This window comes from Benincasa hispida, chromosome 5, assembly GCF_027475165.1.
Source record: "Benincasa hispida cultivar pf3 chromosome 5, pf3_genome.v1.1, whole genome shotgun sequence".
NCBI lineage: Eukaryota > Viridiplantae > Streptophyta > Magnoliopsida > Cucurbitales > Cucurbitaceae > Benincasa > Benincasa hispida.
The window spans coordinates 63,472,441-63,539,672 of NC_143482.1; the positions used below are offsets into that span (position 1 = coordinate 63,472,441).

Here is a 67,232-nt window from a genome sequence, read left to right on the forward strand (position 1 = left end):
TTTTTTTTTCTTTAAGAAACAATAACAATTCTTTTTTACTCATACATTCACAAAATAAAATCTTAATTTTTTTTATATATACAACTCAACTTTCAACAAACACAAAAATTAACTAATTCAAGACAAAGGAAGTGTCAAATTGTTCAATTAACCTATCAACAAGTTATATTGATCAATATATACATAAAACTCTAAAGTCTAAAAATCTAGAGAGTTGGTTGTCTACTTTGGAGGTTCATATAGGTACATCCTCAAAAACAAGAACAAAAGAGAAAGAATCAAGCAACTTGCCCCTTTTTAAAGAACTTTAAAAGAAATAGCATCTGTATTTTCTGTTTTTAAGTTCAATAGACCATGCACGAAATATATTTGGAGGAAAAACATAACTCCTATCTTTCCTTCAAGATCATCAGTTGTTAACTGTCCAAGAGCTTCTGCTTGAAACTCCATTGCTAAAACTTCCAAGATTTTGAGGAAAGTAAACAAACTATCATGATAATTTGAAGCAAAGATTTGATTCAGTAATGAGCAGTAATCACCATATCAGGTATCTAGATAAATAAAGGAAGTAAACTAAATTGTTCTTGTAAAGAAACTAGAGATCAAGTAAAGGATGGGGGCTAGTTTGCCATCCAACCGAACAAAGAGCTCATATCACAATATACTATGTAGTAGATTCACATGTCATACAAAATAAAGTGAAGATAGAGTTACTAATGTAAATATTTTAACATAACCACAATTAAAAAAAAATTGTAAATGAAATTCAACTAACTTTTGAAAATTGTTGTCTAAGTCCTACAAAAATAATTTCCTAGTTTTCCAACCAAGGGATAATTCATAAAGTGGAAGTTGGAGGCTAACATGGAAATAATAGAGAGAAAAAACAGTGGCTATTAGATAAGGTGAGAGTAGTGGCCATGCTGGAGGGATCGAGAAGACATGTCACGAAGTAAAAATGATAAATAATTTCATATCTAACATTTAAAAAAAAAAGCGTTGAAATAATGAAAAGAGACAAGGTTTAAAATGTAACAAGTTTGAGAATAAATCAATGATTAGATTTCTATCTTCTCGAAAGCATAAAGAGCACTTACTTGTGTTAACATTCCCTAACATTTCACTCACTTCGGTTGCAGTCCTAATGCCAAGTAAAGGTGGTGGTGGTATCAACAACCATATGGGAAAAGACTCATGAAAAAGGTATTTTAACAATTTAAAATTAAAGCACAAACTTTGCAGACTGAGCACACATTTTCAGTGTGTCTTTTTTGACTTCACCTTGTTCTTTAAAAAAAAAAAAATAAAAAAAAATAAAAAAAAAAAAATAAAATAAAAATAAAAATAAAAATAAAAATCCTACGGTAAAATAATATGATGTTGGCAAATTATCCTTGTTTAGAAAGCTTAAAGTAATAATCATACTAACATTAACCTTTTCTACGTCTAATTCTAATCTTATTTTAACCTATAAAGATAAGCTAAGAAAGTAATAAGGACCTGCCTTATCTCAACAAAAAAAAGAATACTAATTTTTCTCAATATTTATCAACTACACTAATTATAAAAATGCTCTTTACAAATTCTTTCATAGTTACAAAACAAAAATAGATCTTCTCTTTAATTAACATTAACAACTTATATGCTCACACGACTTATCGGAATAATACAAGAGAATCTCAGCTATGTTCTTTTTATTTAATAGAATATAAGTGTGAAATGCAATAGAACTTCATACCTGTGTCTTAGAAACAAGATTTCCTGCAACACCCTTTGCTGATCAAGTTGAGCTTTCAAAACATTTGCATGCATTATCCTGCCAGTAGAACAAAGTGATCATCGGTCACAACAAGTTATTAATCTTTCCATGCATAACTAAACTTCAAAATTGTTTCTAATATTATACCCATAGGAGAGAAAATAACCTGCAAATAGTTCCTTTTCCCCCAAAAAAATTTAAAAGGTTTTTTCAAGTCGGAAAATAACTTAATGCAAATATAATTTTTTTAGTTGAAGAAACCAATATTCATTCATAAATTATTGTTTAACTTTCACTTTAGACTATAACATCACATAAATATAAGAGTGGGAATTCAAATCTGCCACTTCTTAAAAAATAGAGATACCTTAACAATTAAACAAGAAACCGTGCTCTCAAATAAATGAAAGTAGGAGGACGACAACAAAAAAGAAGAAACTAAATCAGCTGCTCAATTAACTTTCCTTTATCCTAAAATAGTCTGCCTAAATAAATAAGATACTTGGCCTCAATGTAAATATGCAAACCACATTGCTGACCTAAATGTAGCTCTATTGGTCGAGGCATTAATTATCTTTTCAAAAGTCGGAAGTACAAATCTTCTCTCACTTGTTTGTGTTAAACTAAAAAAACAAAAGAAAATAAGACCACATAAAAGTATAAAATGTATTAGAAATAACTTTTACCAAAGTGAAATGACTGATGGAATAAATGAGTTCAGTTTCAAATAGGTCAACCATCTGATCAACAATTTTCAAGTGAACCATAAAAAATATATTAAAAAATAAGACTAACACTGGTACATTAGTGGCGCTTTAAAAAATTGTTTTTTTAGATCAGAAAGAAAAAATTTATCTCAAACCAAATAGTTTCTTACATGCACCAAGTTATAAGTAAGATAAGGCAATGGGGTTCATGATCTGAGATTAAAAAACAAAGAAAAGCATGAATTTCACATCACTTGGGATTTCCATCGCCATTCTTCCTTATGTTTTTCTCCTCTAAGAAATTTCTCTCTATCTATTCATTCTTTTATAGGAAATCTCAAAATCCACAAATTTTTTCCATAAATTAAACTACACGGTTCACAAAATGCAGCTGCATGAGGTAACATATAACTTAATAATTACTCACATTATAATACAATATCAGACTCAATGTCACAAACAAAAGTAGGAAAATAACTCTGATTTTTTAAGATTGTGCTTGTTTTTCTCTCATCATTTACACATCTTTCATACATAAGACAAGTGGATAACAAGAAATCTAAAATGATTATCAAATGGAATGTAGACAATGTTTTGAGAGAATACCTGATCACTATCAATAATATAAGAAAAGTGTTGGTTTAAACGTAAATGAAACTTTGAAAAGAAAAAAAAGAAAACAAAGTGCATATTGCTCATGTAGTCTCGAATCTAATATTTTCATCTAGTAGTCCACTTTTTCATAGAGAAAGAGATTAAAATAATTTAAGGAAATATTCCCGATGTCCAAATTTTTACCTTGTTAAAAAAAAGAAGAAAAAAGATGCATTAAGAAATAAACAAAACTCAGAACCAAACATCAGAAAAAGAAGAATTAAAACACAATGCCAGTTGCAACTTGCACCCAACACACTTACAAAAAAAAGGACAATCAAGAATTAGAAAAGAACTTTCATAAAGATGACATAAATAAAAAGAACATCCCAATCCATATAAATTTAAAACATAATGATGTGCACTCTCTAGAACTTTCAAATCAGAAACAAAATGATAAACAAAAAAGAAACGAAGCTAAATTAAGATCAAAAGTTGTAATATGGAAAACCAGAGCGAAAAGAAAAGTTGCAAAAAGCTAAATGGACCGTTGGAGGGCTTTCTTAATCCATTGCCAGTAATCACAACAAACTAATTTACATACAATTTGATCAGAGATGGAATCTTATTTCAAACCATTTTCCACTCAGTTTCTATTCACTAAGAGAATATGAGTATGAAACATTATTCATTGTGGGGTTCAAAGAAGTGAGAGGAACCTAGATAAACTTTTCAAGGCCCTTATATTGAGCTACAAATTTTGCTTTTTAGTGATTGGAGACAAAATATTTGGCAGACTTCTTGAAGATAATGTTGTCAATTTGATACCATAAAAAAAATATTAAGAAGAAGAAGAAGAAGAAGGAGAAGAAGAAGAAGGAGAAGAAGGAGAAGAAGAAGAAGGAGAAGAAGAAGAAGGAGAAGAAGAAGGGTGAAATGAAATGAAGTTCCTTTCTGCACATGGAGGGAAAGGCGTTGATGTCAATGACGTCCATGAAGTTAACACTTTGATGGTGTATTTTATCCATCACTTAACATTCATTTCTCAAAAACTAAGATTTCACTAAATACTTTGATTAGACGTTTTATCAAACACCTTACGATTGTTTTTTAAGAACTCAATGCTAACACTTGAGAAGGATATTTTATTAAACACTTCAAACCCAACCATTCTCCATAGTCAAAATTAGTTTGAAGAAGAAAAAGAAAATGGGTGTTTAGAAACAAAAAAGACATGAAATATAAATGTTGGGGTTGATGTCCTAAATCTCGTGGGTCTTGTAGTTTGCAACTGTAATATACAAATATTTTATTTATGAATAAAATATGAGATGTTTTATTCAATATTTAGTAGTATTAACCCACAAACCAATAAACTAACCTCCAAAGTTACTATCTGTAACTTAAACATGTATATAGAGATATACAGGTGGATTGTGTTTAAGTGATAACTTAAATGGTCTATAGTAGATGGATAAGGTTGGGTACCTTATCCTGGTGACACTACAAATATGACTCGCTTTGTAGATGTTACAATTGTTGTAAAATACTACAAATGATCTGATCCTGATCATTCATGTAGAGACATGTGAGCGAGGGTGTTTTATACAAAAGAGTTTGTATAAGACCGGACCACGAAATGACTATTCTCATTATATAACACTGCTCATAATAGAGACTTACATTTCACCAGGATGACCATAGGTGACATGACATGAATCTTGAGTGGGTTGTGAACTCCTTCTATGAAGGTGATCCTTTGATTTGTATGGGGTGAGAGTGGCTAGATCACCGACTCAGTAAGCCTACCATTATGGAAATTCATTTGATTAGGGAGCTCGGAATATAACTATACAAGACAGAATTCACTTCTTCCCTAACGTCTGGGTAAGTAGATAAATTGCTCCCTTAAGACCGTTAATAGTAGAGAGTTACATTTCACTAGGATAACCATATGTAACATGACCTGGATCCTGAGTGAGTTGTGAACTCCTGCCCATGAAGACGGTCCTTTGACTTGCATAGGTGAGAGTGGTCAATCCCACGAAGGCGGTCCTTTGACTTACATTTCACTAGGATGACCATAGGTGACATAAAAAGAAATTTAATATCTGTCTCATGTTTTAATCATTTTATCTAATGGTTATCAACCTTTGCCTTATATTCCTTGAACTTTTCAACTGTTTTGAACTTATGATGTATTAGATAAATATAGAAATATCTTGAATAATCATCTATAAAACTGATGAAATACACATATCCTTCTCTTGCTTTAACACTCATCAGACCGCAAATGACTAAATGTACCAGCTTCAAGGGTTCTTTGGCTCTAAGACCTTTTCTTGTAAAAGATCTTTTGATCATTTTACCCTTAAGACAAAATTCACATAGAGGTAGAGAGTTATCCTCTAATTGGTTTAGAAGTTCACCCTTAATCCTATTGAGATTAATGTGTCCTAGTCTTTAGTGCCAAAGATAGGCATTTGGAGAAATCTTTCGTTCTTGTTTTTAGTTTCAACTGTTTTAAACATCTCTATATTCAAAATAACGTTTACCTCAGTTATTTAAGTTATTTTCCAGCTTTGCAGAACATGTTTTAATACCTTTTGAGATAATGAACACTTCATTATTTTCAAAAGAGACTTTATAACTATGTTCTAGCAAACATGAGACAGATATTAAATTCCTTTTTATAGAAGAAATATAATAAACATTTTCAAGTAAAGTGCATCTATCTCCAATAAGTAACTTTATATCTCCTTATATCTCCCACTGCTGTAGCTGAACAGCCTCCCCGGTCCCTACCTTAAAGGTTGTTTCGCCTTTTGTAAGCTGTCTCCAAGAACTAGTTTCCCGAGCAAAAGCACAGATATGACTAGAGGCATCTGAATCTATTATCCAGTTCAATTTATCATTTTACACTAAGCATGTCTCAATGACAAGTAAATCATATTTACTTTGGTGTACTTTCTGTATTTTTTCATCCTCTATGACATTCATGATTTCTTTAACAGAAGCCATGTTCTTGATTTTCTTAGCTAGTATATCAGATATATTTGCTAAGATCAGGATTCATGCCTTTTCATTTGCCTTAATCCATCTATCATAGGTATTTCAAACTTTTTGGTTTGCAGAAGAACTGGGAGATTGAGGACATTCCTCTGTTAAAACGAATTTTAAATCATCATTTGCTAGTATTTCATCTATGTTCAATTTCCATGTTGAATAATCATAACCGTTAAACATATTAGAAGCATGTAATTTTGAAGAATTCAAAATGCTGAAGTTTAAACGAATTCTAATTAGTAAATTGCTTTTAAAACAAATTCAATTTTAGCAAAAGTAATAATGTACCTAAATTTTATTATTTATTTACAACGATACTTTAGTGAGTCATAATAGATGCTACCGAGGGGCAGTCAAATACTTTTTCACTGAAGCAAGACATTTTTTAATAAATACTATCTCCAGAATAACTCTTATTCCGATAGTCATTTAGTTACTGTTTTCGGTCAAGAACTTACTAACACTTAGTAACTCTTGTAAGTGTAACTCTCCATTTTCAGACTTCAAAGGTCGGCCCCAATGATGCTACCGAATTGGAGAGTCAAAGTTGGGAATGGACCTTGGAAATCCTATCCATTTATGGAGTTTGAGTTGTTCTGAATCCATGTTACAACTCTTTGAGGGGATAGTCGCCGCCGTAAAACGACTAGCTTATGTCGCCTAAAAATGACAAGCAGACGCAACATAGGAATCTCATGGTCCAAATTAATGGAAGAGACCGCAGGACACATTGACACATATCCTTCACCCATTTACTATGAACTATTTCCCCTATTCACCTTGCTATTGACCCATGCAAACACTTTCCAAATGGAGGTCACTCACAGGGTGACATGAAACCGAGCATGAATCTCACGGTGTGAACTCTTAAGGATGTGAGAGCTAAGAATAACATATCGTATAAGTTATTAAACTCTCACTGAAGTGTTCTATTTGTTTTGGGTAAATATTTGCTTAGGTTTACTCCATATAATTAAACCACCTAAGTTTAGGTGATCTTCCAAACATAACTTTTATATTTGGATTTAACCTACGATGTCTAGGTGATAAAGCAATTTTAAAACCTCACATTACTCACGTATGATCACAAAACCGGGGTAACAACGCTCAATTATTCGGTCATAATCTCTAGGCAAGAGGTGTTTTGTAAACCATCAACTTAAATACCTCCAGCATTAGATATGATTATATACCGGTTGAGTTTATAACTTCCAATTTTACAAGATAACAACCTATTTTAGCTATTAAAACAAGTCATTATTTGTTAACCTACATGAGCATACATTTTATCTTTGTTATGAATTTTAAATATCTAATTCAATTTTATAATAACTTATAAAACTATAAACATGTTTTTCATCCATAACTCTTTATAACATACTTTCAATGCATGCAACATGCTATTTATGGTGGAATTTTAAATCCACATGACATATAATATACACATACAAGATTTATTTAATTATAACATACATTCACAATGCATAAATAATTAAACACACACTAATATGAGCCAGTTTTGGCATTTTAAACAAGCAAACAACCTAAATTATTACAAAAATAATCAAAACTGGCTTCTAAATGCTGTCGAATTGCTTGAACTGACCCGAACCAGACTTTCAAAGCATCAAAATAGGTTGAACCGACCAGAAAGGGGTTGAACCGGACCTCCCAAACTCGAATCGGGTGAATCGGTTCACTTGAACCGTCGATCAAGTTGTGCGTGTTAAATCTGGATTAGGATGAACAGCGTTGCAACACCATGAGTTGCTTAAAATCTGGGTTAAACATTGAGTAATGTTGCAACGCTTCAAGGGCAGTGTTGCAACGCTGCCTGGTAGTAGCATCATTTCTAGTTTTCTGTTGTTGACCTCTCTTACTTCTTTCTTTAATTACAACCTGATTGCAATTTTATTGACTCTAATAAATTTATAGACTCTTAATCACACGTTAAGGCCCATAAACAAAGAGCCAATTACAACAATTAACACTTAATTGAAGAGAATTTTAATGCCAAAACTGAAAACATCCATATCAACCACTATTTTCATACAAACTATGAAAATTACCCACCAAACTAAAATTACTATGAATTAAGTACCTAAATCACGTTGTGATACCAATTGGTGGAGTTAGCATGCAATTAACTGAAGAAACCAGAATCATTAAACAATCTAATTCATCAATTTTAGTTACTAAGACAACATGCTCATAGAATCATAAAAATAATTTCTGACATATCTTTGTAGAACTCCTTCGAGACAAAAATTGAACTTGATTCTTCACTCCAAAAGAATGTAGACCACCACTTGAACTTCCCTATTATTCTGTTGGATCTTAGATTGGGTTGTGGGATCCAAAATGAGCTTGAAAATGAGGAAAAGTTTGGTGAGGAGTGCTGGTTGTTCTTCAAGTTTGAAGAATCCTTCTTTAACTATGAAAAACCAGGGAAAACAGCTTACATGGCCTTAAATCTCAGCTCAATGAACTGATTTTTCTTCACCTTCAACTATCACAAGAGGTTGACACCATCTCCTTGAGAAACTGGGTGGATTTGTGCGTTTGCAAGTGAGAAATGTGGGATAAACTCACTTTCACAATTGTCCATTTTTTATTTAATTAAAAATCAATACTTAAAATTGAATTTTCTAATTTCAATTTCAATTGATTTTTAAATAAATTAATATGAAATCAAATTTCAATTTTGAAAAAAATTAAAATTAATTTTAACCAAAATTAATTCTAATAATTAATCTTAATAAAATTAATCGTAAATAATTAATTAAATTAACTTAATATCAAATATTAAATTTATTAAATAGCAATTCTATAATCATGAATCTCTATTCATAAAATCAATATTTAAATCAAATTTAAATATTATCCAATTCTTCAAGTTCGTTTAATTCAATAATTAAACATGTAATTATATTGTATATAATTACAAATTCCCTTAATATGAATTTGAGCACTTCAAATTTACTCATCACTCTATTCTAAGGTTTAATCCATTTGTGAGCTAGTAGGGACCTAATGAACCTACAGATCATGGTCTCCAACGATCCAGATTAATTAGCTAAACTCTTTAAACTAAATTAATCAACATTCGTTAACTATCGAGTCACTCGACTAAAGCGCAGTAGTTACACTCCCCTCACTATAGATATATTTCTGTCCACTTGATTTAACCGTAATCAATAAGTCAACTTTTCACATATTGTTCGTATTAATGGCTAGGTCAAATGTTGTTTCACCCCCGAGATTACATTTTGCTCCTTAAGTCTAAATGATCCTCTAATGAACATTGGTTTGTGATCCAATCACCCAACCGAATCCTTCTAGGGCCAATGAGAGGATGGTGCCCCTTGTTCAAGACCTAAAATCAGTACTTAAGAAAACAACCTCCCTACTAGCCCTAAAGGTTAGTAGAAGTGAATTTCGTTTTGCACCCTAGGTCCCCAATTATCTACCTAGTCTTACCCCTGAAATGGAAGGCTTATTGAGCCGGTGCTATTGAGCCAACCTTCACCTATGAGAATCTAAGGACAATCTCGAATAAACAGGGGTTCATAGCTAGCTCAGGATTAAGGTCAAGTTACCTACATCATCGCTTTGAAACAGTCAATTTTAAATAGTAAACATCGTTATAAAGTAAGAGTTGTTGGAAATGTTCTAAAACTCGTAGTTCGTAAATGTTAGAAACAGATTCTATTTATCAATAAAAATATTGAGTATTTCATTCAATAAATTATTATTGATATTGCATTCTATTATAAAAATCCAATAAATAAATCCATGGCTTTAATTTGAATACTTTAACTTTATGTGGAGACATAAAAGTGGATCAGATTGAGTACCTCATCCTAGTAACACTATTGGATGCGAACCACTTTGTATATTGATACAAATGATGTGATCCCAAAATCATTCATGTGGAGACATGTGAGTGGGGGCATCCTATGCAAAGGATGTTTGCATAAGACCAGACCTCGAAATAGTCACTTTTCTTTATAACGATCAGTTACTACTAAAACTGACTATTTCAAATTGGATGACTTAGGGTAACTCGATCTTAATCTTGAGCTAACTATGAATTCCTATTTATTCGGGATTATCCGTTGATCTACATAGGTGAGGGTAGTCTAACAGCACTGCTCGATAAGCATCCCATTTTGGAGATAAGACCGGATAGATAGTTGGGGACATAGTCCTACAAGATAGAATTCATTCCTACCCGACTTAGGGTTAGTAGATAGGTTGTTTTCTTAAGTACTGCTTCCTAGTCTTGAACAACGGGGCTTCACTGATGACATGCAAAAATGCATGTCATCTTAGGCCTTTTATTTAGAATTATTAAGACTGTTAAGCAGAATATGCGGCAATTATGTTAGGAATTCATGAGAAAATGAGTTTGTGGCGTTCAGCATTGAGAATCTCGGCTAACCCATTATTATGCGTTATTATGCGTCAATTGTCTATTTTTATAGCTAACGCAGGAAGTGGACGCAAACGCGGAAACCGGGCTATCGCATAGCGATCGCATGCGGAGAAACTCTCCATCGCAAAGGCGAACACATATGATTAATGCATCGGTGTTGCAGTGATCAGCCGCATGCGACCATCGCATAAGAGTTGTGATCGTCAAACGATTATGATCATCGTGTAGAAGTTGTGGTATTAAGCGAATGCGGTCACTGCACGATTGCGGCTACATGATAATGCATAATAGAGGGATCAACGCAAGGTTGGTGGAATGAACGCATCAACGCATATCTCGAAAAAATCAAAAGATGATGTTGACATTTCACCACAATGCCGTTAGCAGCAGAGATTCAGAAAAGGACTAACGCGTCGCGAATGTCAGAATCAGAGCAATCCATTAATGTTGTCGGCGATCAAGCTCTATATATAGAAGTCGCCGAGCATAATTTCAAATCGTCCAAGTTTCGACCTTCGGGCAGATCCTGGTGATCCAGACGAACGTGTTAGAAGAAAGCTTGAGAGTTCCTCATCTCCTTCATTCATTCTGAGTGACGACCGGAGCCTTTGCCGAAGCTAGATCTCGAAAGAGTCAGTTCCACATCTCATCCATGGCACCACCGGTAGCCCTGACACACATCCACTGGAAGCAAGACATTTCTTCCAGCTGGTCTTTTCATTTTCTCTTCTTTTCTTATATTGTATTGTATTACATTTTGGATTAAGGAATTAATGCATTATGTGTTCAATGCATTTCTATGTTTCCTTCGATTCCACCTCCATCTTTTTTTACTTAGCATCTTTAACTTTCATTGCATCACTTAGTGAGATTTCTAGAGTATCACATACTTAGTCATGTGGATTAGAGATATGAAACATGTAGCAAACCACCAGGAGGTGTGCGTTGCGTGAGTGTGTGAGAAAACCTTATATTCTTAGTGTGAAGTTGTAGCAACGCCTGCCTATAGACGGACGTAATGCTTGTCTATGAGTAAAATCAGCAACAACCAACTGCCCGGGAGGGTAAGTGGTTGGTCGCATTAAGCAATGTAAGCATGTACTTACTAGAGATAGAAATAATCTTGCGTCAGCCAAGTTTATGTGGTTGCTTGTCTTATGTATACATCCATCACACCTTTAGAGCTACTCAAGAGAGAGTCTAAAGAAAGAACCTAAGACTTGAGAGAGCTAAGTTAGAATCGATGCTCGAGAGAGCTAGATTAGGTTTGCATAAGCAAGAATGGCTTAGGAATAAGCTCCGTTTGCTATTACACAACGTATACACCCTACGGAGAGGATAATGGCTGCATCCAAGAAGTAGGATACGGTGGCTGTATGTGATCATCTCGAACCTTTTGCATACACATCGCATGCGTCCTGGAATTAGGCTCTAGTGTGTGTAGCATGATTGCATAGTTTGCGTTGGCTAAGGTTGCGCTTGCAGTCAATCTTAAAGGTTGCGGTGAAGGCATCTTCACATTTTTTCTATTTTCCCATCCATTTATTTCACGTCAATAGTTGTTGTGTCTCTACCTCTCATTCATACTTCTCATTGCATTGTCTGTTAGTTAGGAGTATGAGTAGTTGTAGCATTAAACCTCCCATCATTCTTTTATTCAACCGTCGCATGCACATCACTACATACATTTAGCTACAAGTCCCTGAGTTCGACCTCAGATCACCCAAGAAGCTTGTGTTCGTGTTATACTTGGCGTGAGCGCAAGAAAACTTGTGACAAGAATGCATGGTCATCACATACATTCGTTAACGCATAGTTTCATTCCAACACATGACCACCGACGCATGATAATCAACGTATACATTAAGAACATGCATCGTATATTGTGTTCACTTAATTTTAGTCTCCAAGTCCTTGATGACTTGGTAATTAATTTTTCGTCACTATCCACCCTCTCATGATCGAGAGAGTCATGGTTTATTAGTTGTACTATAAACCAATTGTTCAATAGAGGATCAGTGGGAGCTTAAGGAGCAAGATGTATTTACAGGGGTAAAACGATAATTTTAACCTAACTGTAAATACGAACGACCTATGAATGATCGACTTACTGATTATGGTTAAAATGAACAAAAATATATCTACGGTGAGGAGAGTGCAATTATCGAGCTATAATGGCGTGTCTCGGTAATTAATGATATTGATTAATTCAGGTCTAGAAAGTTTAGGCAGTTAATCTTAAATGATGGAGTTCATGATCTATAGGTTCATAAGGTCCCTCTACTAGCTTGTAAAATTACTCCTTGGATTAGTGAATTGAGCGGTTTTGAAATGTTCAAAATCAAAATTAGATTTTTGAATTTGAAGAATTCAAATTCAATTTAGGGTTTGGTTAATTATATTTGATATAATTAAACGTTTAATTTATCGAAATTAAAGGTAAATTGGAGAGATTGAAATATCGAAATATTGATTTCAATATTAATTAACATGAATAGGATTCAGGTACGAATTAGGTGTTTAATTAATTTAATATTTGATACTAAATTATTTTTTGATTAATTAATTAAACTTGTTTAATTATTTTTTAAATTAAAATCAAATTCCAATTTTAATTTCAATTTTTAATTTAATTGAGAATTAAATTGAAAAATGGAAAATTCCATGTTAGTGGAATTTTTCAACTTCTTCCAATTTAGGTAGAATAATCCCAAATTGGACACCTTTCTCACTATCTTGGTGCGGATTGGAGTGTAATCAGTTGAACCAAGTAATGTTTACATGAATTAACTCTTTAAAAACCCCATTTTCAGAATTTAGAGGTTCATGCAACTGGTTTTTTTTTAAACTGTTCACTCTCTCTAAAACCTTTTTCTCCCTTCATCATTTTGGCCCTAATTCAGCGTTTCCACCACACAATCTAAGTTAGATAATATTAGAGAATATCCCTTTGATGGTCTACTATCAATTTGGAGGCTGAATTCGTAGAGAGAAGTAGAAATTTTAGTGATTCACCAAAGGTATTATACTCTTGAAACCCTCTCTTATGAAATTAATATTTCATGCATGCTTTCAAATTCAAATTAAATATAATTAGAGTGCTTATTGATTCTGATTGTTTTTGTATTTTTCATGATTAATCTATCAAGAGTGACTTATTTCTTGGTTCGGTCTAATACAAACTTTTTGCATAGGACGCCCCCACCTCGCATGTCTCCATATGAACGGTTCAAGATCACATCGTTTGTACTAAATACAAAGTGGGTCGCATCCGATGGTGTTATCAAAATAAGGTACCCAACCTTATTCGTATACTATAGACTGTTTTAGCATTTACTCGAACTTGATCCATCTTTATGTCTCCACATAAAGTCTAGGTGCTCTTGTAATAGCTATGGATCTTAGTTTATTGGATTTACTTTTTACAAGTGCAATTTACATATTCAACAACTGTTTTATTGAATAAACGTCAATAACATTTTTATTGTAAATAGATTATGTTTAATATTACAAATTGCGAGTTTTTAGGACATATTACCCAACATTTACAACACTTATAACAACTATGAAGCAGATTGTATCTGTAGTATCACCAAGATAAGGTACCCAGCCTTATCCATCTACTACGGACCATTTAGGTTATCATTTAAATATGATCCACCTATATGTCTCTACATACATGTTTAAATTACATAAAATACCCTAGAATCTTAGTTTATTGGATCGAGTGTATGCTCATAAAATAACAATTATTTTATTAATAACAATTTGTTTACAAAGTTTACAAATTACGAGAATATAAGAGAGGGATTTAGGACACCAACCCCAAGAAGAACAACCTCTTGGCTATGTTGTGAAAGGTCACGAAGATAAAGTCTTGAAATTAAAGAAGCCTTTGTATGGATTGAATTAAGCGCCTACGATGTGGAATAACATAATCAACAAATATTTCCTTGAAAATGCGCATTGAGATGCCTTTATGAATATTCTCTTTATATTAAAACTAATGATCATGGAGATATTTTGTTAGTTTATCTGTATGTGGTTGATTTAATTTTTACAAGAAAATGTGAAAGTATGTTTGAAAATATCAAATAGGCAATGACCCAAGAATTTGAGATGACAAATATTGGGTTGGTGTTATATTATCTTGGCATTGAGGAGAAGCAGTCAGATGGAGGTATTTTTATCTTTCAAGAAAAATATACTAGAGAAATTCTGGAGAAGTTCAAGATGATCAATTCTAATCTTGTCACAACTCTGATTGAAATTGAGATAAAATTATCCAAATATGAAGAAGGAGATGTTGTTAATCCTTCATATTTCAAAAGCTTAATTGAAAGTTTAAGATATTTGACTTGCACACAACTAGATATTCTTTTCAGCGTTGGATTGGTGAATCGATTTATGGAATCTCCTACAACTACTCATTTGAAAGTGGCAAAGAGAATTCTTCGTTATCTCAAAGGTTAGCTTGATTATGGATTATTTTATTCTTCATCTAAAGAATTCAAGCTTGAAGGTTATTGTGATAGTGATTGGGCTAGAGATGTAATGACCAAAAAAGTACAAGTGGACATGTGTTCTTTGTTGGTAATACTGCATTTACTTGGAGTTTAAGAAGCAATCTATTATGACATTATCTACTTGTGAGATAGAATATGTTGTTGCAGCCTCATGTATTTGCCATGAAGTTTGGTTAAGGAATTTGTGAAGGATCTCGTTTTGTAAAGATCGTTGAGCAGAAACGAATCGTCCAAATTCCATTTTGATTAAAAAAACAAGTTCATAGTAAACATACAAGATATGCATTTAATAATAAATTACAGCATGCTTGTTAAAAGGAAATAGAGTTCAAGAGATACTACCTTTGAAGAACCCTTCTTCTTATATATCTCTCGATCTATCACGAACCTCGAAACAGAAAACCTTAAATATTTTCTTCAAGAACTTTATGAACCAAAATAGAAGACACAACCAGTGGGCTCTAACTATTTTGGTAAAGATGGTGAGTGAGTTTGGAGGAGGAAGAAGATTAAGGAAGAACAGAGAACGATTCTGTGATGTTCAATCGTCTAGCAAAACTTCTCAATTTTGTAGTGCTCTGTACCGTTTTGAAGAAAATAAAACTATTTTTCATTTATTCCAATTTTCACAAAAACTAATTAACCACTCACTAAGGTGGTTGGAGAGAAATTAGGAAAAATAATAAAATAAATATAAATAAATATGATAATCAACTTATCATATCTTATTTATATTAAACTATATGTTATATCAAATATAACACATAATCTATAATTTTAATATTGTATCATATACAATATAAACTATAGTTCATTTTCTCTATTTTATGACATTTAATATAAATCATATTTATATTTAATTTAACAACTATGAATCACATTCATAGAAAATATATTTGAATCTTATTCAAATATTTATTTCCTCCAATTAAACTATAATGTACCAAATACATTATAACAATTATGTCACATATAATTGAATCAATTTAATTGTATCATATATAATTACATTCATTCTTATTAATTTGAACAATTCAAATTAACCAAAAAACTGATTCTCAACTAAATCCTTTTGAGCTAATAAGGGGACCTTATGGACCTGTAGCTTGAAGCTCCAACGATACATGAATAATTAATTAAATTCTTTAATTACATTATCTACCATCTATTAACTGTCGGGCACTCCACTAAAGATCGACAGTTGCACTCTTCGCACTACAGATATATTTATGTGTCCATTGAATATAACCAATCAACAGTACAATGACCCTTCACAAATTGCTCGTAAGTACAACTGTGCCAAATTATCGTTTTTCCCTATAGTTACCTCTAGCTCCTTATGTCACACCCCCTCCCAAACTACATGCTAGCTTAGTCAGGGAGATGGCGTGAAGCCAACAGACATCGTCCTCCTCTAACGATACGGCTGTTGACCCTGTTGAAACGTTGAACCTGATAAACATACTAATATTAGATATAAAATACTTTACATATACACAACACAGCGGAACCCCTGAAAACCTTTAGACACACATGAAGTGCAGTCCTGACATAACTCGGTTTGGAAAATAACCTAATAGAGATATCACAATAAAAAACATATCCAATTGGGGTTTACACAACCACGACATCTAGTGCTTACAAAACCATAAACTATCCAGTTCTTACAAAGACATTTACAATACAAACAGACATCGTGTACAACTCCACCCACATATGGAGCTTGATTTGGAAACTTTTAGCAGAAAACAAACTTTGGCAGTTATCAGGCACCGAGAGCTCGATCTCTACCTGAAAAATGGGAAAACATTTTGAAAGAGTGAGCTACGAAGCCCAGTGAGTGACTAAATTTAAAACTGTAAATCCGCAAATCAGAACACGTGATAAACCTTTAACGTATGAATCTGTTCAATCAAAGCGTTAAACATAAACGTGTAACGCTAAAGCTTTCTCAAATATTCCGCAAGTACGTCATTAAAATCTAGCAAGGCATATCAAGTATATTAAACATTTTAACTAACATGACAAATCAACGTTGTGTAGGGCACGCCCAGTACAACCAATGTTTACTAGCTCTACGATGTAGTGGGGCCCGCCCAGCACACCCATCATCTTTGTCGTAGTGGGGCCTGCCCAGCACTCATGACAACATCATTGTCACGGAGTACACTCAACGTTAACAATGGAATATAACCTGTGTGCACACGATACCATATAGCCTTGGGCTCAATATCTCAGTTATGTACTCAATAAAAGTATTAGAAAACCACATGAAAATATTAAAACATGCCTGCTTATCTTTATCTTTCATAAAACTCAAGCTTACTCAGCTTGCTCGTAAAAGATTGAAAATCTTTTAACAGTACTCGCTAATACATAGTTTACTTTAAATGATATTGTTTCAACTACTTTTCAAAAATTGAATAATCATGTTCTCATATATAAACCTCATTAGAAAATATAAGCTCAAAACTTATGCTTGAAACCATTAATAGAAATCATGTATCATTCATAAGTTCATATTCAAGCATGTAAACCATTTAAGCATAAATTACAGTTTAGAAATCATTTTCGAAGTTCGTTTTGTCATTCAGTCTTGGCTAGTTCCCTGATCTGTAGACTCAGCCTATTTTCTCTTGGCCTGTCAAACAAATCAAAACTGAGCATCAGAACTATAAATCATCTTGTCTTTCCATGCTCATGAATTCTAAATTCTAGAAATAAAATCATACTTCACACTTTTTTTTCTCTAGATTTTCCAGATTCAATACCCTAATTTCCAATACTCATAACTTTCTTAATACTTGACCAAAATTAATGTACTTTATATCAAACTCTTTATTTTAAAACTCTCTACAATTTACCTGAAGGAAACAAAACGAGATTCCCAACGAATTTGTCTAGAAATCCCTCGAACGCAGCAAATACAGATTCGTGCTTCTCTGCTACCCTCTACTTTTCTCCTGAAATTAAACCTACTTCTAGTCATTTTTGGCTCACGAATTCTTCATGTAAGTTATAAGAAATTGAATAAAAATTCCAACCATACCTAATTGAGCTTCTAATTTTTACCTATACACCCCAGAATGTTCGAAAAACTAGAGAAAATCCTAGATCCTTCTTATTTGATCGAAAAATTCTATGCTCTGTATTCCTTTTCAAAAACCATTAACTTATCATTAGATTTAGCTCAAGATTTATTTATGAAATTTGTTAAAAATGGATTAACTTTCAAGAAAGTCAGGCCTCACCTCTTAGTTCTTCTTGTGTAGCTCAAACTGACTTAAAAACCAGAGATTGGTAGGTTGAGCCCAGATTCTTCCATGGTTGCACTTGCATGAACTTTTTCCTCCCTTCTTCAACCTTCAACCTACAGCAAGCTTCTTCTTCCTCTTTCTTCACTCTCTCTCTCGAAATGCTCTGAAAATCTTATGGGAAAAGATGGAGAAATGGGCTAAAATGAGTTAGGCGGTGGTGCCGAATGGGTTTCCATTTCGGGAAAAAGGAAAAAAAATGAAAGGAAATGGAAACCCATTCGGATACCCACTTATCACTTATGGAGTTTGCTTATACTAACAACTATCAATCTAGTATCGACATGGCACCATTCGAGGCTTTGTATGGCTGACCATGCAGAATTCCTGTATGCTGGAACGAAGTGGGAGAGCGAAAGCTAGTTGGTCCTGAGTTAGTACAAGTTACGTCAGACAATATTAAGTCGCTTAGAGAGAACCTGAAGATAGCTCAAGATCGACAGAAGAGCTATGCAGATAAGCGACGAAGAGACTTAGAATTCTAGGTTAGAGATCAAGTTTTCTTAAAGTTATCTTTGTGAAGAGGTGTTCTTCGCTTTGGGAGGAAAGATAAGCTGAGTCCTAGATATATTGGTCCTTATCGGATAACAGAACAAGTTAGACCAGCAGCCTATAGACTTGAGTTGTCAACAAAACTTTCTCAAATACATGATGTTTTCTATGTGTCCATGTTGAGGAAATATATTCCAAATCTGTCACATGTGTTGCAAGAACAACCGGTTGAGCTGAAAAAAGACTTGAGTTATAAAGAGGAAGCGGTTCAGATCCTCGACAGAAAGGAGCAAGTTTTGAGGAATAAAACGATCCCACTCGTGAAGGTCCTTTGGAGACATCACGGAGTGGAGGAGATAACCTGGGAGTCAGAAGACCAGATGAGGAGGAGTTACCCGACATTCTTCACCTAAGGACTTCTAAATTTCAAGGATGAAATTTCATAAGGGGAGGTAAGTTGTAAACCTGAGACTTTCCTTGGATTATTTGCTCTTGTCACATATTGTAGGATGTTGGATTCAAGTTATTGTTGTTTCATTGTTGAAGAAAAATGGCAAAGCTTTTGGTTGAAGTTGTCTTTGATAATTTTGGAATTTATTAATAAAGAAAAGAAAAGAAAGTAAATAAAGAAAAAGAAAAGAAAAGGAAAGGAAATGGAAACCCATTCGGCACCACCGCCTAACTCATTTCAGCCCATTTCTCCATCTTTTCCCATAAGATTTTCAGAGCATTTCGAGAGAGAGAGTGTGAAGAAAGAGGAAGAAGAAGCTTGCTGCAGGTTGGAGGTTGAAGAAGGGAGGAAAAAGTTCATGCAAGTGCAACCATGGAAGAATCTGGGTTCAACCTACCTATCTCTGGTTTTTAAGTCGGTTTGAGCTACAGAAGAAGAATTAAGAGGTGAGGTCTGACTTTCTTGAAATTAATCCATTTTCTAACAAATTTCATGAAGAAAGCTTGAGCTAAATCTGATGATAAGTTAATAGTTTTTTAAAAGGAATACAGAGCACTCGTGCAAATCAAAAGGATCTAGGGTTTTCTCTGGTTTTTCAAACATTTTGGGGAGTACAGATTGAATTAGAAGCTCAATTGAGTATGGTTGAAATCTTATTGAATTTTCTATAACCTACATGAAGAATTCGTGAGCCAAAAATGAATAGAAGTAGATTTAATTTCAGGAGAAAGGTAGAGGGTAGCAGAGAAGCATGAATCTGTATTTGCTGGATTCGGGGGATTTCTAGACAAATCCGTTGGGAATCTCGTTTTTATTCCTCCAGATAAGTTGTAGAGTGTTTCAAAATAAAGAGTTTGATATATAGTACATTAATTTTGGCCAAGTATTGAAGAAGTTATAAGTATTGGAAATTAGGGTATTGAATCTGAAAAATCTAAAAAAAAAAAAAAAAAAAAAAGTGTGAAGTATGATTTTATTTCTAGAATTTAGAATTCATGAGCATGGAATGACAAGATGATTTATAGTTCTGATGCTCGGTTTTGATTTTTTTGACAGGCCAAGAGGAAATAGGCCGAGTCTACAGACTAGGGAACTAGCCAAGACTATGAGTGACAAAACGAATTTCAAAAATGTTTTCTAAACTGTAATTTATGCTTAAATGGTATACATGCTTGAATATGAACTTATGAATGATACATGATTTCTATGAATGGTTTCAAGCATAAGTTTTGAGCTTAGATTTTCTAATGAGGTTTATATACGAGCATGTGATTATTGAATTCCTGAAAGGTAGTTGAAACGATATCATTTAAAGTAAAGTATGTATTAGCGAGTACTGTTAAAAGATTTTCTATTTTTCACGAGCAAGCTGAGTAAGCTTGAGTTTTACGAAAGATAAAGATAAGCAGGCATGTTTAGGTATTTTCATGTGGTTTTCTGAGACTTTTATTGACTACATGATTGAGATATTGAGCCCAAGCCTATATGGTATCGTGTGCACACAGGTTATATTCCATTGTTGACGTTGAGTGTACTCCGTGACAACGATGCTGTCATGAGTGCTGGGTGGGCCCCACTTCGATAAAGACGATGGGAGTGATGGGCAGGCTCCACTACATCGTAGAGCTAGTAAACGTTGGTTGTACTGGGCGTGCCCTACACAATGTTGATTTGTCATGTTAGTTAAAATGTTTTATATACTTGATATGCCTTGCTAGATTTTAATGACGTACTTGCGGAATATTTGAGAAAGCTTTTAGCATTACACGTTTATGTTTAACGCTTTGATTGAACAGATTCATACGTTTAAAAGTTTATCACGTGTTCTGATTTGCGGATTTACAGTTTTAAATTTAGTCACTCACTGGGCTTCGTAGCTCACTCTTTCAAAATGTTTTCCCACTTTTCAGGTAGAGATCGAGCTCCCAGTGCCTGATAACTGCCAAAGTCTGTTTTCTGCTAAAAGCTTCCAGATCAAGCTCCATACGTGGGTGGAGTTGTACATTATGTCTGTTTGTATTGTAAATATCTTTGTAAGAACTGGATAGTTTATGGTTGTGTAAGCACTAGATGTCGTAGTTGTGTAAACCCCAGTTGGATATGTTTTTTATTGTGGTATCTCTATCCGGTTATTTTCCAAACCGAGTTATATCAGGTCTGCATTTCATGTGTGTCTAAAGGTTTTTAGGGATTCTGCTGTGTTGTGTTACATGTAAAGTATTTTATTCTAAGATTAGTATGTTTATCAGGTTCAACGTTTCAGCAGGGTCAATAGGTATCGTTAGAGGAGGACGATGTCTGTTGGCTTCACGCCATCTTCCTTACTAAGCTAGCAGGTAGTTTGAGAGGGGGTGTGACACCTTAAGTACCACTGATCCCTCTAATGAATAATAGATCATAGTCCCACTATGACTAAACTCCTCTTGGGCCAGAAGAGGGTGTGGCGTCATATTGTTCAAGACCCAAAATTAGCCCTTAAGAGAGCAATTTATCTACTTATCCCTGTTTCGGGAAAGAAGTGAATTTCATCTTGTGTAGTTATGTTCCCAACTCCTCAATCAGACGAATCCCTAAAATGGTAGGCTTGTTGAGTCGGCGATCTGGCCACTCTCACCCATACAAATCAAAGGACCACCCTCATAAGTAGTAGTTCACAACTCACTTAGGATTAAGGTCATGTTATCTATGGTATTCCTAGTGAAATGAAAGTCTCTATTATGAACAACGTTATATAATGAGACTAAGCATTTCGTGGTCCAGTCTTATATAAACTCCTTGGTATAGAATATCCTCGCTCACATGTCTAATACATGCATGGTCAAGATTAATCATTCGTAGCACTTTACAACAATTGTAACACCTATTGAAAGAACTATAATTATAGAGGACCTTTGAGCGGAAGCAGATCGTTCCAAACTCCATTGTGAAAGAACTCAAACATTTACAATCGTACTAAATAAATTATGCATTAAACATAAATTACAACATGCTTCAAAATTAAATACAAGGGATCGAGAAAACAATACCTTTGAAGAACTCTTTCTTCACGTATTTCCCTTGATCATACTCGAACACAACGAACAAGAACTCGAAGTCCCTCGAACACCAGCAACGAGTAAAACTCGATCCTCGAACAGAACTGGACACCACCACAAGATTACCTTGATATGTAATGAATAGAAAAATCTGCCCCTATCCAATCCCTACATTTTTTGTGTATTTAAAAACACTTCTACTAACCTAGACAAAATATAATTATCTAACCACTTAACTAAAAAAATACAATAAATTATTACTAATCATGGAAAATAATAACAAAATAATTTTCTTCATTAAAAATAATAACAAGAAAAGATCTCCTCATTTTTTAAAAACAGTAATAACAAAAAAGATACCTGCATTTAAATAATAATAATAATAAAATATAATCTATCATAATGCAATAACTATGACGACTAAAATTTAGGCGTTGAATAAAACACATATTTTATATTCAAAATAACCATTAAATAGCTTGTACCGATAAATCTTTTCTCATACTAAACCTTAGAAATACCTCTATTTTAAAAAAGAAAAAGAGATATTTAAATATTGTCATATTTTGACACATATGTCAAAAATAATTTAAATGTTCGTTAGACTAAGCCATGCAAAGAATATATCTTCATCATATTTTTCTTATACTAAAAATAATTTACATCCCACGTAAATATTGTAATAGCTAAAACCTTCAAAACACAGATACTATGTATTAAAAAACCGTCAAATAAATTACATAAATATTCTATACTAGGCCCACTTACACCATTTTTATGTACTTCAAATCTCGCCCACATATAAACACTCTGAATGATAAATGGGTCTGCTTCATCTTGATTCGCTAACCATGAACAACGATAATTTTGCTTAGTCGGCAATCCAATAGTAGAGTGGCTTCACCTCAGCGACGTCATAACGATGAAGATGAAGAAGAATAAGACTGCAAAGATGAACAATGTGATCTAGATGGGTCATCTCCCTCTATCGTTGGCTAGAAAAGGGCATGTAAAATTGTTTGGTATGTTATCATCACGATCACATTTGGCACCAATGGAATAGCCACTTACTCATATCTATTAAAAATAAATCGGATGGATACTTTACCTTGAGAATGACAAGGCTTTATACAAAAAGATCTATTAAATGCTTAAAATAAAATCTCAACTTTTAAAATAAAAAATAATTGGTAAAAAAATCTATATGAAGATTTTATTTTAACAACCACGTAAAAAATATGCTAACATAGAGTTTGTGGAAGGCTAGAAAGAGAAACCAAATTTAGTAGTGGGATCCTAAAATAATCAAATGGTCATATTCCAATGATCCCAGAAAATGACCAAAAATAAAAACGGATATTTAATATTGGCCCTGCAATTTCGCTTCTTATTAGTTTTCAGTTTTACCATTTTCCCGATTGAAACCTAAAAGACCTAAAAGGTTGGGCTTAGGGGCTAGGACTTGGGCTAGCTTGATTTCCCTCAGCCAAAGCCCAACATGAAAAGTGGTTGGGCCGTGGCCCATGTTCAGTAAACTCCGAACTTGAGATGAATCTCATTCCTTCAAAAAGAGAATTAAAAGTGGGATCGAAACTTTAGGTAAGTGCATTATGTTTACGTGAGTTTGGAAATAATAATAAATTTGTAGTTTTTTTAAAGATAATGTAAAGTAATTTCACTATATATAATGTATAAAGTCAAAAAATTTGCGCTAAATTATTATGCGTTAGGCGCCACCCAAATTGGTTTCACTAAGGTTGTTAGGTAGAAGTCAGTAAGAAGAAAAACAAGATTTTTAATTGGCAACCAACTTGTTACACATATTCACATTTAATGTTCTAATATTATCAACAATTAATGATTGGAATTGGAAGCTCATTTTCATCTTTGTATGTTGAAATTCCTTTTTCAAAAAAAGAATTGAAATTTTGTTCACGAAAGATGGACGATAAGGTTGGTGAAAAAAGTCCAAAAAAGGTCAAAAATTGCATAAAACATAACTAATAGATATTGCTTCAAAATTTTTTAATCCGTTTGGACATCATTGCTTATTGGTTAAGCAATCTGGTGTAGATGCAATTTTCTAGTTTTCAATGATCATATCTCGCTTAATTCTTATCTTATTCGGTAGACAGTAAAGGTGATGAAATTTATGGATCATTAGATAGGGTAGGTCTTGACTCAGTTGTCTTTGTCGTCCTTCGAACATTGATGAGGTTTCTCCCTAGTTAGCCCCTCCTCAAGGCTCTTTCAAGTTGAACTCCGATGCAACTTTCATGAATGGTCTCGATCTTATTTGGAATTAGGAAGGGGAACGAGTCTAGATCAATGAGACATCAATAAAATTTAAACAATATGAATACCCTTGCTCTATCGAACTCGTCTGTTCAGGCTCTCAAGTTAGCTTTTGTTCACTCCACATGAATGAACCGATCAAAGGTATAAGTGATGTCGATCACACAAAGAGGGTTATAGATTTTCAGTTTATGGGGGGGGGGGGGGGGGGGGGGGAATGGGATCAGTAGTAGGTGAGAAAGTGAACCATTTGATTGAGTATGTCGGGACCAAGTCCAGTGCTCGCTCGTTGCTGATGAAAGAAGGTGGTTGTTAACACACACACACACACAAAAAAAAATCCCATAAAAGAATGGGAAAAATGAATCTAATTATGTTCTATCAATAAAGGAATTTTTTTCTACTACCTTTGATATGTGGACAATCAAGTCAAATGCCTGTTTTCTTCTGTCGGCTCTAAGAGCATTTATTGTCTTTGTAGAGTAATATGATCTTGGACTAGACCCCTTCGCATGACCTAGAAAAGGAAATCAGTTCATGCTACTATAAAACCTTCAAACTCCTTCCTCATGACACTGTTGTGCTGCCATCGAGATTTGACAGCAAACTTAAAAACCTACTCACAAGACGCTTTATGCCCAATCATTGTCTGAAACTTTAATGACTATTTGTGATTTCCTCTATTGTGAGTCTATTTTTCGTTTCATTTGGATTAATCACAAAAGTAATTTTGTTGCTCATTAGATAGCTAGCTACACATGCCCGAAGCTTTGGTTTTTTGACAATTTGGTTTGAAGACCATGTCCTCTTTGGACAGAGTTTGCCCTTCGTTTCAGTTCAGTTTGTGTTTAAGTTCTCTTTGTTAATGTTGAACTAAGAAAAAAATTAATGGATATTAGTGTGTGTAATAAAAGGGATTAATTAAATCGATAATTGACATGTAATCATGGTTGAGGATTCAAAATTTTCCATACACTTAAAAAAAAAAAAAAGACAAATATTAATTTATACCCCTAAACTTTCGGGATTGTATTAATCTATACCCCTAAAATTTGGGGATTGTATTAATTTAAACCCTAAACTAAGAATTGTATCAATCTAAATCTTAAATTTAGAAGTTGTATTAATTTAAATCTTAAACTTTTATAAGTGTATCAATTTAAACCCCGAGCTCTCATAAATATATTAATTTAAATTCTAAATTTTCATAAGTGTATAAAAAAAAACATAATAGATGATTTAAATTGATGCAATTATTAGTTTATGGTTTAAGTTGATACAATTCCCAAAGTTTAAAGTTTTAAGTTGATACAATTATTAGTTTAGAGTTGAAATTGATACAATAACCAAAGTTTAAGAGTATAAATTGATATTTGTGAAATAAATAAATAAATAAAAGGCCAAGTAAAAAACGCTAAGAAAAATTGAATAATTGTCTTAAGAAATAAACTAAACAATAATTTAATCACATTTTTTTTTAAATTGCAAAGTCAGAACACGTGGGTGGATCATTTAATATTTGAATAATTTAATCAAATGGCTAAAGCTTATCTTTTACCCTATTTAGGCATAATTCTTTCTTTTTCATTTCTCATTTTCTACCATTTACCTTTTGATAGCATTCTAGCGAAGTTTTGTTATTTTTATCGACAATGATTTATAGCTCTCACTAATCATTGTATTATTTATGTGTGTTGAATAATGTAATTTAGGAAAGACTTTTTGATCCCTAGGTTTTAGGTCTAGTTTCTATTTCAAATTTGATTATACATTGGCACGACGTTCACACGCTTTCGTAAGGAATTCCACTCCTTCATCCCACACGAAAGTGTATTTTAGCCTTTAAAGGTTGATTTATGGTGTGATCGAACTGAAATTTTGACAATGTGTTCTTGACATGAGGATCTTCAATCTGGATGATGGAGATTTCTTTGGAGAGTTAGTAGTTAGTTGCCACTTCTAGTGAGATCTATCTAATTATTCTCTTCATTATTGTTGTTTGTTACCAAGATTATTTATCTTTAAATATCTATTGTGTATGCTTTGATTGTGACTAGGAAGAACTTATCGTAACTCATTATTGATTATAGTGGAGATTTTCACTTCGTTTTATGGTTTTTTTATTCGCCTTGAGGAGTTTTTTTTTTTTCTACATTAAAATTGTTTCTCTGTTTCATAGTCATTAGATTTCAAGATGTTATATATTTAGTTCTTAAGTATTAGTTTGGTTCAGATTTAGTCCCTAAATTTTAAAATGCTACAATTTTACCTTTGACATTTGAGTTTTGCTTCAAATTTACTTCCTATGTTCCAGATTTACATTTTTAACCTCAATTTTTCACAATATACCCACTTTCCGTCTTTAGAGTTAATTTATGTTAATAAATTAAAAAAATCGTTAAAAGAATTATAATTAATTAAGTTTCACTATTTTTGTTACTTTTAAAATTAGATTTAAAATTTTACTTCATAACTATTTTTAATTAATTAATAAAAATTGACGTCAATGATTGAAAGTGAATATCTAATAAAAAGATAAAATTATAACATTAAAAATTTAGGGAAGAAACAAAATAAAAATGAAGCCAAACCTAAGGACTAGAAACTACCTTCCATCTTTTCATTATATATATGGTATGAAAATATTATATATATATATATATATGTCCAAAAAAAAAAAAGAAAAAAGGAAAAAGAAAGTGACATTATTTGTGAAGAGTACACTTCTTTGAATTGCCTTTTTAATGTGTGCTTTTGATCATTTAGCCTTTTACAAATATAATTTGGTGCATGTAGTGGGAAAGAGGAAAAGTCATAGCAAATCCCAATTCCAAAACAAAGGAAGGAATCACATCCATCCCCCACAAATTATTTAAATCATGGACAAAATAATGCAATTTGAATGGCATCAACCAAACATAAGTGCTTTCTAGCTAATGGGTTTCATGGAATTTATATGTATAAATCAATTATCTATTGGGAAAATTTAAACTTTTCATTTTATTAATACAACTTTCATATGTATATAAATTTCATCAGAAAGGTTTTCATTGCATTTCTTAGTATTATATACATATAGCCCAATTTTAAAATAATTTCAACTACAATAATGTATTTTATGAATCATTCTTTCAAACTTTTCAACACTCTCCATATATATTAAAATTAATTAAAGAGAATAATCCAACTAAGGAGGATTACTTGGTCATCTTCAATTTAATCTCTCTATAAAGATGCTTTAAATGTCCATAGGAAAGGCACCAGCTTTGATCACTACTACCTATAAATATTATACATGCTTGTATAATTTAAAATTATAAATACAACCCTTACAAAAGTTTTTTCTAAATATATTTAAATACACTACATTTTTTTTTCATACTATACTCTTCTAATTGAGCTATATTCATTTTGACATAACAATATATAAATCTAAATAAATAAACTATATATTAAAGTTTAGTACTTAAATTTTCAAGTTTATGTCTAATAAACCCTTAAATTTTTAATTTTATGTCTAATATGTATCTTACAAGATCTTATCAATCTTTTGTTTTGTGTCTAATAAATTTTTGACGTCTTCAATATTTTTAAAAATTAGTAGATCCGTTAAACATTTTTTAAATTGATTTTTTTTATAGGATCCATAAACGTTCAATTCTCGGTATAATACAAATTCTTGAATTTAGAAAATGTGGAATAAGTTAAATAATTGATATTTTTTAAAATTAAAAGGTCAAAAGTTCAAATATTCATATTTCACATTTTTTTTAATTCAATAATCAGAAAAAAATATAACCATTGGAATGAAAGACTAAATAGTGTGATATTATTCAATAAAAAAGGAGCTAATATGAATATAATTTAATCATAAATGATAAGTACACTAATTTCATTAGGATTGAAAGTTGAAATCTACCTATTTCAAACTAAAATATATTTATAAGAATAAGAAAAAAAAACCATATGAAAATGTCAGTGATATTTCAAAAAATGCGAAGCAATGCCAAAGCAAAGGCTCTTGAACGGCCCCCGATTCTGTGTGTGTCTCTCTCCTCTTCTCTTCTCTTCTCTTCTCTCTAATGTCATATCATATCATGCAAGAAGGGCATAACAATAACCCCCTCTCGCACACGTCATTGCCTTCCCTTATACTCAGGTCTCATTTCTTCATTCAAATTCAACCATCCCTCCAACACCAACCCTTTAATTTTCCTCTCTTTCTCCATCCATGGCTTCCGCCAGATCTATCTCTACCCTTTCAATATGACCGCCTATCTAGATTCTTTCTATTTCCCATAAAAACCCCACTCACCCCATCTTTTTTACTTGATTTTTTCTGGGTTCTCTTTTGTTTTCTTCGATTTCTCCCCCATTTCGTTTCTGGATTCAATCTGGATTTCTGATTTACAGAGTTAATCGGACATTAGAGAGGGAAATGGCTAGTGGGGTTCATGAAAATGGGTTCGTCTTGTTTTCTACTGAGGAGTTGAGTGAGATGAGTGGGGTTAAGTTCGGTGGAGACTTTGTGGAGGTCACTTGTGGCTGTACTAGTCATCGATATGGCGATTCTGTTGGGAGGTTGAGGATTTTTGTTAATGGTGAACTTGAAATCACCTGTGAATGCACTCCTGGTTGTCGTGAAGGTTTTCTTTATACATTCTCTCTCTCTTTCTTATATTCAGTCTTCGGAAACATATCTTCCGTTTATGATATATAGCTGACTTCTTTACTCGACTTTTCTGGGGATTCTTGTGATGAGATTTGAAATATAGTTCTTCCTTTCTTCTCAGTTCTGTTTTGATTTTTATGCATGCTTTGGTGGGTTTGTCCTTGTATTTGTCTTTTCATGGATTTGAAAAATGAAGTTTGACGTTAATGGGTGTCATTTTTTGTCCCTGCATTCATTGGGGTTGTGGATAGGGTTAGTGTCTTACTCAAGAGGATAAGAGAACTAGTACTACGGATGGAGAGTTCAGCATTTCAAGTGGGTTCTTTATTTTCATGGCATACAGTTTAAGTGTATGATGTTTTGTCTGAGTGAACAATAATATTTGATAATGGTGAGCAAGAACACGTATGTTTTTTTTTTTTTTTTTTTTTTTTTTCAATCTTCAAACTTTGATGTGGCAGTTGTTGAGAATCTTCTGATTAAAACGTGTTTGGGTCCGTTTGGAATTACTTTTGAAGTGTTTAAAATGACTATGTTTATGACCAAAATATTTTAGCTTCAAGTGGGAATCTTCATATCCAATATGAAATAATTGAAAAACTGTCTAGTTTATGGTTTGGAGTGCCTCTACAGTTGCTTTCTTGGATTAGGTTTTGATGTTAAGGTTCTGTTTTTTACTTTCATGTTGGCAGATTAATCATAGTATCACACCTCAATGCAAGTACCTCTTTTGGTTATTCATGGCTGCTTATATTTTATGTTATTGCATTTGGTGAAATTTACTTTTTCATCATGTCTTGACACAATAATGCATGCCACTTAAGGAAATGAGAGCTTTGTTCTTGTTTATGATTGTGTATGTGGTCGTTGAGGACCTGAACCGGCCAACACTGGAGGAAAGTCTTTAAATAGCTCATTATGTTAAGATCCATCCCCGATATATAGAACACAAAGCACAAGCTTGTAAAGATCCACATTATGATTTCTCAGGTTGGTTTGTTATACAAATTGATATGTTAGTTGTTAATCTGCATGTGAAGGATGGATCAACTGAGCTAAAGATGGTATCTTAGTGCTATATTATTTATGCCTCTTTCTTGTGGAAATTCTTATGGTTGAAAAGTACCTCGCGAGGATTTGTTACTTTATCAGAATCAATCAGATTGGTTCTATATGAGGGCAAACGTGAATGTTTTTATAATATGATTACTCTGCTTTATGTGGCTGTGAAAAGTATATTATACATGCTGATCATGAGGTGATATTTGAGATGATCCTCCTTAAGTCTTGATATTTGTTTTGTGATTTTTACTTGATTTGCTTTTATCTTATTTTTTTGTTCCTTATTTCTAATTTGGATTGTAACTGGACAACTAGACAAGTTGACTCCTGCTGCATTTGAGAAGCACTCCGGAAGAGAAACGGCTAGAAAATGGAAGAACAATGTTTGGGTCATAGTTGATGGAGATAAGATTCCACTGTACAAGACTGTTCTCCTCAAGTACTATAATCAGGCACTAAAAAGCAGCAATGGATCCAGTAGATCCCAAAGCGGACGAGTCTGTCACCGTGATGAGTTTGTTCGATGTAGTAATTGCAACAAGGAACGCAGATTTCGACTTAGGACAAAAGAGGAATGCCGAATACACCATGATGCTTTGGCAGATAGTGATTGGACTTGTGCTGATCTACCATATGACAGGTACGTATTTACTTTGAGATTGCATTTGCTCAAGTAGGTCTCGGCATCAATCTTAGTTTTAAAGACGACAAGGTTTCGCATATAGCTGGTCTTAAAAGACATCATCCGACTTGTGATCCTAAAGCTTAATAAAACTATGTATTTCTCCTTTTTGTTTTACAGAATAACATGTGACACCGATGAAGAACGAGCAAGTCGAAGAGTTTATAGGGGATGCAGCCGTTCACCAACATGCAAGGGTTGCACTTCCTGTGTCTGCTTCGGCTGTGATATCTGTCGCTTTTCAGATTGCAGCTGCCAGACCTGCATTGACTTCACAAGGAACGCAAAACTTGATTGATCTGCAGAACAATTCTTCTGCACAGATTATTCCCATTTCATTTCTTTGTATGATGCTCTTCTCATACAACATTTTAAGGACAACCAAGAAGAGAAATATCAGATTAAACTCAGACTTATTTATTGTCATTACTGACCATTATATCACTTTTAGATTCAGTAGTTTCTCTGCCTTCTCTAGTAAAGAATAGAATATTGCAACTAAGACGATGACGATGATGAGTTTGTGTGGTATTAACAATGTATTGCCGTGTGATTTTCATGGTGTGTTCCGTGCTGTTGTGTCATATCAATACGATTAGAGCTTTCAAGTTGTGGAAGAGAAGAGATTGAAATGATCTTCACAAAATAAGACCCTGAATTGCAAGTGGAAAGCCAAAATGGCAGTTAGAGTCAAGTTGCAGAATAGAGGTAGGAATATTGAATGCAGTGGTTGGCATTGGGAAGCAAATGAGGGTATTGGAAGGAAGATGAAAGGTATAGAGCAGAAATACATGTTTCTTCTTCTATGGTAAAAGTACCAATTCATCATAAATGATGCAGCTGGAATTCTCTTCCAGCTGCCTGCTTAGAAAGGTTGAGCTGTAGTTAGTATCTTGGGAATAGGAATAATATCCTCCATGTGGATAAATACTTTATATCACTTTTGATTTCTCCTATATAAATTATGTTGTCGGGTGGGGCAAGAGTTTGTTTTTGACATTCCATGAAGTGATTGATATGAATGATAAATAAATAAACAAAGGAGCTTCAATAATCTGCTAAGGAAGACAATTTCTAGCGCTATAAATTATATTTGTACTTATGTTATTTATGATTTTGATCCTAAGGTTTAGAGAAGAGTGTTATATAAACTTTCAAACTCTACTAGTATCACCTCCAAATAATAAATTGCTCTCCCTTTATCAAAAAACGTAACTAACACATTGATAATGAATCATATAAATTTGTGTTGATTTTTTACTATTTGCGTTCTATGTTTTCTTTATTCGTGGATTCCATAATAATTTTTAATGAAATGAAATGAAAAAGAGTCAAACTAAAAGGTGTATCACATCTTTAAAAAGTTGTCCTTTTTTTGCTTCTTAAGTTTGTTGCCTATGGTGCAAGCGACCTACATGTGGCAATATTCATTCAAAAAGATTCGAACCGAGTTTATAGATTAGGCAATGATTGTTCAAAAAGGTTCGAGTTGAGTCAATAGATTAGGCAACTCTAATTAATACGGTTAATTGGATTACAAAAGTTTAAAAGAAAAAAGAAGAACATGGTGTTGATGTTTTATTCCTGTTTACTGATCTCTGTAAATAGCAGGAGGAATTCAACTTGGGTAAAAGGGAATTTGGTCAGTAAAAAGTGATATTTTTGAGAAAACATTCAATCTATCCAAACCCACCAAAATTTACCCAAATAAATGTAATAAGCTGGAATCTTTTTGAATTTTACATTAATTTCTGATCACACCCCATACCATTATTACATTTCATTTTTTGTGTCCGACAAAACTTTGGACATATATTGAATAATCAATTTTTATATCTTCCATTTTCAGCTCAGCATTTAGTGATAATATTCTCCTTCATTTAAACTCTGATCCTTAAGCATAAATGAACCTTATTACATAGTAATCCCTGTTTTCTAGAAAAATAATTAATTCAATTTTAATAATTAATTTGAATAATTATTTTCCTGTTTCCATGGGGAAAAAACGAAAAGGAATATGAACATCATTGAAATTATAACTAAGAAAATGTTACAAGAAACGTCAATACAATATGGGTAGAGAGATTTTTCATCTTTTACGTATGGGATTAAGGATATAATTATCTAGATCAAGAAAAATTAGCAAGTTTTTTCTTCCATATCAGAAAAAAAATCTAAATAACTTAAAAAAAGAAAAAAGAAAAAAAAAGGTTAACGGTAGGATCTAATAATAGCTCCACAAAAAGTGCAAATAATGGCTCTCCAAGACCTCCAATAGAATGGGACGAAACAGAATCTAGTGGCGGTCTTCATGTCGGCGACGCTGGCTCCGCCGCCGCACCGGGAACAAAATCCGGCTGCCGGTTTGCTCCGCCGCACCTGACGGGTCTGATCAAAGAGAAAACAAAAGCAAACCATTTTTTTCTTTGTAAGTAGTTGGAGAGTGATAGAGAGAGGAGTTTGAAGTGCATGAAAAATGTTAAACGGTGGAGCCTTTATATAAAGATTTTTGAACCCTCACACCCACTTGCAATGGTCAACAAAATTGGTTGTGAGGAGAAAAAAGTGTGAAATTACGATTTTGGTCATTTATAATTAAATTTTTGAAAAAATGTCAATTTATACAACTTTATTGGTTGTCTCCGTTCAACAATCAAGTTGCTTTTATAAATGTATCCATTTACACAATTTATTATATTTTATTTAGAAAATATTCGTGTGAAACTTATAATTGTATCAATTAAACCTGCGCTCTTATACATGAATAAATCCATTAGAACTTTGAGAATAAATAAACTTTGCTTGATTTATTATTTCAAATAGAAGGCATATATATAGCCTTGGAAGAATACAGTTGTCAAGCAAAATAAAATAACAATATAGTAAAGTATTAACTGACTTAGTTACATTAGAATTTTAATTCTAATACTCCCTTTCAGGATGGACTTACGATATTAATGACACTTATCTTGACTAATAAAGAGGAAAATTGTTCAAAGATAACGATTTGGTGAAGAGATCTGTCAACTACATCTGTGTGTGAATAGGAAGGAGCTTGACTTCACCTCGAGCCATTTGATCCCTCATAAAATGACAATCCAATTCTATGTGTTTGGTACTTTAATGAAAAATGGGATTAGAGGCTATATGAATAGTAGTATTATCACAAAAAATCACAACAGGTGAGCTGACATTGATATGCAAATCTCGCATCAACTGCATAATCCAAACAAGTTCACTATTCATCGCTGCTAAGGCCCGATATCCAGCCTCAGCGGACGACCTAGACACGGTTATTTGTTTCTTGGCTTTCCAAGAAATGAGAGTCCTCCATAAAAATACAAAAACCGGTTGTGGATTTTCTGGAATCCAAGCAAGAAGCCTAATCAACATCAGAAAAAGCACGAAGCTGATAAGATGAAGAAGCTTGGAGAAATTTGCCCTGTCCAGAACACCCTTTCAAGTATCGAAGTAAGGTATGTGCTGTAGCCGAATGAGTTTGCCGAGGTTGTGAGACATACTGACTTAGTTTATGAACTATAAATGTTATGACTGACTGTGAAACAGTGAGATAAAGAAGGCGACCTATAAAGTATGGTCAAGCCATATCTCTCAAGCGAAATCAAAAAGATCGACGTTGGCCGAAATTTCTTTGTATACAGAATTCAAAATCCAAGCAGTTACAACACTGTTGCATATAATCTAAAAATTCTTCAATTCACCAGTCAGTTGAGGTAAGGTGCCATCAACAAACCCTAACTTGTTCTTCATTGTGAGATCAAGAATCATCGATCGACTCCATGAATCATAATTTGATTCGGTTAAGAGATCAGAAACAAGAATCAAATTGGTACAATCGGAATGATAAAGAAAATACGGATTTGCGTAGCTCTCAATGATAGATGAATGGAGGGATTGACTGGTAGAGGAGGAGGATGGAGGAAATTCATCGGGAGAAGGAAGTTATGTTGAAGGTGGATGCATCACGTCAAACACAAAGTGTGTGCGCACGGGAAAACTCCCATGCTAAATAAAAATTTTCATCTCATACTGTATTAGAACTTAGAGAGTAAATAAACATTGCTTGATTTATTATTTCAGATAGAAGACATATATATAGCTTTGGAAAAATACAGCTGTCAAGCAAAATAAAATAACAATAAAACAGAGTATTAACTGACTTAGTTACATAAGAATTTTAACTCAAATAAAATTTAAACTCTTAGATATAATTTCCTTGGAAAATTGTTCATACATATACTTTAATCATTCATTTTGTTAAATCAATATTTGAAGAAGTCTATATATTTGAGAATTAATACATGGATGATTTTCAAAGGTAATCATAGTGAAAGATTTAAATTGATTGACTTGTGAAAATTTAGGGGTTTAAATTAACTCAAATTATAAGTTTCACATGATATTGGTCGGTGAAAATATGGAGGATGGCGTAAATTGACACATTTATGAAAGTTTAAGGTTTAAATTGATACCATTATTAGTTTGATATTTTAGTTGATACAACTCCCAAAATTTAGAGGTACAAATTGATATTTGCCCTAAATTTTATCGTAACTCATCAACTTAATATGACATTAAAGCATGTTTGTGTTTAAATTTTTATAAAATCATTGTATTTTCAATTTGAAATCGACTTCTACTTGTTAGACATTCTACAAAACTTTAAAACTCACAAATTGAGAAATTATTGAAATATTGATATAATTAGTAACATGTCAAATAGATGTATAGGCCGAGCCCCCGAACTTTATGCTTATATATATATATATATATATATATATAACTGACGTAGTACTAATACTAGTAGCTAGCCCGGTGGTATGTATGACTTCCAGCCCCCTCCAGACTCAAGTACATTTGTCTTCTCAGGATTTTCTTCCTTAATAACCTTTTGATTATAAAGTCTTCATCAACAAAATTTCTAGATCCACCACTCTATCACCATCAATGGTCTTTTTCTCTCGACAAATTTAAGATAAAAACATGAGAAAGACGACAGACAAAATATGACATGTCAAAATATAATAAACATTAAATAATTTGTTGACATTAAAGTTTATATTAGCATTAGAAACTAGAACATGATAATTAACACGAATAAAAAGTGAACGTATTTTTAAATGAGTAATGTAGACTCATTCACAATGATTAAAAAAAGTTCAATCTAAAACTTTTAAAACTTGTTAAAGTGAATTTAATAGAGTTTTTTTCAAGTATAAAATGTAAACAACTTGAATCATATAGATTATATTGAAACATTTAAATGAAGTTGAAATTAAGCTAAAATTATGAAAAATCCAAATTATAATTTAAGGAGAGAGAAAAAAAAGGAAAAGAAGAAAAAAAGATATAGTGTGAAAGTACGAAAAAGTACATGGAAGTAGTTAGTTAAGTCACACAAAAAGAGGTTTTTGGAAAGAAGAGGGATGGGAATGGGCAATTAATGAGAGTATGCGTGTCATGTTTGATCATTAGAAAACAGTTGGAGCGTAAATGTTGAAATATAATCTTGGCCGTACAGCTGGAAAAGGATAATTTGAAGTATTAATTAATTATGGAGCTGCCACTGTTTAGATGCAATGTATGTGAGTGGCGGTTTCTGATTGGTCGGTTTTCTATGTTATGGGCATTCCCAATATTTGCACTTATACCCCAAATCTTTTCACTATTGGCATTACTACTGTGTAAACATAAGCCTTTGTTTATTGTTACATGTAAGGAATTTCTAGAGGCGTTGAGTTGAGATAAAATGTCTGAAGTTCATGTCTGTAAAGTTCATATATTTGTATTTAAGGTGCAAAGTTATTTGGTTTGAGTTAATAGGTCTGTGTTTAGGGTGCAGAGTTGAGTTCATACAATTTTTTGAACTCCAAATAATTTGCTTTTATGATTACTATATTTGTTTTGAAACCATTTTTTTAGTAATAATTCTACCATTTTTGTTTGAATAAAATATGGATTGCAATTTTTTCTTTTAATTTTTAAAGTTTTTCTTTCTTTCTTTCTTTTTTAGTAATGAACAACCATTAACACGTTACATTTCTGGAAGAAATATGGTTAAATGAAATGAAAAATCAAAGAGAAATAAAAAAAAATTTATTCCTATTTTTTCTCCATGAATTTCATTATCATCATCTTCTTTTTCTTCTTTTTTTCTGTTGTTGCTATGTATATTTACTCTGTCATCAATTTTTTTTTAATTGAATCTCCCCTATCATCTTAGCACCCAATGGAATGTCACCATATTTTCCAATAATTTCACTTTCAGTTCCTCCAAATTTGAAGGATCATCAGAGAGCAAAACTCCATTTTTCACTAATTCTTGCTAGAAAATGTTCAAGGAAAAAAATCTTCATTTTTATGTTTTTTTTTTGTTATATGTTACACACTTTTTAACTACATACATACTTTTCGTCCAAATATTCTTAACACTCTTTTAATATATGAATTCAATTAAATAAAAATATGTTTTACAATTTTTTATGTATAAATATTACACTTAACGTAGACAAAATACTATTATATAATCAACGACCCTACAATATACTTTAGCAATTATCAGTCTTATAATAATCAGAAATGGTTGTCAAAGTTGATTATCGAAAATGATTTTCACTAGAGTTTGTAGTCGGAGATGGTCGTCGAAGCTTGAAGTTGATCGTATGAAGGTGGTATTGGAGTTGGTCGTCAAAGTTTGTCGTCAGAGGTGGTTTTCAGTGCCCAGAGTTGGTTGCACGAAGGTGGTCGTTGAAGTTGATCATCGAAGATGATTTTCACTGGAGTTTGTGGTCGAAAGTGGTTATTGAAGCTTGAAATTGTTTGCATGAAGGTGGTATTAGAGTTGGATGATTGAGTTTGTCGTCGGAGGTGGTTATCGAATAGCTGGTCATCAGAGTTGCTCGCTCAAAGGTGTTTATTGAAGGTGATTTTCATCGAAGTTTGTAATTGAAGGTGATTGTCGAAGCCTACGAAGGTAGTTGTCAGAGTTGGTCATCGAAGTTTGTCGTCGAAGCTGGTTGTCAGAGCCTGAAATTGGTTGTCGCAGTTGGTTGTGTAAAAGTGGTCGTCAGAGTTGGGTCACCGGAGTTGTCATCGGAGGTGGTTGCAGGAGTTGGTTGCGTGAAGGTTGTGAGGAGACCAGAGTTGGTCATCGAAGTTGTCATCGGAGGTGGTTGTCAGAGCCCAAAGTTGATCGTCGAAGTTATCACCGGAGGTGGTTATGGGAGCTCGGAGTTGGTAGTCAGAGTTGTCATCAAAGATGGATGTCGAAGCACAAAGTTGTTTGCCAGAGTTTTCATCGGAGGTGGTTGTCGAAGTCTGGAGTTGTTTGTCGGAGTTGTCATTGGAGGTGGTTATCAGAGCTCAGAGTTAGTTCTCGGGATGTGATAGCGATAGTCACTAACAGTGGCTGATGGGTAGAGCGAATATTGGAAGAAGAGAGAGTTGGGTGACTTGGGGTGAGTTGGTAAAATATACCAACTTAACTCCACCAACATTTAAAGTTTGTGGGCCAAACATTGAGTTGATATATTATACCAACTCAACTCATCTCATGTTGGTGAGCCAAACACCCCCTAAAGTGTAATCAACTACATGCTCCATGTTATTAACATGTAGTTTACGACCAAGAACAGAGCTTGATTTTGTTTGAGATATCAATAAAGTATTGATTAGGTACAACTTATCTCATGCTCCATTTTTCTACATATAAAAAAATAATTGTTTAATCATTTTTATTTTTAGAAGAAATTGTCACATGATAATTTTTAATTGGGCGTAATAGGGAGCTGCAACCATGCATCCAAGTATTTTTCATATGAATTTCACTCACTTATTGAATTTGAGAAAAAAATTGGTTTGTAAATTTAGACCTATCTTGACAACTATTTAGTTTTTTATTTTTTAAAGTTAAGTTTCGTTCATAATTTTCTTCCTTTTGGTTATCTACTTTTTATAAATGTTTTTTTTTTCATATACATATTCTATAATTCATTAATTGCATAAGAGAAAACTTTTTTAACAATATACATGGAATGAGAATTTATTGGATGATTAAATTGCAACAATTGAAAAAGAGTTAATAGAGACATTCCTTTTTTTTTTTGGATTGACCATGTAGTTAGAGAAATGCATGATACTTGTGGTTTGCCATTGTGCAAAAAGTTAATTTAAAAAGTTAGTATGTGATTCTGCCCATAGTTAGATACTTTCATCATAAATCGTTTGTTACGTTAATAAGCTAGAACGAAGGTGAAAATGACATTAAGGATTCCAAACAAAAATTTGGAGAAAAGAATGGAGGAAAAGTGGCAAAGTGAAAAGCCTAGTAAACATAGGTTTTCTGGCGTGTGATTTTGTGTTTGTTTTGTAATTTGCTTTGACCCCAATTTGTTGGGTCCTCCTATCTTGTTGATTTAATATATCACATCTTCAAAAAAAGAAAAAATAACCCTTTTCTTAAAGTTTAATGTTTAAATTGTAACACTTATTTAAATTTAAAGTTAAAATTGATGAAATTAAAAATTTAGAATTCAAATTGATATAACCTAATAAATTTACAGTGAGAATTGAATCAATAATAACAAAATTTTTACCGTTCAAATTTCAAATCTTCCTCCAAATTTGACATGTTATACTCTAAAGAATAATGTCTTGCTCTATCCAATCACAATCAATGACAATAAATATTTTTAATTAATCTTTATATATAAGTATAAATTTTAAGTGTAGATGTAAAAAATAGTTAAGATGAGATAACACTACTATATTAACTAATCTATTAAACAACATTAAGAAATAATTAACAAAATTGACCAATGCTGATCAACATGGTTAGGTACAATTAAAGGTATGAACTAAAAGAGGAAAAAGAAAACCCACTTTTCATATAGTACAATACAAAGTATTGTGAAAGTCAAACCACAATAAATTTATAGAAATGTTTTCAAGTGATCAGCTTAACACAATTTGATTACGATCGATTAGCCACCAAATTTAATGAAACTTGAAGTCAAATAGCCCGATAGGACCGACCTTCCATTTGTAGACACTAAAATTAAAAATAGGACCGAATATATATTTTTTGCTTTATGAAATTTGAGGTCACTATTGATTTAGTCATCCACGTTTTAAAAAGTATGTTTTAGTACCTCAAGATTTTTTTTTTAAAAAAATGTTCTAAACTATTTGAGTCAATTTTGATCCTTAATTGATTAACCAAGAAAAAAATGATGTGGCATGTTGATGTGACAACAATTTAAACCAAGTGAAGAATTTTACTATTTTACATATTTTTTTGGAAAATTTTTACGGATTAACATCTATTTGGGTTAAAGAAACTTACAACCAAAACAATTGAGTTATGTTGGATAATTATCAAGAAAAAATCCTTGTTATTTATGAAGCTTCTTAGAAGACAATTTTGGGTCATTGGATCTTACACTTTATCCCATACTAATTTGTGACCCTTAGATTTTTCCCATCTCTCCAGAATAATTGGAGCCATTGGATCCTTTGGATCTATCAAGAACAATTTGGAGTCATTGGATTTACTTGATGGCCAAGTTTCTTTAGGCTACAAATAGATGAGGATCCCTGGTTGTCAAACCATCTCAAAATCTCCAACAAGTGAGTGAGACAAAATAGAGAGAGTTTCTTAAGCTTGGTGTTCCTCTATAAGAAAAAAAGTTTATAACTCCTATTTTATATAGTGGAATTCTTCTATCCTTACCCGTAATTTTTACCATAATTTATTTAGGGGTTTTCCACCTAAAATTATTGTGTGTTATTCTCTCTTTTGTTCTTTTTCATTATTATTATTCTCAATCTACTTTAGTTGCGATTTTACTCTATTTGGTCACAATCCATTTTACAGCAGGGTGGGTCTAAAAAGTATTTCAACAAAACCAAACCTATGAATACCCCTACAAAATTCATTTAAAATTTAATAGTGGTTTCTCAATAGTACATTATTAAGTCATCAAGAATTTATTTCAAGTATATCGTTACTGCATTAGTAGTATATTAACCCTCATTATAAATCAATTTCAAGTGTAACATCGGTGTATCAATAATATATCATTTAAGTTCATTCTAAATTAATGTTCAAGTGTAACATTAGTGTATTAGTATTAGTATATCAATGTCAATTCAAAATCCATTTTAAGTATAACAATAGTGTACCATTAGTATACCAGTACTTAAAAAAACATTTAATCTAGTATATTAGTAGTAGATAAACACTCGTTCAAAATTCAATTTCAAGAGTAACATTAGTGTATTAATAGTTTGCTAAGAAACACAGAAACAAATAAGGATACAATATGCTACAACGATATACCAATTTCTAAAAAACTAAGATACGGATACATTGAAGATACATTATATATAAATAATGTCAAGTTAATTGTTATAATACTTATTTTGAGGTAGTTTCAAATAGATTCAAGAAAAGAGTGAAAACTTGAAAAAAAGTTCCATAAACGTCAAATGGAGATTGAGCGACTAGAGTAGACGATAAGAAAAGAGTAAAAGATAAAAATTGAAGAATGAAGTTGAGGATAACGGGGGAGTGTGAATCTTGATTTAGATAGTGAGGGAGAAGAGAAGAATGAAGATTTAATTACGTATTGAATTTTTTCTTTTAATTTTTTTACGTCTTTTGTCATTTTTAATTTAGTTTGTTTTGGATTGTTCGATTTAAGTGGACTTTTATGTTTGGAAGTGATTTTAAAATAGTTAAAATCATTTTTGTCATTTTTAAAATCACCATGAAATATTTTTAATTCTTTAAAACTAATTTTGATGATATGAAAATCACATTTAAAAGTGTAAAATTAAAAATTAAATTAATTTTGAGTAATTAAAAGTTTGTTTTCAAGTGATTTTAAAAATAAAAATAAAAATTGATCTTGATGACTTTAAAATCGCTCCCAAACATGCACTTAAATAAAATGGGTTGGAGGTTGGACTTTTTAAGTAGTTGGGATTAATTTTGAGAAAAAAAAATCTACATAAAAGGCCTTAAAAATAGGTTAATGTCTTGAACATTTCATTTTTACAAAAAAAAAAAAAAAAAAAAAAAAAATATTGGTCTCACTATTTTCACTAATATCAGTGGCTATTTATAATTTAGTCCCTACCTACGTTATATATATATATATTATTCTCTCCCCCCATACACATGCATATTATCCCTCCCGTATACATATATTCTCTCCCCCATGCTTCAATGTCATTTCTTCCTCCTCACTCTCTTTTCTCCTTCTCCCTCCCTCTCTTTTCTCATTCTGGCGGTGTGACTTACAAGTGGAGACGGATGGCGTGGGTGAAGGAATCTATGAAGGCCTTAAGCGGAAACATGGAGATCGTCCTAATTTTAATTTTACACAGAATGAAATTACAGAATACAATTATGCAATTCACAAAAATTTACAACATGCAATCATAAATTGAAAAGAGAGAATTAGAGTGAGAGAAGACTTACACTTGAGAACCTTTCTTCATAAATCCTTCTCCGAATTTGTCACGAACAGAATGCAAACGAACCAAATTGGGCACCCCAATTGGAATCTTCTGTATTCTCTATTGAGATGTGAATCACTAAGGACTGTGTGGGCTCTTAGAATGTTGGGAGAGAGGGAGAGTGAGAGTTTTTCTCAGAGAACTTTTTGCAAAAACCTTCTATGAAAAAGAAAATCTCTGATTTCTATAAAAACTGCAAGAATAAGGAAGAAACGATATGACCCTACTCCACCACTTTGATCGTGAGATCAATAGAGAATTAAGGGGAGGGAAGTTATTTTCCTCCCTTTAAAATTCAAATTAGAATTAATAAAATTAATTTTAATTCTTATATATATATATATAACTACATGTTACATCATATATAAATATAACCTATGGTTTAATATTGTATCATATACAATATAACCTATAGTTTTAATTATCTCATTAATGGTATTTAATATAAATCTAAGAATTGGGGGTGATTCGCATCCTATATAAGAGCCCACACAGTCCTTAGTGATTCACATCCTATATAAGAGCCCACACAGTCCTTAGTGATTCGCATCTCAATAGAGAATATAAAAACTAGGTTATATGTTATATATGATATAACATATACCTATAGTTTTAATTATCTCTCTACATACATGTTTAAGCTACAAATGATAACCTTGGATGTTAGTTTATTAGTTTGTGAATTTAATGCTACTAAATGTCAAATAAAATATCTCATATTCTTTTAAATAAATAAATATTTGTACAATATAATTACAAAGTACGAGACTTTACAAGATTTAGAACATCAACCCCAACAATCTCCCAATTGACCTAAAGCTAGTGGGGTGTACGATATAAAAGTCATACTAATATACAAGTACACAAAGCATAAACTAGGGCATAACATGCACTCAGTACAAAATCTCCTACTTGCCCTAGTCTAAATGAGGCCTGCCCCGTAGACCCATACTCTACAAGTGACCCTCAAACACCTTAGCTGCGAGAGCATTTGTAAATGGATCAATAACGTTGTGCTCCGAAGCTATCTGCGTGGCGATCACATCCCCTCGATGCACAATCTCTTGAATGAGATGATACTTCCGCTCTATATGCTTCCCTCGCTTGTTACTCCGAGGGTCTCGGGAATTAGCCAAAACTCCACTATTATCACAATAAAGGGTGATGGGCTTTGACATGTTTGGAACAATTTCTAGATCAGTCAGCAATTTCTTGAGCCACACAGCTTCCTTAGCAGCTTCACAAGCTGCTACATACTCAACCTCCATGGTGGAGTCAGCAATGCACCCCTGCTTGGGGCTCCTTCAGACTACTACTCCTCCATTAAGAGTGAACACTGATCCTGATATGGATTTCCTAGAATCCTTATCAGTCTGTGTGTCCTGTAAGGATCAAATCCTTAGAATCATACACGAGCATGTAGTCCCTCGTTCTCCATAGATACTCGAGGATGTTCTTAACAGCGGTCCAGTGATTAAATCCTAGATTAGATTGATATCTACTGATTATCCACACCGCATAGCAGATGCCAGGTCTAGTACATAACATCGCATACATCAGGCTGCCAACAACCGATGCACAAGGGATCTGTCTCATTTCTTCAACCTCTTGAGGTGTATTAGGACACTATTCCTTAGACAATATAACTCCATATATGGAAGGAAGTAAACCTCTCTTAGAGTTCTACATCGAAAATTTAACAAGCATCTTGCCAATGTATGATGCCTAAGGCAGTGCTAGCATTTTTTTCTTTCGATCTCTAAAGATATGAATACCCAGAACAAACTGTCCCTCTCCCAAATCTTTCATTTGGAATTGGGTCGCTAGTCAACTCTTAATTTCAGTCAATAGACCTACATCATTCCCAATGAGTAAGATATCATCTACATACAATACTAGAAAGGCTACTAAACTGTTAATGATTCTCTTTACAAGGTTCATCAACATTTTGATCAAAGTCATAAGATTTGATTGCAGTATCAAATCTTATATTCTAAATTTGAGAAGCTTGCTTCAATCCATAGATGGACTGATTAAGTTTGCAAACCTTTTTCTGTTGACCTTGGGTTATGAATCCCTCAGGTTGCTCCATATAAACGGTCTCCTCCATATTACCATTCAGAAAAGAAGTTTTGACGTCTATTTACCAAATCTCATAGTCATAATATGAGGCAATAGATAAGAGGATCCGAATAGACTTCAACATGGCAACAAGTGAGAAAGTCTCCTCATAGTCGACTCCCACAACTTGAGTATAACCCTTTGCTATAAGCCTAGCCTTGAAGGTTTACACCTTTCCATCAGCACCCCGTTTTCTCTTGTTGATTCATTTGCAACCTATAGGTTTTACCCCATCAGGTTGATAAACAAGATCCCAAATAGAATTGAAGTCCATAAACTCTATTTCGAGATTAATAGCTTTGATCCACTTATCTTTGTCAACATCCTTCATTGCCTTCTTTTAAGACAGTGGATCCTCAACATCTCCAAAGCTACCATAGCTAGGATTTCTGTTAAATCCATATAACGAACAGGCGGGTTTGCAACCCTCCCACTACATCGAGGTTCCCTAAACACTTAAGGTGGATTTGACTTACTAGATGAACCAAGTTCAACAACTCTTGTTGAGGTGTTGGGTTCTTCAACTACTCTTGTTGAAGGTTCAGTAGTTTCCTTGGAAAGTTCATTCAACACGATCTTACTGCGGGGTTTATGCTCCCTTATGTGGTCCTCTTTTAAAAATGTAGCATTTGTCGACACAAACACTTTATTTTCTTTAGATCATAAAAGTAACCACCTCTCGTTCCTTTTGGGTAACCTATAAATAAGCACAATTTTAAACGAGGTTCTAATTTTTTAGGATTTGCCTCAAGCACATATGCTCAACCCCAGATCCTGAGATGGCATAAACTAGATTTACGACCACTTCATAATTCTAAAGGTGTTCTCATAACACTCTTGGATGGAACACAACTCAAAATATAAGTTGCAGTCTATACTACATAACCCCAAAACGAATCGGTAGGGAAGTATAACTCATCATAGACTGAACCTGTTGGGATTGGTGTCCTAATTCTCCTGGTAGTCTCGTAGTTTGTAAACACTTTGTGAACATATTGTTATTAATAAAATAAACATTATTTTATAAGAATTTACTCATATCCAATAAACTAAGACCCGTGGTTATTTCATGTAACTTAAGCATGTATGTGGAGACATACAAGTGGATCATGCCTTAAGTAATAATCTAAATGGTCTGTAGTAGATGGATAAAGGAGGGATATCTTATCTTGATGACACTACGGATACGACCTATTTTGTAGATGTTACAAATATTGTAAAGTACTACAAATGGTTTGATCCTGACCATTCATGTGGAGACATGTAAGCGGGGTATCCTATACAAAGAGTTTGTATAAGACCGGACCATGAAATGATTAGTCTCTTTATATAACGCCGTTAATAATTGAGACTCACATTTCACTAAAATGACCATAGGTGACTTGACCTTAATCATGAGTGAGTTGAGAACTCTTGTCTATGTGGGTGGTCTGATTTGTATGGGTGAGAGTGGCCAGATTTCCAAATCAACAAGCCTACCATTCTGGGGATTCGTCTGATTGGGAGTTGGAAACTCGGCTACACAAGACGGAATTCACTCATTCCCCGAAGCAGGGGTAAGTAGATAAATTGCTCCACTAAGGGTTGATTTCGGGTCTTAAACATAGTGGCCACACCCTCTCCTGGCTCGAGAGGACTTAGTCATAGTAGGACTATGATTTATTGTTCATTAGAGGAATCAGTGGTACTTAAGGAGTTAGATGTAACTACATGGGGAAAAACGGTGAATTGGCCTAGTTGTACTTACGAGCGATTTGTGGAGGGTCATCACACTATTGATTGGTCATATGGACACAGAAATATATCTGTAATGCGAAGAGTGCAATTGTCGGTCTTTAGTGGAGTGACCAACAGTTAACGGATGGTGGATCTCGTGATTAAAGAGTTTAATCAATTATTCACGTATCGTTGGAGCTTCAAGCTACAGGTTCATGAGGTCCCCTTGGTAGCTCAATAGGTTCAAGTTGAGAATCAGATTTTGGGTTAATTTGAAGTGTTCAAATTAACAAGAGGAAGTTCAATTATATGTGATATAATTGATATGATGTATTAGATACATTAATTGGAGGAACAAATATAAATATGATTTATATTAAATACGATAAAATAGGAAAAGAACTATGGTTTATATGTTTCATATGATGAAATATTAAAACTATAGGTTATAAATATGATATGATAAGTTGGTTATTATATTTATTTATAACATATTAATTATATGATAGTTAATATTCTTTTTCTCTAATAACCGAATTGAGTGAGAGGTTATTGGAAGTTTTATGATAACTATGAGATAAAAAGAAAATGGTTTTCTAAATTTCAGTTGATGATTCATTTGGAATAATCTCACAAAAGGCTCGTGTAAAAGGGTTTTACTAAATAATAGCATAAAGAGCATACACGATTAGGAGTTATAAGTTTACTATACGATAGTTACTCGCTTACTTATTGCTCCCGATCAAGTAGCAAAGTCTATACGATAGGCTTCATCTTTCTAAATGATCGAGTATTTCATCTATACGATAGACAACATTCATCTCCCATTTACTCGATTGTCTACTCGATCGTCTACCTCCTTCTTTCCTCAATCCAAAATCATACAAAGCCCACAACTCCTTGATTCTCACACTGAGAATACCAAGGTAACGATTGTGGTGGTGTTCTAGTTCCGTTCAAGGATTGAGTTGGATTCGATTGGGATCAAGGTTCATTCAGACGTTCGTTGAGATCGTGTTCTGATCGTTGCGTTCGAGTTTATGCTGTTGAACGTTCAAGGGATACTTGAAGAAGAGTTCTTTAAAGGTTTGCATACTCTATCCCTTGTTCAGTCTTTAAAGAAGCATGTTGTAATTTACTGTTTATGCACAATCGTTTCCGTTTAAACTGTAATTTTTTGTGTTCTTTCTCAATGGGATTTGGAATGATCCGCTTCTACTCACAAGATCTTTGTTTAAGAGTTTCTTCAATTGGTATCAGAGTCAGGTTGTTCTGATATTCCAAATTCCATTGCTGTATAGAACTTCTTTTACAGTCATGGTGGGTTTTAAGTGTTCTACAATGCGTTTAAGAGTTAAATGTGTTTGTGGATGTGTTGATGGATGTTTATAGGATGATTGCCTCTGTTTAAAGCTTTCTCTAATTTTACAAAGTGTTAATTTGTAAGGGTCCCTGTATTTTTTGGGCATAATTAACAAGAAATCAAGTTTGTATTCAAAGTGTTTGGAGTGTTTTGAGTCGTTCGTGATGAAGTTTCGAAGCATGGAGATGTTATTCTCATCGAGGAAGAAGGCCAAAGGTTGGTGGCATCGTGTAGCCTAGGCTAAACAATCGTTAAGATTTGGCTAAACGATCATGTAGAAAAGTTCTACTCAATCATGTAGCATTTACTAAACAATCGCATGGCCGATGCTAAATGATTGAGTAAAGCGTTTACTCTATTGTGTTGCGTAGGTTGCTTGATCGTGTAGATGGTTGAGGTAAACGATCGCATAGAGTTTTTTTATACTCGTTGCATGGTAGGCGTGGGCACTAAACGATTATGTAGTCCAACATGCTTCATTGCATAGTCATTGGCTACTTGATCACTTGGTATACAATACTTGACACTTGCTCCGCGAACGTTTAGACGATCATGCTTCACTGCATAGTTGTCATCTACTTGATCGTTTAAGGTATGCATTACACAATGTGCGTTGCACGATCGCGTGACCTTCATGCTTCATCGCATAGTCATAGGCACTCGCATGCTAAACGATTGTTTATGCTCATACAACATTGTTAGACAATCACAAGGAGCTGTTACATGATCAACGAGATGCGGCTTCACCCGGACGGTTCAAGACCTAGTTCTCCTGTTTGAATCGGTGGATTCAATGCTCTTTGTAATGGTTAGCTTTATTCTTCAGGATTTGAGGCTAATTATCCCAGTTCATCAACTTTTATCTAATGTACATGCGATGCATATTTGTTTATATGCCATAATGTATGACATATAGATTTAAAGCCCATCTTAGGTCATGCATTTCTTCATGCATCATCTTTATATTATAAGTGTTATAATATGTGAATTGCATGATTAAATTACATTAAAGCATGCTCATGCATCATATAATATAAGAGTTATATTTATGCATGCATTAACCATATTCATGCATCATCTTCATATTATAAGTGTTATAGTATAAGGGTGTATGAGAGCATGAATGCTTGATTCGTTACTTTGTTATATAAGAGTTATATAAAAGTAGTAATGAATGAACAATGCATGAAGCATGACACTTAAATTTATTTATAAGAGTTATAAATGCCTCGAGAATTTGTTGTTTTGCATTGTGGATGGTCTTAGTGTTTCCTTTTATGAGTTATAATGGAAATTAGAACTTAGATCAATAAGAAAGAGTTGCATGCGAACTTAGGTAAAATCATATTTTAAAAGGGTTTTATTAAAATTTGATGAGATAGACCTAAGTTCATGGTTCTAATGAGATTAGAAACCTAAGTTTAATCTTTTAAATCAGTTTAATAGGATTAAATTGATTTCCATAAAAGATTAAATTTGTAAATAAATCTATCTATAAGGGACCTTTTGTCTAAGGTGGGTTCTGGCTAGGCTAAAGTATTTAAGCTGACAGAAACGGAACACCCCTACCTGGGAACCAACCTGGTGTTAGGCCTTTGTTTTAAATGCTTATTTTAATGTTAATTCCCTAAAATTGAGTTGATTATTTGTTTTAAATGCTTATTTTGTAGGTAAAATGGTCCCCGAAGCATTTAGGAGTCATTAAGAGAAGATCGGGCCAAAAATGATCCAAAATAGCCAAGAAATTCAACAATTTGAAGAAGATCGAGAAAATTACCAAAATGCCATCAAGAGTGCAATACATCATGACCCTAGGAGAGGCGTTGCGCAACACTTGAAGGCAGAATGATCAATCTCGCTGCAAAATAGGGCAGCGTTGCAACCCCTCCCACAACGTTGTAACGCTCCAGACTTTGACGCATCACCCCGCGCGCGTGCCTTGTATTGACGAGCGTTGAGAGGGGTAGTATTGCAATGCAAGGCCAATGCTTCGAGGCTTTTGATCGATTCAGCGTTGCAATGCTACCTCAGCGTCATGACGCTAGCCTGCATATATAAAATAATTTCTTTCATTTTTGCAAAGGGAGAGGAAGAAAAATCATGGAGGCTGGGATCTCTCTTCGAGTTGTTTCACTTCTTTGGTAATTCTTGCTCCAATTTAGGTTAGATTTTATATTTTTGTTGAATTGTAAACAATCTCTTGTAATTCTTCATACAATTTGTTAATGAATTTGTGAAGTTGATTGAATCTTGTTTCGATTTTAAGGGTTCTTGTAATTTCCTTTGTGTTTTCTACTTTCTTTATCAATTGCAATCTGAATTGTGTATCTTGAATCTGATTTTAATTCTTGAATCATGTTGAATGATCTAAATCTTGAACATATATAGCCTAGATGCTTGGTTTTGTCACAATCGTTGTTGAATACGTTGCTTTCAATGTGTTTGATGGAATGTCTAGCCAAGATCTACAAGAGGCAATAGTATTTTGGTAGGATTGTATCAACAGTAGCAGAAGCACAAGAATCATCTAAGCACCCAAATTCACTAATTTTGGCATAATATAAAGTATGCTTCTGTAGAAAAATGGGTTTTAAAACATACCTCTTGTAGAACTTCTTCAAAGCTCCATCTCTAACTGCTATCTTCTCCATATCTTGTTGTAGAACACCTCAAGATCTTCTCCACTATTCTTTTGGTGCTCTAGATTGAGTTGTGGGATTCAAAACAAGCTTGAATCAAGGGATGAAGGAGAAAAGCTCACTGCTGCAACCTTGTTGAAGAACTTTTCTTCAAACCAGTTTTTCTCTCAAAACTCTTTTGATTGCATGCCCGATTGTCACTCCAATCTCTTCATTATATTGCAAATCAACATGCAAAGACAAGAGTTACATGAGTTGTAGGTCATGTTTGGAGAAGACAAAGGCAAGAAGTTGCTTCATGTGTGAGCTACTTCAACGATGGATATGGAAAAACCCATTTTTCCATTTTGTGTTTTAGTTTTCCAATTTTTCAATTTGATCTAAAAATCAAATTTTTATTTAAAAAATCTATATGATTTTAAAAATGAAAAATTAATTAATTTCATAAATTAATTATTAAATAAAACTTAATTAATTTAATATCAAATATTAAATTAATTTTAACACATATCCATCTTTATATATTTAAATCATATTTAAATATATAAATTCTCCTATTCCGTTTAATTCTAAAATTAAACATAATTATATCTCATATAATTAAAAATTCCCTTAATTCTAATTTGAACATTTCAAATTAACTTATCACGCTATTTTAAAGCTAGTCCGTTACGAGCTAGTAGGGGAACTTCGCGGACCTACAGATCATAGGCTCCAACGATCTGAGATTAATTGGCTAAACTCATTAGACCAAATTAATCTCTGTTCGTTAACTAATGAGTCATTCCACTAAAGCCCATAGTTGCAATCCCCTCACTGTAGATATATTATGTCCACATGATTTAACCATGATCAGCAAGTCGACCCTTCACAGGTTGTTCGTAATAATGGCTAGGTCAAATATCTGTTTTACCCCCGAGATTACGTCTTATTCCTCAAGTCCCTACTGATCCTCTAATGAACAACTGGTTTGTGATCCAATCACCAAACCAATCTCTCTCAGCCCAGTGAGAGTATGGGGCCCCTTGTTCAAGACCTGGATTTAGTACTTAAGAGAACAACCTTTCTCCTATCCCTAAACCGGGTAGGTGTGAACTTCTTCTTGCATCCTATGTCCCCAGCTATCTTTCCGGTCTTACCCCTGAAATGGGAGTCTTATTGAGCCAGCGCTGTTGAGCCTACCCTCAACTATGCAAATCTAAGGGCAATCCCGAATAAACAGGAGTTCATAGTTAGCTCAGAATTAAGATCGAATTACCTAGGTCATCTGGGTGAAATAGTCAGTCTTTAAACAGTAAACAACGTTATAAAGTAAGAGTGACTTATTTTTTGGTCCTGATCTTATGCAAACTCATTGCATAGGACACCCCCACTCCTCATGTCATAACATGTACGAATTAAGTTCACGTCGTATGTAGCACTTTACAATTATTTGTAACAACTGCAGAGTAGGCCGCATCCAATGGTATTACCATAATAAGGTACCCAACCTCATTCATGTACCATAGATCATTTTGACTATTTACTCAAACCCGATCCACTCTTATGTATCCACATAAAGTTCAAGTACTCATACAATAGTCATGGGTCTTAGTTTATTGGATTTAGACTTTCATACAATTTATGAGATCAATAACAAGTATATTGATAATAGAAAATGTTTATCATTTTACAAACTGCGAGTTTTTAGGACATAAAACCCAACAATTTTGTGTTTGATGGCTATCCTAGGATGCACTAATTGCTAGATTTGGAGAAATTTTGGTTAATTGAGTAAGTTATCTTAACAATTAATCAACGTAATTGAATCCTAGAATCTAATGCACATGTTTTCTATTCTATATGGCCGCTATTGAACCCAATAGAAGTATGAGCATGTAGGTTGATTAGGTTTGGCCTATCCAACCTTAATCGATGATTAGGATGCTCTCTCGACTAGGTTATTGCTAGTTATTGGCCTTTGTAGAGGCTAGCTTGATCGAGTTGAAAAAGTAGTTGCGAGTATAATCCGATTTTCAATGAACTTTTAGAATTTGATGATAGGAATTTCATTGAACGTCTAACTTGAATTGGAAGCAAAACCATTCCTCACTTGCTTACATTCATCTTCTATCTTTTGATTTCTAGTACTTTTTATTCAACTTTATCAACCCCTCATTTTGTTGCTTTAATAGTCAAGGTTAGTTAAGAAAAGATAAGAATTAAAACCTTCCTTGTGGATCGACCTCTTACTTCCACTTTAACTACGAGTTAGTTAGGTTGTTGTTCGAGCTTTATAAATATTGTTTTTTTCGGGTTAGGTAGAACTAATGAGACCTACTTAGCAACCGAACACCTGGAAAGGTGAATTAGATAGATTTACTGCAAGCATCCAACAGTTGATCAAAGAGTTTGTTAAAGTGTTTAATGAATGATGATCAAAAGTTATTTAACTTTCCAAATTAAGAGTTAATTTTGGACAAACCTAAACAATCACTTAGTTAAAATGGTTAGCAGTATTTTTTCTAAGTAAACTAAACCCTAGGTTTTAAAATACTAAGTGGGAGGAGATATAAATGATATGTCAACTCCACTCACGTTTCTCCCTGAATGTTCAAACTGTGAGATTCATGCTTGGTCTCGTGGTACCCTGAGAGCATCCCCCTTCGGATGGTGTTTGCATGAGTCAATATCAAGGTGAATGGAGAGAGTATTTATAGTAAGTGGGTGAAGGATGTGTATCAATATATCCTATGGTCTCCTTCATTGATTTACACCGTGAGATCTTCTTGCATGGCCTCGTGGCGCCCTGGGAACGTCCCCCTTCGGATGGTTTGTGCTATTGGTCAATATCAAGGACTCCAGAAATGGATAGGGTCGCTTTAGTTTTTGCCCTAATCAGATTTTTTTTCCCTTCAGATTGGCTGCTTGGGGAGAATCTAGGATCTAAAATGAAGGGTCCCACTTACGAGAAATTTTTAAGCAAGTTAATGATTTCTTGACCAAAACAATGATGGTTAATCGTTATAGAAACAAGAGTTGTTTTGGTGTAATGATTGGTTGAGAGTGTCTCAATTCAAAGGAGGGATAAATGGACTACTCTTCGGTGGCTTTTGTCCTAAACCACTGAAGCATCATTACAAAACTAGATGTTACACGGGGTTCATTTAGATTTTGCTAAACCCGTTTGGATTTTTTTTCAAGAGTATTTGCTAAAATCTAATGTAGATCACTATGTTTGTTTTTTAGCAACATGTCATTGTATGATTTTTTTGTTAGTTTCCTTTTCTAATTTGACTGAATACATACGTTGGAAAGAGTCTCTTAAAACATATTTCGTGGTAAACGACCTCGAGTTTTTCATGGTTGAGGAGTGTCCTCAAGTTCAAACCCTGATGCACTGCGAAATGTTCATAATGAATATGAGGTGTGGATGAAGGCAAATTTGATGGCCCGACTTCACATTTTGGCTAGCATACCTGATGCATTGGCCAAAAGGGTTGAGAACATGGTCATTGCACGTGAGATCATGGACTCGTTGCAAGAATTGTTTGAACGTAGGTTCTCACTTTTTGAGCAAAATGGGATGGATGACAATGAAACCAGTGGTGTCAGTTTCGAAGATAATCTCCAGTCCTTCTTGAATGTCAAGGGACTAAAAGAGAAAGCAATTGTTGCTGACTCAAATAAAGTTCATCCACGAGAATTGTTCTCTAAAATGAAACTTAGAGCTTATATAGGTTCTGATACTGATCCCACTACTCTCCAGAAAAGGAAGAAGTCTAAAGACGATAAATGCGATTTATTTGTCTTGGAGACGTATTTGGTAGAGAATAATGATTCTGCCTAGATACTTGGTTCAGGTGCTACTAATCACGTAAGTTCTAACTACGAGGGATTTAGTTCTTGGAAAAATTTAGAAGATGGAGAGTTGACTCTTTGAGTCGATACTCGTGAGGTTGTTTCAGTTGTTGCTGTAGGCAGGCTAAAGTTATTTTTGGACAAGAAACTTTATCTGTTACTAGATAATGTTTATATAGTTCCTCATGTCAAGAGGAACTTAATTTCAATTTCTTGTTTGATTGAACAAAGTTATTTGATGCATTGTGAATATGATGAAATAATGGTGTATATTGCGATGGTGGTGTATGCATTATACATGCAAGTTTTCCTAGCAAAATCCAAGTATAAATCCTACTAGGTTTCCTGGTAAGCCCAAGGTCGAACACAGGGACTACTGAGATATTATGCATTGGTAAATTTCGATTCCTTTGCGGTGACAAACAAAACAATAAGCTGGTTGGTATGTTTGTTTAAAGTGTAAATTCTATGCGGCGGAATTGAGAAAAAAGTTAATAGCATTGAAAGTTACAATGAGTATGTGGGGAACGGGTTGAGAAGGGATTTAGCTAACACTTCGTAATATTTCGTTCAAGTTATGCAATCATGCTACACACATACAACAGCAGGTCATCTCTCAATGCAAGTACTATAGCTTCTAATTTTAGGATGCATGCGACGTATACGATAATGTCTATAGGACTTATGTCTAAGCCTCTATCCTTGTCTATGCGATGATGAATGACACACACATACACAAGGCGAACACATACTATCATAACCTATTTCTAGGGTGCATACGATGCATGTTAACAAACAGAACTTATCTCTAAGTTTCTATCTCTTGCTTATGTGGTTCTAATCTGACTTTCTCAAGCCTAGATTCTAACCTAGCTCTCTCAAGTCTAGGTTCTTTCTTTAAAGACTCTCTCAAGTAGCTCTAAAGGGGTGATGGACGCATACATAAGACAAGATGATCGCATAAAATGAAGATCTTAGGTCATGCTAGCTAAGTGCTTCTCAACCCATTCAGAAGTTTAGTTACTCATGCGTAATGTAAAGAGAGTGAACAGATGTAGAGATGCAAATTCCATTTTATAAATGAAATCAGAATACAGAATGACAATGGGAAGTAAGGATAGGGAGCTTGGTAGCAATGTCTTGCTTCCCAAGGATGTTACACTGTGTTTTTCTCTACTCTGCCCAAAAGAATGTTCTTGCTTTCGCAAGAGTTGGCCCTCTCTCCATTATCAACGCTTCCCGACACTCTCTCGAGCTGACCAAGAACGATATTCCGGTGTCTTCTCTCTTCACTCGCCTCTAAGTATATAAAATTAATGACTACAACTATCTATGTATATGGCGGAAAAGAACTCCAAAATTCTAACTGCTCAACTGGAACTGGACCCCTTTTAATAAAGGTGGCCTTCGGTATTTATAGAGCTTCAGGGTGAAGAGCTTTTCTCTCAAATGATTGCACTGATGGGATGTCATTAAATCTCTGTCTGATGCGTCGATTAATTGTCACTGAAAAGTTGAGTGTACTTACTACAGTGTTGTCGTTAACGGCTTATCAACTAAATTCGGATTCAACCGTCATCAGCTTTCTGTCCCATCGTGATTTATTAGGCTTTCACCTTGATGCACCATCTCTATGCGGCCACCTTCTTGAGCAGATCTTCGAGAATGCATACGATCGCATAAATTTGTGGTCCCAATCTTCTAATGCGCTCAGACGCTGAATTCCTTGGATCGCAATTCTGCCTTGCACCAATGCATTTTCCTGCACAAAATACGTAAATTAGCTGCTTTAATGCAATTGGCACATGCGATCGCAATGTTCTCAACTTAATGCTTTTGGACACGATTTTACATATTTTTACCATCGCAATCCTACATTGTTTTATATCTTTGCATTGTAATAATGTGCATTTCTGCCCGTTATCATTATTCCATCTCCTTTTCCGAGAATAAAGTGTTTATTTTTAAGAATGGTATGGAGATCGGTTTTGGTTCAATGGAAAATAACTTGTATGTACTAAGATCGTTAGTCATCAAACCCTTGCTTAATATTGAAATGTTCATAACAGAAACAATTGCAAAAAGACAAAAGGTTTATTCTAAGGAAAATGCACATCTTTGGCATCTAAGGTTAGATCACATCAATCTCAATAGAATCGAGAGTTTGGTGAAATGTGGACATCTAAATGGTTTAGAAGAAAATTCTTTGTAGGTATGTGAATCATGCCTTGAAGGCAAAATGACCAAATGACCTTTTACTGAAAAAGGTTATAAAGCCAAGGAAACCTTAGAGCTTATACATTTAGACCTCTGTAGTCCGATGAGTGTTAGAGCTCGAGGTGTTCAAGATATGGTTATCTATACCTAATGCAACATAAGTCTGACGCTCTTGAAAAGTTCAAAGAGTATAGGCTGAAGTTGAAAACTTGTTAGGCAAGAAGATAAAAACATTACGATCTGATTGTGGTGGAGAGTATATGGACTTAGAATTCCAAAACTATATGATAGAATATGGAATCACGTCCCAACTCTCGGGCTCAGGTACACCTCAGCAGAATGGTGTATTAGAAAGGAGAAACAGAACCCTGTTGGACATGGTTCGGTCTATAATGAGTTATGCTCATCTTCCAGACTCATTTTGGGGATTTGTAGTGGAGACTGTAGTTTACATTTTGAACAATGTTCCCTTTGTTGGGATTAGTGTCCTAATTCTCTCGGAATCTCGTTGTTTTTAATGATACACATTGTTTGATGAATAAAATAATTATTATTTCATTCTGGCCTTGACTCATATCCAATAAACAAAACTCCATGGTTATCTTATGTAAACTTAAGCATGTATATGTGATATACAAGTGGATCATACCTTGAGTGATAACCTAAATAGGTATGTAGTATAAGGATTAAGGTGGGATACCTGATCCTGGTGACACTACGAATATGGCCAGCTTTGTAGAGGTTTGCAAGTATTGTAAACTACTACAGATGGTAGATCCTGACCATTCATGTGGAGACGTGCGAATGGGAGTATCCTATACAAAGAGTTTGTATAAGACCAGACCATGAGATGACTAGACTCTATATATAACGTCATTGATACTAGAGACTTACATCTCACCTAAACGACCATAGGTGACACGACCTCAATCCTAAGTGTTTTGGGAACTCCTGCCTTTGAGGGTGGTCTTTTGATTAATATGGGTGAAAGTGGTCAGATTGCCAACTCAACATGCCTACCTTTTTGAGGACTTGTCTGTTTTGGGAGCTGGGAACTCAATACACAAGATGGAATTCACTCCTTTCCCGAAGCAGGGATAAGTAGAGAGATTTCTCCCTTAAGGGCTAATTCCGGGTCTTGAACATAGTGGCCACAACTTCTCTTTGGAAGAGAGGACTTAGTCATAGACTATGACTGATGTTCATTAGAGGATTCAGTGGTACTTAAAGAGATAGACATAATTACAGGGGCATAACGGTTATTGGCCGAGTTGTACTTACAAGTGATCTATTAAGGGTTGTCGCATTGTTGATTGGTTAAGATGGACACATAATATATCTATGGTAAGGAGAGTAAGCTGTCGGTCTTTAGTGGAGTGCCTGATAGTTAATGAATGGTGGATCCCATGACTAAAGAGTTTAGTTCGTTATTCATGTACCGTTGGAACTTCAAGCTACAGGTCCATAAGGTCCCCTTGGTAACTCAATGGATTTAGTTGAGGATCAGTTCTTGGTGTTGATTTGAAATGTTCAAATTTTCAAGAGGCTTTTTTATTATATATGATATGATCGGTATGATGGATGAGATACATCGAGTGGAGGATTAATGTAAATGAGATTTCCATTAAGTACCATGAAATAGAAAAAGAGTTATGATTTATATGTTTCATGAGATGAAATATTAAAACTATAGGTTATAAATATAGTATGATAAGTTGGTTATCATTTATATTTATAATAATATTAATTATTAGATAATTAACTTTTTTTCTCTAATAACCAATTCAGTGAGTGGTTATTGATGGTTTTATGGTAACCGTGAGATAAAAGGAAAAATATTTTCCTAATTTTAGTAATGTTGATTTTTGTCAATTTGAGATTTCCTCCCTCGGAAATAATCTCACAGAAGTTTTCAAGTAAATTGGATTTACTAAGCGACAACTTAGATAAGGTAAACGATCATGTAGTGTTTGTAGGCGACAGACACTTAGCTAAACGATGAGCTAAATGATCGCATAGCTTTTGCTAGATGATCGCTTAGCTTTTGCTAAACGATTAGGCATCGACCTAACCATCTCCCACTTGCTCAATCATTTATACAATTTTTGTTTCCTCTGTCTTCTACCTCAATCCAAGTCCACACAAAGCTCACCTTCTGGATTCTCACATGGAGAATACCAAGGTAGCCTTCTGATGCGTGGAAATTGGAAGTCAATTTTTTTTTACTCGACAACCAAATACCGTGGACGCATTATGCGATGCATGTTCCTAAGATATGCATTGATAGTCATGCGTCGATGGTCATGCATTGGAATGAAAATTTCGTTAACGATGTATGCGATGACCATGCATCCTGCCACATGTTTTCTTGAGTTCATGCCAAGTATAACATGAATGCAAGTTTCTCAGGTAATCCGAGGTAGAACACAGGGATTTGTAACTATATGTTTGTGGTGATTGTGCATGCGGCGGTATAAATAAAAGAATGGAGGGGTTTTTGTTAAATTAATCCTACTCCTACTCCTATCTAACAGACAATGCAATGAGAATATGCATGAGAGGTAGAGATGCGACAAACCTTGACATGAAATAAATGTGTGGGAAATGGATAAAATGTGGAGATGTTTTCATTGCAACCCTTAAGAGTGACCGCAAGGGAACCTTAGTTAGTGTCAGACTATGCGATCATGGTACAACCATACACGGCAAGTCATTTTCCAATGAAAATGTGACGCCCCTAATTCTAGGACGCATGTGTTGAACGCAAAATGTCCATAGAGCTTATCCCTAAGTCTCTACTCGTCCTATGCATTGATGTAAAATGCATGAAGCAAGGTGACCGCATACAATCATATCTTATCACTAAGATGCATGCGATGCGTTAATAACAAATAGTGCTCATTCCTAAGCGCCTATCTCTCGTTTATGCATTCTAACATGGTTCTTCCAAACCTAGATTCTGACCTGACCTTCCCAAGTCTAGATCCTGTCCTTAGACTATCCTCCCGAGTATCCCTAATGGACGAATGAAGCATACATAATACAAGACAATCGCATATACTTTGCTGACCTACGATTGTTACTATCCCTAGTGAACAACGCATACCTTGCATACTGCGTCCAACCACTTACCCTCTCGGGTAGTTGATTGTTGCTGACTTCACTCATAGACAAGCAATGCTTTAGCCTATAGATAGGCATTGCAACATTTCACACTAAGCAAATAAGGTTATTCACATACTCGCGCAATGCATACCTCTCGGTAGTTTGCTACATGCTTCATATCCTTAATCCACATGACTAAGTATGCAATACCCAAGCAATCCCACTAAGTGTTGCAATGAAAGTAAAGATGCTAAGCAAGAAGATGGAGATGAAGTCGAAGGAAAAGAGAAATGCATTGAAAACACATTGTATTAATTTCTTAACTCCAAAATGTTATACAATACAATATGAGAAAAGAAAGGAAAAGAAATGACCGGCTGGAATCTTTGCTTCCAGCGGATGTGTGTCAAGGCTGCTGGTAGTGCCATGGATGGGTGGAGAAGCTGACTCTCTCAAGATCTAGCTCCGGTTGAAGGCTCCGGTCGTCACTCAGAATGGATGAAGGAGGTGAAGAACTTTCAGCCATCTTCTCACACAGTTGTCTGGATCGCGAGGAAAATCCCCGGTTGAGGGACAATCTCCGGATCTAAGGATCCTCCCCGGATAATCTGAATTTCTGCTCATCGGCTTCTATTTATAGAGTTTGGATCGTCGACAGCATTAATTGGACTGCTTTGAGTCTGACGTTCAGTGCATTAGTCCTTTTTGAACCTCTGCCACCAACAACGTGGTAGGTGAAATGTCAACATCAGCTTTGGATTTTCTCAAGGTAGATGCGTTGATGCATTCATTCCACCAACTTTGCATTGATGCATTCATTCCACTAACTTTGCATTGATCCCATTGGAATGCGTTGTCGCATAGCCACAGTCATTCAATGGCCGAATTCACTTAACATCGCAACTCTACATGATGACCGCAATCACTTGACGAGCACAATTCCCATACGATGGATGCATACGACTAATTACTACAACATCCATGCATTGATCGATGCGTTTTCCTTGCGATGGAATGTTTCTCCGCATGCGGTCGTCTATGTGATGGTCTGGTTTTCGCGTTTGCGTTCATTTCCTGCATTGGCTTAAAAAATAGAACATTGAATGCATAATTAACGCAAAGTAATGGGTCAGCTGAGATTCGACATGCTAACCGACGTAAATTCTTTTTCTCATGAATTCCTAGCATGATCGCCGCAATTTCTGACTAAAAACCTTCATAATTCTAAGAAAAAGGACTAAGATGACATGCATATCTACATATCATCACCTTCTTGGTGGTGTCATACTCAACTCGACACTATCGAGGTTCTGTGGAGGCCGTTCATGCTGTTGGTGTGTTCGTGACCTAGGCGATCGCTGAGTTTGAGTGCACGGTGTTTATGCAGTGTAGCAGTCGTGTTGGATGAACATTCGTGGTTGCTGTGTTATTGTGTTCGAGTGTTCGTGATCAAGAAGCTTGGCGATGAGTCTACAAATGTGTGTAGCATTTCTCCTTGATCATTTGTATTACCATGTTGTAATTTCTAAAATTAATGCATAACCGTATGTTATTGTTTGACTGTAATTGTAAAGTTTTTATATGATTGTAATTTTGAATGATCTTTCCGCTGCTCATGAAAATACTCATGTTCGATTTCCTTCACCCTTGAAAATTGTTTATGAAACACCTTTGAGTTATAGAAAGACAGTAAAAGTAATTTATGCCACTTCAGGATTTGGAGATGTCCGACCTGAAGGAAATCAGGCTGAGGATTTCCATAAGCAACGGAAGGATCGTTCCATATTCCATTTGAAATTGAACACTTACAATTACAATCAAGAAACGGAAACTCACAGGTCATGCATAACACGAAATTACAGCATGCTTACAAGAAAGTCAAGGGATAGAGTATGCGTACCTTTGAAGAACCATTCTTCAAACTCCCTTGATCGATCCAATGCGTCCAAGAACAACAACTCAACCCTCGAATGCAACGATCGGTGCAACACGAACACAACGAACACAATGATCACAAACCCAACGAACGACCTCCAGAACCTCAAAATCAATCGAGTTAAGTGAAGACACCACAACAATGGTTACCTTGGTATTCTCGGTGTGAGATTCCAGGAGTTGTGGGCTCTGTATGATTTTGGTTAGAGGAAGAGACTGAAGGATAACAATCGTGTAGAGGATTGAGCAAGTGGGAGATGACACGATCTATCATATAGACAATGTGCTCAATCGTGTAAAACATGGCAGCCTATCATATAGACAATGCCACACGATCATTTAGCTACAACCAACTAAATGAACTATCGTATAGTTAAACTCCACGATCGTTTAGTCTCTCTACTAGCTATCGCTTAGTGAAACACTTTCACTTGATAGCTTTACCGTGAGTTTCTTTTTGAAAGTAGCAAACCCCTCAAAATTAGGAAAACCTTTTTCCTTTTATCTCACGGTTACCATAAAACCACCAATAACCTCCCACTCAATTGGTTATTAGAGAAAAAGAGATAATTATCAAATAATTAATATTATTATAAATAAATATGATAACCAACTTACCATATTATATTTATAACCTATAGTTTTAATATTTCATCTTATGAAACATATAAACCATAGTTCTTTTTCTATTTTATGGTACTTAATGTAAATCATATTTACATTAATCCTCTACTTGATGTATCTCATACATCACACCAATTATATCATATATAATTAATTTTCCTCTTGTCAATTTGAATATTTCAAATCAACCCCAAGAACTGGTTCTCAACTTGAATCCATTGAGCTACCAAGGGGACCTTATGGACCTATAGCTTGAAGCTCCAACGGTACATGAATAACTAACTAAACTCTTGAGTAAATGCTAAATAAAATAACTCTTATTTTATTCAAAAAAATGTGTATATTGTTTATAAACTACGAGACTCCGAGAGAATTAGGATACCAATCCCAATAATCTCCCACTTGTTCTAATGCCTTGGGAGACTAATGTACAATACATGAAAACGACAAGTACAATATACAATAAACTAGGGCATACTCGATACCCAGTATCATCTCCCTCTTGTCCTAGACAAGATGCCACATGTCTTGTAGTCATAGACTCTCCAGATGACCCTCGAACACTTTAGTTGTGAGAGCCATTGTAAACGGATAAACAATGTTGTGCTTCGACACGATCTTCGTGACTATCATATCACCGTGATGCACAATTTCCCTAATCAAATGATATTTTCATTCTATATGCTTTCCTCTACGATGACTCCGTGGTTCCTTTGAATTTTCCACAGCCCTAGTTATCACAATAAAGAGTGATCGACAAATTCATATATGGAACAACTTCCAAATCTGTAAGGAATTTCCTCAGCCAAACATCTTCTTTAGTAGCTTCACAAGCGGCTACATATTCGACTTCCATAGTGGAGTCTACGATGCATCCTTGCTTGATGCTTCGCCACACTACAACCCCTCCATTCAGAGTGAACACTGACCCTGATGTCGATTTATAAGAATCTCTATCAGTCTGAAAGTCAGAGTCTGTGTATCCTATAAGGATCAAACCCTTATGTCCATACACGAGCATGTAGTCCCTTGTTCTTCGAAGATACTTGAGGATTTTTTTGACCATTGTCTAGTGATCTAATCCTAGATTGAACCGATGACGATTGACAATCCCTACTACATAGCAACTTTCAGTTTTGGTACACAACTTTGCATATATTAAACTTCCAACAGCTGAAGCATAGGAAATTCGTCTCATCTTCTTAATCTCTTGAGGTGTCTTAGGAAATTGATCATTAGACAAAACGATTCCATGCCTGAAGGGTAACAAACCCTTCTTAGAATCCTGCATCTTATACCTGATCAACATTTGATCGATGTACGCTGCTTAAGACAAGGCTAACCTCTTGTTCTTACGATCTCGAATGAGTAAGATATCATCCACATACATTTAGAATTTGGCAGCTAGCCACTTTTTAATGTTAGTCAGAAAACCTACATCATTCCCAATGAGTAGGATATCGTCCACATACAGTACCAGGAAAGCTACTGAGCTATTGAAGATCTTCTTGTAAACACAAGACTCATCAACATTCTAATCAAAGCCAAACGATTTGATCGCACTGTCAAATCTAATGTTCCACGATCTGAACGCTTATTTCAGCCCATAAATGGACTTATTAAGCTTGCAAACTCTTTGCTCTTGATCTGAAACTATGAACCCTCTCTGGTTGAGCCATGTAGATGGTCTTCTCAAGATTACCATTAAGAAAGGCAATCTTGACATCCATTTTCCATATCTCATAATCATAAAATGTGGCTATGGATAGAAGTATCCTGATAGATTTCAACATGAAAAAGGTGAGAAAGCTTCCTCATAGTCCACTCCCTCGACCTGGGTATAGCCCTTTACCATGAGTCTAGCCTTAAAGGTTTTCATCTTTCCATCTACACCTCGTTTTCGCTTGTAGATCCACTTACACCCTATAAGTTTTACCTCATCAAGCTAATCCAAAAGTTCCTAGACATTATTGAAGTACATAGACTCCATCTCCTGGTTGATGGCTTTAATTCACTCATTTTTTTCAACATCTTCCATCGCTTGCTTGAAAGACAATGGATCATCGACCCCATCATTAGAAATGATGTTTGGGGCTTTAGTCAAACCCATGTAGCATTCTGGTGGGTTCATAACTCTCCTACTACGTCGAGGCAGTCTCAACTCTTGAGCTGGTTGACTAGATGAACTGACATCAACAACTCTTGTTGATCTATCAATCTGTTCAATAGCTCTTGTTGAACCCTCAGTAGTCTCACTAGAAATCTCATGTAAAACAAGCTTACTTCGTGGTTTATGATCCCGGATGTGGTCTTCTGATAACTTGTATCTTGGTTTATGATCTCGGATGTGGTCTTCTGATAACTTATAGAAATACAAGTTATTTATGCTGCCTTATTCAGATATTGCAGCCAAAAGAGAGAAAATATACGTCGATTGTATGAAAATTAGCTAAGAAATACAATAAATATAAATTATCGCAAATACACCCACTAACATCATCAAGATGGTAGAAGAGGATATTTCTACTCTGTTTTGCAGGAAACCAAGTCACCGCTTGCGATCAAGGCTCAACGAGAAACCGAACAACGCATATCTGTCACATTGCACCCGTTAAATCAATACTGAAGAGACGATCAACACAATGACGACGCAATGCGACAGTCGATCTAGAGCTGAACTTCAACCGCATGCGGTAATAAAAAAAACAACACCGCATGCGAGCACCCAATCGAAAGATGCAAATGAGCAACACAAACGCGGAGGATTCTGACACGTGTATAACTAACCCTTGTGCATATTTGACGGTCTGATTGCATAACAGAAGGAATATTTATTCCACCATTTTCGGACTTTCCATGACAATGAACTAGGGACTACAAGTTAGAGAGTCAAAGCCTTCAGCCTATAAATACACCCAAAGAATTCACGGAAAGATATACTTGATACGGGGTAATTGATACGAGGCTATTGAGAGAGAGAGCTGACCTGAGTGCTGATCGGAGGAGATCCGAGAAGAGAAGAGACAAGGCCGAGAGGTGAATCTCAGTGCAATTCTACCAAATCCCCACCGAGAAGCTCTATGCTTAGATCCCTTCTACCGGTTAAGCAAGCTTGAGAGGGAAGCTCATCCTTCCATTCATTCCATCGACACCGGCAAGCAATTCTCCATTCCAGATCTGTGCCAAGACGTTGGCACTTATTTGTATTTGTTTCTAACTCTATTTCATCAATTGTATTCCTATGTCTTAATCTTTTCATTCACAACCATGTATCAGACGCTAAATAGTATTATTGAATGTCTTGATCATTTCCATTTTCACTTCTCTGTCTATTTCCGTTCCTCCATAAATCATTTTCTCCATGATGTTTTCTTAATCCCTTGGTGATTAATATGAATTAAACAAGTAACTTAATCCGTGCTAAAGAAATAAAGATGTTTAGCTAAAGCATGCTAGATGGCATCTTCATCTGTGAGAGCAGAAGTGGAGATGCCATTCTGATCTGTCGAGAGAAGGTTAAAAGAATGTGTTAACTAAAGCAGGAAGTACTTCCAGAGATGTGTCCCTGTTTCACCACAGAGATATGGGAACACGACCGATCACCGAGAGGTGTACGCCAAGGGAAAAGCAGAACTATATTTAAGCCTTTAACGTAATTAAGGAACTTGCGATGTTTGTACTAATTATCTTTTCTCTTTCTGTTTCACACATAAGACTTGCCACCGCATAACACGATCTTTGTATATTCTTCACAGTTAGTCTCAACTTTAGTATCTTGTATCATGAAACCTGTATCTTGTATCATCATAGCTTAGGTTTATTTTATCGCACTTTACCTTTACCGCAATTTACTTTATTATCGCATTTTATCGCTTACCTTTACTTTATCACATTTTCAATTACCTGTACACACAACCTTTTTATAAATTGAAAAACCCATGGTTGCATATATCACAAACATAACGCAATAACCTCAAACAGTCCCTTGTTCAACCTCGGATCATACCGAGAAACTTGGGGTAGAATTATACTTGGTTCCAACGCAAGGAAACTTGTGACAACGCATAGTATACTACAAGATTCTCATAAATAACGCATATCTAGAAGTAGTATCGCATACAGATAATAAAGTCATCATGTTAAAGGCTAAAATTATGTTGTCAGGTTTATGGACTTGAACCTTGCTTGCATCTATTGTATGACTTAAAAACATGCGTAACAAGTTTATGGCGCCGTTGCCGGGGAACTGGTAACGGGAACATGGACTTGTAGCTTAGATTAAATGCCATGCGTTACATCTTCTTCCAAGAAGATAGCATTTGTTGAAACAAACAATTTATTCTCACTCGGGTCATAGAAGTATCCACCCTTGGTTTCCCTAGGGTAGCCTATAAAGAGGCAAACTTTCGAACGCGGTTCCAACTTTTTTGGGTTAGCCACAAGCACGTGGGTCGGACACCCTCAAATCCTGAAGTGGCATAAACTACCTTTACGACCTCTCCACAACTCAAAAGGTTTTTCAGAAACACTTTTCGAGGGAACGTTATTCAAAATATAACATGCAGTCTCCACTGCAAATCTCCAAAACGAGTCTAGAAGATGAGCATAACTCATCATAGATCGAACCATATCCAACACGGTTTTGTTTCTCCTTTTTGATACACCATTCTGCTAAGGTGTACCTGGGGCCGAGAGTTGGGACGTAATTCCATGTTCTATCATATAGTTCTGAAATTGGAGGTTCATATACTTTCCACCACGATCAGATCGTAGTGTTTTTTTCTTCTTACCTAACAAGTTTTCAACTCCAGCCTTATACTCCTTGAACTTGTTAAGGGCTTCAGACTTACGTTGCTTTAGGTAGAGACACCCATACCTTGAATAATCATCTATACCTACCTCAAGCTCTAACACTCATCGAACCACAATGGTTTGAATGTATAAGCTCCAAGTTTTCCTTGGCCTTGTAAACTTTTCCAATAAAAGGTCGTTTAGTCATCTTGCCTTCAAGGCATGATTCACACACCAGCAAGGA

The 67,232-nt window shown here is 34.4% G+C and overlaps 2 protein-coding genes across 2 annotated transcripts; one reads left to right on the forward strand and one right to left on the reverse strand.

Moving 5' to 3' along the window:
* Positions 1–28,645: 28,645 nt before the first annotated feature.
* Positions 28,646–31,519, forward strand: LOC120078794 (protein ULTRAPETALA 1-like). Its single transcript, XM_039033112.2, has 3 exons — positions 28,646–29,323; positions 30,727–31,051; positions 31,214–31,519. Exons 1-3 carry the CDS (start codon positions 29,116–29,118, stop codon positions 31,389–31,391), a joined length of 711 nt encoding a protein of 236 aa, XP_038889040.1. The 5' UTR covers positions 28,646–29,115; the 3' UTR covers positions 31,392–31,519.
* A 1,582-nt stretch (positions 31,520–33,101) lies between these two features.
* Positions 33,102–33,568, reverse strand: LOC120078322 (uncharacterized). Its single transcript, XM_039032561.2, has one exon. It carries the CDS (start codon positions 33,509–33,511, stop codon positions 33,305–33,307), a length of 207 nt encoding a protein of 68 aa, XP_038888489.1. The 5' UTR covers positions 33,512–33,568; the 3' UTR covers positions 33,102–33,304.
* Between the last annotated feature and the right edge of the window lie 33,664 nt (positions 33,569–67,232).

Excerpts from the sequence above, each read along its gene's own strand:
- LOC120078794 (XM_039033112.2), top strand. The coding sequence starts at position 29,116 with ATGGCTAGTGGGGTTCATGAAAATGGGTTCGTCTTGTTTTCTACTGAG. Across the intron at positions 29,324-30,726 it reads CACTCCTGGTTGTCGTGAAG|ACAAGTTGACTCCTGCTGCA; the intron begins GTTTTCTTTATA and ends CTGGACAACTAG. Across the intron at positions 31,052-31,213 it reads GCTGATCTACCATATGACAG|AATAACATGTGACACCGATG; the intron begins GTACGTATTTAC and ends TTTGTTTTACAG.
- LOC120078322 (XM_039032561.2), bottom strand. The coding sequence starts at position 33,511 with ATGGTTTGCTTTTGTTTTCTCTTTGATCAGACCCGTCAGGTGCGGCGG.